The following is a 71567-nucleotide window of genomic DNA, read 5'->3' on the forward strand; positions in this document are numbered from 1 at the left end:
TAAATAGGTAAATGTTTCTTTAGTGCTTTTCACTCGCTTTTATTAAATCTCAAATCTTTCACCAAACTGTCTTTCTTGCACGTCTCCAGGGATCTTCACCGCACCAGTGAAAGGAGTTTACTATTTCAGATTCTACGCTCACTGTCACGGCGGCATCAAAATGGCCGTCAGTCTGTTTAAAAATGGAGAACGTCAGTGCTCGGTGTTTTCCTGGAGGCCCATCACTAACGGCAACGCCAGCAACGGGGTCATTCTCACTCTAGAAAAAGGAGACCAGATGTTCACCAAGCTGTGGGAAAACACCTGGGTTTATGATGATCCAGCGAGCTATACCAGCTTCGGAGGGTTTTTACTTTTCCCCCTGTGAAACGGTGCCTTTAACAGAGTTATTGGGATGCCTCATGCAGGAATTTCATTAGTTACGTAAAACTAATTTGAGCTTGATTTTCTACAAATTTAAGACCCAATTACACTCAAGCTAATCAGACATGATAGTGAATGAAGTGACAGACAAAGATTTAAATTCACTGCCATTTATTTGATTAGAAAAAGACTTTAATGAGTCAGTGTGGATTTAAACATGTTTGTATTTGCATGCTATACTGTATGTGTGTAATAAAATGCAAATCCTATGACAACCTGGAAGCATGATTTCAAAAGCAGACGTTATAAATGTTGTATAAAATAAAGGAATCAATTTGCAATACATGTGTGCATGTGGCTCATGGATTTATTATTATTATTATTATTATTATTATTATTATTTGTTTTTACTCTTTTTTGACTTCATAGAAAATAATTTACAAACAAATACCCAAATCCCTGTTCAGTTGAGTTGATGTTAAATAAGAAAAGGGGTAAAAATATCATTAAACATTCGTCTGTGTTTTTCTTTTCTTCCTCCATTCCATCATGATGAACACCTCTCATAGTAATGCTAGAAGCTATATTAAACACTATTGTTGATACATTTAGCTAGCTAACAAGTAACCTTTACCATGCTCTAAAAACAACACTGCAGTAATCATAGCTAGCTAATTTATCATTAAGCAAAAGTACAAAAAAAACAACAACAACAATCAAGCTGCCGTAACTACTGTATTATATGTGCAGAGAGCTTTGTCCAGGCGCGGTGAAATAAGGCGTACGGATCAGAAAGGTTTTGGTCGCGCTGTTCTACTGAGAATGAGCGAGAGCTCCAGCTCCTTGGCCATATCCGAACCCTTTCGGCCCGAAGCTTTTAGCATAGCAAGCTGTGTGTGGCACACAAAATGTCTTTAGTGCCATATTTTTGCAATGATAAGATAAATGAAATACGTCTGGGGCTAGATACATTGGGTACGGAAAGTATTCAGACCTCCTTAAATTTTTCACTCTGTGCTATATTGCTCCTATATATTTTTCCTATTAATGTACACACAGCACCCCCATATTGACAGAAAAACACAGAATTGTTGATTCTACATACAACATAAATTAACATCAATTTACAAAATTAACTAGCTAACTAAGAAACTCAATTAGCTGACTAGCTCAGACAAGACAGATTTGCATTAACAGAAAACTATCCAAGTCCTATACAGAAGAAACAACATAAAGTGCACGTGTGTGTAAACTAGATATCCTTATTGCTTTGATATCTGTGTTGATCATAATGCCGGCTAGACTGAGGCAAAAATAGCTTTCATTTCACACTCACCGCTCCTGCCCCGATGGTCTTCTCGGTTGCGTAGACGGCTTTGCAGCGCATCAGAACCCCCGAACATCTGGGCAAACTTGGATGTGTTCTGGTTGTTAGTGGGCTGGTGTGGCCGATCACTGTTAAGATCAAAGACAAATTCAAACATAGTCAAGCAATGGTAATGAGTTTAAACTTATGTATTTTGTTTGATCTTTAAATGCACAGCTTACATTTCATGCTTGATTCCCAGAGACTTTCCTTTGTCCATGCTCAGTGTCCTGGCACCTGCACCATATTTCTTGTCATGGCAGGACTTACAGTAGTCTTCGTTTTCATGGGTGGCCACAGTAGTGCTATCTAAGGTTTTTCCAGCACACCACTACCACCAAGAAAGGAAAATTTAGTGATGTAAAAGTCAAAAAATAAAAAGCACAAAACATTATTCTGGTTTAAATTATACTGGAATAGTCTTCAGGTCCCCACAATCCTGAGTACAGAATAAAGCGGAATACAAGATGAATGAGTGAGTGAGTAAGTGAAGTGTAGAATGGATGCAGAATTGCTAAAATGTGGCAAAAGTGTTCTAAATAGTATTGTAAAAAAAAATATATATATATATTTTATATTTACCACAAGGGTCAATTCATTAGAATAGAAATGTTTGTTCCATGCAATGTTTAATTTTTGTGTATCTGCTGTAAACTTAGGAGACGTTCTGTCTAAAAACAGATGCAAGACAAAACCAAACTTAAAACATGGCAACTTATAGCCAAACTGATTGGTCACCTCATTTCAGTGGAGTGCCCCCATCACCTGACCAAAGTGCATTCTGGGATCCAAAAGTCTTTGGTCACAGGGCATCCTCTAGGGGTCATTCCTGAGAATCTATAAACAGTAATTTCCAAACTCTCATTTCATCTTTTATTTCACTTATTTCATAAGACAGTGACAAAGCACTGACACTGGAGTCTCCTTCTGTAAAAAAAAAATAATAATAAATAAATGTGGTATAAAAGATTATGTGAAGAGTAGATTGTCGAGGTGTTTGAGAATTTGCACATCAGCTTCCGCTACAAACTCGAAAAAAGCCATAGCCAACTACAGGAGACATGGGGATTAACTCTGAAATCACTTTAATTCTTGTGTATGACGCATTCAGGTTACACAATAATCGCTCAAAGGGGATTTTATTAAGTGAGAGAGAGGTCGATAACTTTAAATGAAAACCAGAAAAAGGGTACATCAATATTCCTGATAAATAACAGTTAAATGACTACTTCTAAAAAACAACAGTTGAATTAAATTTAAACAAATACAACTGTCAGGATGAACTAACCTGGGCGACCAGATGACTTAGCTTTAGCGATTAGCCCAATGTAGCGTGGATGGTGAACCCAAACGCGGATGAAAGCGAAAAAGGCAGGATAACCACGCGATTTAGTTTAAGGACTCTCACAAAAGGGGAGCAAGGGAAAAACACAAATTTAACCCGCGTCCTATAAACACACACTCAAAATCAGAAAGTGAAACCCAATAAAGTGAGTACTCACGAATCAATGGATAGAAAGCCAGAACCGACATGGGCTGAACTCAATGACTGAGCGCTGAGCCGTGGTTTGTTTACTCCTCATATACTTCCTGGTTTACGACCGCCTTACTTCCGGGTCCTAGTGCCGGTCGTGTATTGAGTGTGCATGACAGTACCCCCCCGTCCAGGACCGGCTCCTGACGGTCCTGGGGTGGAGGATACCCTGCGACGGTAGTCTTGGATTAGTTCGGGGTCGAGAATGAACCTGGCCGGAATCCAAGACCGTTCCTTGGGGCCGTAGCCCTCCCAATCGACCAGGTACTGGGTGCCTCTGCCCCGAGGTCGGGAGTCAAGGATCCGACGCACCGTGTAGGCGGGACCACCGTCGATGATGTGGGGAGGAGTACGACCGCCTTACTTCCGGGTCCTAGTGCCGGTCGTGTATTGAGTGTGCATGACAACAACAGAATTATTTAACTAAGCTTCTAACACAACTAACTAACACATACTATTCTATTAACCCTTGAAAAGACATGTAATACACAACATCATACTACATTTTTTGTAAATACATGAAATCACTTAAACAATAATCACAGCATAACATAAGTTACTCTATCTCTTGTAATGAGCACTATAGTAAATAAATTAAACATTAAGTAACTCAATCAAGATTCAAGTGATCAGTCCTATTATCATACCTGTCACGAGGGGCGAACGAGCAGGCGGAGAGATGGATCCAGGTGCAGAGAGGCAGGTGGTTGGGCGAGCTGTGCAGTGAGAAGAGATGAGGGGCAGTGTCGCAGTATAAGGGCGAATCTGGGTCGTAGTCGAGGGACGATAGCGGAAGTCCAAAGGCATGTAATCCGTCAGTGTGGGCAACGAGCCAAAGCAAACACTAAGCAGAGCCGTAGTCAAAAAAAATGAAAGAGGACAGTTTCGTAGCCGGGACACGTGGAAGGTGGGATAAATGCGTCGCATGGATAAAAGGAAGTAAAAGTCGGACGGCGCATGGATTGATTAGCTTGGTTATTGTAAATGGGCCAATGAAACGTGGAGAGAGCTTGCGTGAAAGTGTCCTTAAGGGGATGTCCCTGTTGGCGAGCATGACTCTGTCTCCCACATGATACCTGGGAGTCTTGGAGCGGTGGCGGTCAGCCTGTCTCTTGTACGATCTGGACGCTTGCAGTAGGGATCGTCTGGCTCGTAACCACGTCCGTTTGCAGCGGCGTACAAAATGTTGGGACCTTAACCTCCTCCTCCTGAGAGGGAAACAGCGGTGGTTGGTAGCCTAAACAGCACTGGAGGCGGCAGACGGCAGAGAGTTGTGAGCGTACTCAATCCATGGGAGGAACTTGCTCCAGGCAGTAGCATCCTGGGTGGTCATACACCGGAGGGCGATCTCCATAGCTTGGTTCTTGTGTTCTGTCTGGCCATTGGACTGGGGATGAAAGCCGGAAGACAGGCTAGGGGTGGCCCCGATGAGTTTACAAAAAGCTCTCCAAAAGCGTGAGGTGAACTGAGGGCCACGATCTGATACTATGTCAGTGGGGAGACCGTGGTAACGGAAAACATGGAGGATTAGCTGCTCAGCAGTTTCCTTGGCGGAGGGAAGCTTGGGGAGTGGAACCAGGTGGACGGATTTGGAGAAACGGTCAACGATGGTCATGATACAGGTGTTTCCATCTGATGAGGGTAGACCCGTTACAAAATTCAGCGAGACCTGCGACCACGGCCGGTGAGGTATGGGTAAGGGTCTGAGGAGGTCGGCCGGTGGGCGGTTGTTGGGTTTGCAGCGGGTGCAGATGTCGCAGGCTGCCACAAAGCTGGAAACATCCCTCCCCATCGTGGGCCACCAAAAGTACTGTTGAAGGATAAAGAGTGTCCGAGCGGAGCCTGGGTGACAGGACAGCTTGGAGCCATGGCCCCATTCCAGGACCTGTGAGCGTGGCAGAGGGGAACGAAGAGACGATCTGGAGGGACATTGCTTGGGCCAGGCTCCTGAGTCAATGCCTGCTTAACCTTAGCCTCTATGTCCAGTTCTACGGCTGCTATCAGACAACGTGAGGGTAGGATAGTGTCAGGCGGCGTAGAGTCATGGGGAAATGAGAACTGGCGTGATAGAGCATCAGGCTTGGTGTTCTTGGAGCCTGGTCGGTAGGACAGGACAAAGTTAAACCAGGAGAAGAAAAGGGACCAGCGAGCCTGTCGGGCATTAAGCCTTTTGGGCTTATGTAGGTATTCGAGGTTCCTGTGATCAGTCCATACTAGAAATGGGAACTCGGTTCCCTCCAGCCAGTGCCTCCACTCCTCTACCGCTAGCTTGATTGCTAGTAGCTCTCGATCGCCCACGTCGTAGTTCCTCTCAGCTGGGGATAAACGATGGGGAAAAAAGGAACAGGGGTGCAGCTTGTTATCCTGTGGCGACCTTTGGGACAGGACCCCTCCGGCACCGGTGTTTGATGCATCCACCTCCACTACGAATTGGCGCGAAGGGTCGAGAATGATTAGTACGGGAGCCGAGGTGAACCTTCTCTTGAGCTTGGCGAAGGCTCTCTTTGCTCCTCATTCCAACAAAAGGGCGTCTTGGAGAAAGTAAAAGAGGTTAATGGGGCGGCGACAGAGCTGTATCCTTGAATGAACCAGCGGTAGAAATTGGCAAAACCCAGTTGGAGACTGCCTGAACCTTGGCCGGTTCCATTTCCAGCTACAAGGGGGAGATGACAAACCCTAGAAAGGTGGTAGTCGTCGTGTGGAACTCACACTTCTCCGCCTTGACGTATAGGTTGTTTTCAAGAAGTCTCTGTAATACTTGGCGAACGTGGCGCCGGTGCTCCTCCAGGTCGTGAGAAAAGATTAGGATGTCATCTAAATAGACAAATACATGGAGGTTCAAAAAGTTTTGGAGTACGTCATTAATTAGGCTCTGGAAGACGGCGGGGGCAATGGTGAATCCAAAAGGCACTACCAAGTATTCATAATGCCCGGTCAGTGTATTGAAGACGGTCTTCCACTCGTCACCCTCCCTAATACAGACAAGATGATATTCATTGCGCAGGTCTAATTTAGTGAAGATTGTGAGTCCCTGGAGAAGCTTGAAGGCTGTGGACATGAGTGGTAAGGGGTAACGTTTCCTGACAGTTATTTCATTGAGCCCTCTGTAATCTATGCATGGACGAAAGGACCCATCTTTCTTTTTGACGAAGAAGAACCCTGCACCTGCAGGTGAGGAGAACGGGCAGATGATGCCAGTGGCGAGGGCCCCCGTGATGTACTCGTTTATGGCTCCACCAGAATCCTGTGAGCTTTGCCGCCGACGATTAGCGTAGCGGGGAGTAGGGGACGAGGTTCTGGGAGTCTATTTCATGTCTAGTCCTCATGTTTGTGTTTCCTTCTGGCTCTCCCTTTTTAGTTATGCTGTCATAGTTAGTCCTGCCGGAGTCTCTGCTTGCACTCTGCACTAAATATACATTCACTTTTTACATTGTTTGACTGTGACCATACCTAACTGTTATTTCTCCATCTCTTTGCTCTCTTATTTTCTGCTCTCTCCTCTCTCTCTCTCTCTCCTTTTTCCTCTACCTATCTCTCTGTCAAGCTATACATGTCGCTCCTGAGCTGCCAGTGATCCAGACCCCCTCTGCCCACTGGACCTCTCTAACTCATCCTGGAGTCCTGCTTTTGGTTGGAGATCTCATCACATGGATGCCCCCGTGTGGTCTGCCTGGAATGCGTGTGGTGACTGGGGTTGGTTCCACTTTTCCATGAAGGTGGTCCTGTCCTCGACTGATGCAGACAGCTGTTCTCTGAGGACCTGTGACTTCAGTCGCTTAATAGTTCAGGACTGGAGTTTTTCACAGTCTACCTGAGCCTCCAGGAACAAACTGGACTTTAATCTTACACATCTCCTCTTATACTGAACTTCCAGTCTCGCATATTATTATGCACATCAATCCCTGCTATCTGTTTTCACCCAGATGAGGATGGGTTCCCTGTTGAGTCTGGTTCCTCTCAAGGTTTCTTCCTATTACCATCTCAGGGAGGTTTTCCTTGCCACTGTCGCCGTCGTCCTAGGCTTGCTCATCAGGGACAATCATATAATTTTGATTCATACACATTCACATTTCATACAAACTTAATTCTTTTGATTGTGTAAAGCTGCTTTGTGATGATGTAAATCGTTAAAAGCGCTATACAAATAAAATTGAATTGAATTGAAAAATTGAATATCTGGAGGAGCGCCCCCTAGTGCTCCCAGTCTGACTAGAGGACGTCTCTTCTTTAATGGGCAGGTTTTGAGTGGATGTCCTGAGCACCCGCAATAGAAGCAGGCTCCCTCCTGGCGGCGGCGTCTCTCCTCCTCGGAGATTCGGTATCTAGCCGCATAGGCACTTCCTGATTGGGCCCTCTCGGAGAAGGAGGTTCTTGAGATGTTCTGGAAAAGAAGGGTCTCCGAGCAGAGAGTAGTCCTCTGGAGACCTGCTTTGAACGGAGACGCGCATCGACCCGGCCGACGAGGTCCATAAGTCCATTGAGGTCGGCGGGGAGCTCCTGAAATACCAGCTGGTCCTTGACTGCCTCCGACAAGCCTTCAAGGAAGGTGTCAGATAGAGCCCTGTTGTTCCACCCACTGGTGACGGCGAGGGTCCGAAATTCAACGGCGTAATTATAAGTGGAGCGGGCTCCCTGGCGGAGCCTAAACAGCCTGCTCCCAGCATCCCTGCCAACATGAGAATGGTCAAAAACCCTCTTCATCTCCTTGGAGAAGGCACCAAAGTCATAGCAACATGGATCGCGAACCTCCCAGAGGGCCGTGGCTCACTCCCAGGCTCTGCCTGTAAGGAGGGTGATGACGTACGCCACCCGCGACCGTTCTGAGGAGAAGGTGGAGGCTTGTAGCTCGAAAATCAGTGAGCACTGGGAGAAAAAAGATCTGCATGTACCTGGCTCCCCTCCATAGGTGGGTGGGGCTGGCAAGAGTGGTTCGCTCTGGGCTTCAGTGCTTGTGGACAGTGCTGAGTCTAATCGGAGTTGTTGGCGAGAGTCTGCCTGGTGGTGAGGAGCTCTTGCTGCTGTTTCCCGAGAAGAGTGCCCTGGTTCTCCAGAGCCACTCTCATCCTGTCGTACTCTGCTGGATCCATAACTTGGCTGAATTATTCTGTCACGAGGGGCGAACGAACAGGCGGAAAAATAGATCCAGGTGCAGGTGGTTCTGTGAGGCGTTGGGCGAGCTGTGCAGTGAGAAGAGATGAGGGGCAGTGTCGCAGTAGAAGGGCGAATCTGGGTCGTAGTCGAGGGACGAGAGCGGAATTCCAAAGCCGTGTAATCTGTCAGCATGGGCAACGAGCCAAAGCAAACACTAAGCAGAGCCGTAGTTGAAAAACGAAAGCGAAAGTTCAAAGCCGTTTAATCCGAGTGTGGTGATAAATCCAAAGCGTGAGGCAAAAGGCAAAAACGGGGACAAAGCGTGGTCGGTAATGTAAAAAAAGAATCATGAACTTGAACGCGAGAAAACTGCGGCAAAAACACACAATAATCCCAATAATCCTTATAAGCTGGAAGAAATCAGCGCCAGATGAGAAACCGGTGTGCCGGTGGGGCGGTCCGGGGGCGTGTGTGGAGAGATGACAGCGTGGAAAAACAAACCAGGATGGTGGAGAGCATGACAGCAGACGAAAGCGGTCTTTGATCAGCGCGGCGCGCTGAGAGCGTGACAATACCATCAGTGTCCCTGAGATGAGTGTCATACTCTGACCATATCACAGTTGTTTCTTTTCGAGTGCCTTTAACTCCACCATTTTACTTATTTAACTTTACACCTCCCACTTGAACTACTGGTTCTTGAACCCAATTAGTTCACACTTATTTTTCTTTTGCCTGTTCTTCGGCCAGGACCAAGACAACTAGCCGTCTAACATCTCTATGAAGGATGGTCACAGAAATCTTGTTTCTTCAATTTCTTGTTGACTTTCTCTGTCTTGTCTGTGGCGCTCGCTGTACAATGCGAACAGTACTCTCTGTTGCCCCATTCCTGTGACGAGAGCTTGCAGGATTGATTTTCCAGGGCCATTTCCTGGGATCCACCACCAGTCACTCGCTGGCTCAGCCTTTTGGATTTTTCCAACCCTGTTTGCAAAGAAAGTCTGGAACCCATCGCTATCACATTGAATGGCCTCCAGCACAACCTGACTGTCTACCAGGTGAAGCCAATGTTCAACTTTCATACGCCAATTCTTCTCTAAGAGTTTTATGGCCTCATTTCTGAGATGTTCCAAAAGTGGCTTATCCCATGTTAGTCGAGCTAAGCTCTGATTTCCTGTCTCTTGGAATGCCTTCCTGACAAGAACTGCACCTTTTTGCTTGGCAGGCATAACAAAACCAATTGGGTCATAGAAATCAGCAACCTGGCTTAGTAGCTGTCTCCTGGTCAACTGGTTAGGTGTTTCCAGCTTCACTTCGCCCTTACGAAGGTTCTGGCCTGTTCTCATTTTCTTTTTTCATTTTGAGAAGTTAACGGAAGTCATAATGTAGAGTTTGTCATCTTCTACCAAGTACCCTGTTCCCAAAGCTTTATTTTCTACCTCCTTCATCTGGTTCAGGAGTATGATTGCTTGACTTTGTGTTTGTGCACCAGTCACTTGCCTTCCACTTTGCCCTGACCTAACCCATGGCTTGAGTGCAAATTCGCCGGCTGTCAGAATCTCTTCAAGTCCATTTATTATCATGGTCAGTTTCTCCTGGTCATTGTGGGATGTGAGGATGTCATCCACATAGCTATCCTCATCAAGTACTTGCACTCCTCTTTCAAATGAACAAACTTTGCCAATCGTGCTGTTTTCACGCATAGCTAATTGCGCAATGCATCCAGCAGGGCGATCTCCGATGTTGTTATGGCATACTCACCTATTTCTTCTTCCTCAGTATCTCTTCAAAGGAACCTGTAAAGATGCACTTCACGCTCTTCAAGCCAGACAGAGTTGTACATCTTTTTAATGTCTCCAAGGGCAGCAAATACTCCCTTTAGAAATCGAAGCAAGACAGCTCTGATCGGGTTGAGTACATCTGGTCCTTTTAGTAGGAGATCATTCATGCTCGGTCCATTGAATTTTTGGCTACCATTTTTTTGACCAGTCGTACCGGAGTGGTTGTTGAGTGGGGGTTTGGTGCCACTAAGTGGCTGACATACCAAACTGGTCCATTCCACCTCTCAATAACTTCCTTGGTGAGTTTAATCGCTGCTCTTCTTTCGACCATATCATGGATCTGTGCTGTGTAAATATTCTGATTCCGCCATTCTGGTACTCTCTTGAGTTGTTTTTCTGTTCTTAGGTAGGCACTTTCCACCCCACTTCTGTTGTATGGAAGGGTGGATGGGTCCTGAATCCATGTATACTTTGAATCCCAGTGTGGAGACTTGCTTTGGAAATCTTTTTCAACATAGGTGAGACCCTCTCTTATGATCTCAAGTTCTTTCTCTTCTGCAAGGGTCATTTCTTTTCCTCCAGGCTGACAGTTACCACAACGGCACCCCCAACACTTTGGTTTACAGGCCGCTCCGATACTGTCCCACTTCCACCACTCAAAAAAATCCTGGTTACTTGCCACTGAGCTTTTTGTTTCAGCTACATGACTTTTCTCTCTTTGGATTATCTTGGGAATATTTGGAGCTTCAGCATTTTTAAAGATTTCCTCATACTTAACTGCAGCCGCCCTCATAGACAGAGCAAAATGCGTCTCAGACTCATGTGCTGTCATATCCACTGTTACATTCCTATCCCAGTCTAGGGGTTGGGGAGGAAGCAACAATATTATTTGGCTAATGAAAATAAAGATAAAATAAAAATACAAAATTAATATGGCCTGTGAGCACAAACGGGCGAAATTAAACGCGGAGAAATCACCTTTCTCTTATCCCAAAACAACTTCACCACTATTTAGATTAACACCACTTAATACACGATTTAAATTCAAGCATGAAGTGTTTTTATTTTATTTGTCGGCTTATTCAGGCCGGCTAAATATTATATACAATGATCGATAAACAAAACAAAACAATAAACCAATTCGTCAGGAGAGGGAAAATGCCAAAATAATAAACAAAACTAAATCTTCCTAAAGGGTTTAAAACAATATAATTTACCTACCCAAAAGAAAGCAAATAAAAGACAATTCTCTTACCTCTCTCCCTGACTAACGAAAAAACAGGAGAAAACTGAAAGGGGGTAAAAACCCAAACTAAGTAGGCTCCTGTCTCCTTACACGGGTTTACGTTTAAACTTTCAGCCAGCTTAGTTTATCACTTCGTATTTACACCACTGCTTCACAATCTACACATTGTTGTCACTGCAACACGCTGGTTTGGATAAGTGAAGGGGATCTCACACTGGTCTTTGCTTTGCTGTCGTCTTATACACTGCCCGTTCCACGCTTCTAATTAGACTCAGCTGCTGATGATTGTGAGCGCTGCGTGGCAATAGAGAGAGAAAGAGTGAGAGAGACAAGCAACAAAATGATCTTCACCCAATCACCATCCTCTTACATCACGGGATGTAACACCCCCACCGTTAAAGTAATAAACAATAAAAATTGATTATACTAAATACATTCACTTTCACAACAAGGAAAAATAGAAATAACTCTTTTCATACCCGTTTTTTTTTCTCACCACTATTTAAAATAGCTCATGCTCTGGATAGCGCATCAGCTACTATATTGTCAGTGCCTCTCTTGTATCGGATATCCAGGTTAAATTCTTGGATAGGCAGAGACCATCGCAGGAGCCGTTGACTGGAGCTTGACATGAGCTTGTCAAGAAAAGTTAACGGATTGTGGTCCGTATACACAACTATAGGGGTCACACTACCACCTATATATACTTCAAAGTGTTGTAGTGCCATTAATAAGGCCAACGCTTCCTTTTTAATGACACTATAGTTCTGTTGACACTTGGAGAATTTCTTAGAGAAGAACGACACAGGATGCTCCACACCGCACTGATCATCCTGCAGTATTACTGCACCAGCTCCTGTAGCCGAAGCATCAACCTGTAACTGGGGCTCCAAATTGAGGAGCTTTGAGAACAGGGGCACTACAGAGTAAGTCCTTTGCTGCATTAAAAGCATTTTCACAAGTAGTTGTCCAGGTAAAACTTTTTGAAGTGCTCAGCATATCAGTTAGTGGGGAGACAACTGAGGAAAAGGTTTGGCGGAATGCACGATAGTATCCACACATTCCAAGGAATCTGCGCAGTTCACATTTATTAGTGGAAACAGGATACTTAAGGATAGCTGTGATTTTGGCTGTAACTGGTTTTACCATCTCTTGGCCAACCTGTTTACCCAGATAGGTGATACCCTAGATAATGTAGCTCCAGTCAAAAGAAAAATTATTAGAGATAAAAAACTTGCTCCCTGGTATAACGATCACACGCGCACTTTAAAACAGACCGCTCGGAAATTAGAACGTAAATGGCGTCAAACTAAATTACTAGTATTTCAAATAGCATGGAAGGAGAGCATCCTGAACTATAGAAAAGCTCTTAGTGTAGCTAGATCAACATATCTCTCCACTCTTATAGAAGAAAATAAAAATAATCCTAGATTCTTATTTAATGCTGTAGCCAAATTAACCAGAAATAAGACCACTGCAGAAATCTCCACAACAACATCATGCAATAGTGAGGACTTCATGAACTTTTTTAATAATAAAATTGTAAATATTAGGCATAAAATTGAGGTTTTGAAACCGAACAATGTAATTGATGCAGATGTTAATCTAGCCATGTCAGACCAGAACCTAGAATACTTTACTCCCCTTGAAGAGAATGAACTAATTTCACTCATCTCTTCTTCAAACTCATCAACCTGTATATTAGATCCTGTACCGACACATTTTCTTAAACAGATAGTACCAGCAATAATAGAACCCCTGTTGAGAATAATTAATTCTTCACTCAGCATTGGATATGTTCCAAAATCTTTTAAATTAGCAGTTATCAAACCAATAATTAAGAAACCTGACCTCGACCCCTGTCAGCTGTCCAGTTACAGACCAATATCAAACCTCCCCTTTATCTCTAAGATCCTGGAAAAGATAGTAGCGGAGCAGCTATGCTCATATATACATAGGAATGGCATACATGAACTGTATCAGTCAGGATTTAGGCCTCATCACAGTACAGAGACGGCGCTCGTTAAAGTAGTAAACGACATTCTATTGGCCTCTGATCAGGGTTGTGTAACTATGCTTGTATTACTTGACCTCAGTGCAGCTTTTGACACTGTTGATCACGCTATTCTTCTTCACAGATTAGAAAATGTAGTGGGAATTAAGGGTACAGCCCTCTCCTGGCTCAGATCCTATCTGACCCATCGTTATCAGTATGTAGACTTAAATGGTGATTATTCTGCATGTTCTCTAGTGGAGTTTGGCGTTCCGCAGGGTTCAGTTTTAGGTCCACTGCTTTTTTCCCTTTACATGCTTCCTCTGGGCAACATAATCCGTAAGCATGGTATTAGTTTTCATTGTTATGCTGATGATACACAGTTATATGTCTCAGCAAAACCTGATGAGAAAAAACAGCTTACTAAAATTGAGCAATGTGTGCAGGACATAAGAAATTGGATGCTAACTAACTTCCTTCTGCTAAATCCGGATAAGACAGAAGTTCTAGTCATAGGACCGCATACAGCTAGGAGTAAAATTTTAGATCATACCGTAACTTTAGATGGCCTTTCTGTTCCATCAAATGCAACAGTGAAAGACCTTGGTGTGATTATTGATTCCAGCCTTTCATTTGAAGCACATGTAGATAATATTACCAGGATAGCATTCTTTCACCTCAGAAATATTGCCAGAATAAGAAATTTATTGTCGCTAAACGACGCAGAAAAACTAGTTCATGCTTTTATCACCTCTAGGTTGGACTATTGTAATGCCTTACTGTCTGGTTGTTCAGCTAGATGCATAAATAAGCTTCAGCTAGTCCAGAATGCAGCAGCGAGAGTCCTCACCAGAACCAGAAGATATGAGCACATCACCCCTATCTTATCTTCACTCCATTGGCTCCCTGTGAAATTTCGCATTGATTTTAAAATACTACTTTTGACATATAAAGCATTAAATGGTCTCGCGCCGCAGTACCTGAGCGAACTGCTAGTGTCTTACGATCCGCCACGCCTACTTCGATCAAAGGATGCAGGCTGCTTGTCAGTACCGCGTATTATGAAAAATACAGCTGGGGGCAGAGCTTTTTCTTACAAAGCCCCAAAGTTATGGAATAGTCTTCCAAATAGTGTTCGGGACTCAGACACAGTCTCAGTGTTTAAGTCCAGGCTAAAAACCTATTTATTTAGCCGAGCATTTTTATAAATAGATTTGCCATAGGTAAAGGAGCAGATCTGGGGGACTCATAGACGTAGAGTATTATGGTGAACTGGTATGTTTGGATGCTGTCTTCCTCACTCTAATTGATCACTCAGGTTTGCTGACGGTGAGGTGATTGTTTGCTTTACATGTCAGGAAGCCCTCATGTTTGTGTTTCCTTCTGGCTCTCCCTTTTAGTTATGCTGTCATAGTTAGTCCTGCCGGAGTCTCTGCTTGCACGCTACAGTTAATATACATTCACATTATACATTGTGTGACTGTGACCATACCTAACTGCCATCTCTCCTCTTCTTCTCTTTCCCCCCCTCTTTCTTTTTCCTCTCTCCTCCTGTCCCCCCCTTTCACTCTTTCTCTCTCTCTCTGTCGAGCTACACATGTCGTTCCTGAGCTGCCAGTGATCCAGACTCCCTCTGCCCTCCGGACCTGTCTGACCCATCCTGGTGCCCCGCTTCTGGCTGAAGATCTCGTCACATGGATGCCCCGTGTGTCTCTCTGGGATGCGTCTGGTGTCTGGGAATGATTCTCTCTACCTAGAAAATGGTTCTGGCCTTGACTGGTGTTGGCAACTGTTTCTCTGGGGACTTGACAGTTCGATAGTTCATGACTGGAACTTCTTACAAGTCTACCTGGGTCTTCAATAACTACCTGGACTCCATATTAACATCAATTAACATCAGCTATTTTAGCTGAACTGCCTCCCACCCTACACACTGTATATATGCAGATCATTTACTGCTTTTTGTTTCACCCAAATGAGGATGGGTTCCCTGTTGAGTCTGGTTCCTCTCAAGGTTTCTTCCTCTTACCATCTCAGGGAGTTTTTCCTTGCCACTGTCGCCCTCGGCTTGCTCACCAGGGACAAACTGACCATTTTGATTCATACAAATTCACATTTCATACAAACCTAAATAATTCTTTTGACTATGTAAAGCTGGTTTGCGGCAATGAAAATTGCTAAAAGCGCTATACAAATAAATTGAATTGAATTGAAAATTGAATAGGTGATCACTCCCTTTGCGAAACTCACACTTGGCCAGATTCAAAGTTAGCGAGGCATCTGTCAAACATTGAAAAACCCTATTAAGGGTTGAGAGATGTTCCATTCACATAGATGAATAGATACCTACATCATCAATATACACTTCACAGTTTTTCACATCTCCCAACACATTATGCATCAATCGCTAATATGTACAGTAGCTGGGGCATTCCGCATCCCAAACGGCAAAACCATGTACTGCAGAAAATTGTCTGGGGTAACAAAAACTGAAATCTCTGAGGCTCGAGGAGTTAAAGGCACCTGCCAGTATCCTTTCAGGAGATCTAACTTCGTCACAAACTTTGCATTCCCTACCCTGTCCACACAGTCTTTTACCCATGGAAGGGGGAAGAAATCAGCTTTTGTAACATTGTTAACTTTGCGAAAGTCTGTGCAGAAGCGATAGGTGGAGTCTGGTTTTGGAACTAGTAGGCAAGGCGAGCTCCGGGGCCTCTGACTTTGAACAGCAAAACCATGCTGCAGCATGTACTCTACTTCAGCCTTCATTATACCAGGTTCCTGGGGGTTGACCCGGATGCTGTTTGATCGGGGGTGCATCTCCAACATCAATGTCATGAGAACACACCGCAGTTTTTCCAGGTACATCTGAAAAGAGTTGAGGGTATTTATTCAGTAAACCAGTCAGTTTATCAGCTTGACTTTCATCAAGATGAGCAAGATAGTTTTTTACATTACTTAGAATGGCAGAATTCTGTAGTCGTGTGGAGGAAACTTGAACTTCTCTGCTATTTAATCCATCTTCTTCCATGGTACAGTTTGAAAGTTGGCATGGACAATTTGAAAGCCACAGTGAAAGTTGGCATGGACAATTTCTCACCCTTTGTTTCATTTGTTTCTTGGTTATACTTTACTTCACTTTTGTGCATATTAGTTACATTTTTTTTCAGCATGTTGATGTGGCATAAACGGCTTTTGTGTCTACAGTCAGGTGTATCAACTACATAATTTGTGTTACTCACTTTCTTCTTGACCACGTAGGGACCAGCAAATCTTGCTTGAAACACAGACCCAGGAGCCAACACAAAATCTCCAGGCTGAAAAGATCGGTCAACAGATTTTTTGTCAAAGCCGGTTTTCATTTTACTTTGTGCTACTACAAGGTGTTGTGTGGCTACTTTACCAGCATGTTCAAGTCTTTGGCGGAGTGACTGCACATAGTCAGGAATAGTTACAAGTGTCGAAGGTTCGGTCAACAGCTGCTCACTTAACAACTTTAGTGTCCCCCGTACCACATGACCGAAGACCAGCTCTAGAGGACTGAATTTCAGAGACTCTTGCACAGTTTCTCTTACCGCAAACAGAAGAAATGGAAGACCTTCATCCCAGTCCTTTTCCGTCTCCATACAGTAGCTACGCAACATTGTTTTAAGTGTCTGATGAAACCTTTCAATCACACCCAGTGATTCTGGGTGGTAGGCGCTAGACAACTGATGATTATGCCAAGCTCCTTCAAAATCTGTTCAAACATCCTTGGTGTAAAGTTGGTGCCCCGATCTGTTTGGATTATTTTTGGAAGTCTAAAAATGGAACAGAACTTGATCAACTCTTTTACAACTGTTTTAGCTTTCAGACTACGTAGTGGTACGGCTTCAGGAAAACGCGTTGCAGCACACATAATAGTTATAATATACTGGTGTCCTGCCTTGGACTTTGGCAATGGGCCAACGCAATCAATGACCAAACGTTCAAACGGTTCATTCATCACAGGAATGGGACTAAGAGGAGCTACCGGAACTTTCTGGTTCAGTTTTCCTGCGAGTTGGCAAACCTTGCAGGCTTTGCAGAAAGCAGACACAGCAGACTTAATACCATGCCAGTAGAAGTATCTAGAAACACAGTAGGTCCTTTTCACTCCCAGATGAACGGACATTAAATGCTCATGAGCCAGCTTTAATACAGGTATACGGTATCCATCTGGCAAAACTATGTGCTGGACCTCCTGACAATTCTCATCATTGATGTCTGGTTTCCATCTGCGCATCAATAATCCGTCACACACATAACACTTGATTTAGGTGCATGCTCAAGATCTGCAGCTTTAAGACATTCCTTTAGCGTTGGGTCTTCTTTTTTTGCCTTTGTCAGATGTTCTCTACTCATTTTTAAGGGGGATTTTGATTCTGAACTGGAATCAGACTCAGGTTTAGACTCTACGGACAGCATGTACTCCATTGGGGCAGTTTCAGGAACTAGAAAAGAGTCAGTTAGATCCACCACTTCCTTGAATTTCTGTGCTTATGCATGCGTCACTGCGCATGCAGGAAAAACTGAGGGATACAAAGTAGCAAAATTAGTAACATCCTTTACAACTGGAGTATGGGTTACAATCGGGGTAGGGAAAACTTCATCACCTGCTAAATCATTCCCTATGATCAAGTCTATACCTTCCACAGGTAACTGTTTACAAACCCCCAGCTTAACCAGTCCACTGACAAGATCAGACTTTAAGTGAACTCTATGCAAAGGTACATTTATACAGTGCATTTCAATGTCCCGCACCAATACATCATGCCCAGTATATGTGTCAGCTGAAAATGGTAAGACTTTCAAGAATAAAGGATTGGGCTGATCCCGTGTCTCTCAGCATAACTACTGGTTTAAACTCAGCATCAGGAAAAGCAGAGATCATACCATTTAAAAAAAAAGGGCTGGTAATTTTCTACATCACTGGTAGTTGATTTCGGTAAGGGCTGAGCAAAAGCAACACTCTTGGTTCTGGAGGTCACATTTTTCTGTTTCCACAACTGACAATCTGCAATCAGATGCTCAGGGCTCAGACAATAGAAACATTTCCTCCTCTCACTATTCGCAGATTTTAATTTACGAGGATTTTTTGCAAAATTCTCCACTCTAACAGGGTGCATAACACGAGGGGCCACACTCTGCGATTCAACTACACATTGCGGGGAGAATCTTGACTGCCGCGCTACAGGAAAAACATTACAATGCGTCAATACAAATTCATCAGCCAAAACAGCTGCATTCGACAAGCAAGCCACTTTCTGTTCATTCAAGTGAACCACCAAATTTTCTGATACACAATTCTTAAAATCTTCTAGAAAATTAACTCCTGCAACTGATTCAAGGACGTTATTTTACTAGCCAAACACCATTTGTCAAAAGGAACCCTTTTCTCACTTGCAAATTCAACATAAGATTGTCTGGCTGTTTTCGCATGCCGTCGGAACTTTTGGCGATATGCCTCGGGAACAAGTTCATACGCGTGTATCACTGCTGCTTTAATTATGTCATAATCCAGAGATGACTTGACTGGCAGTGCAGAACCAACCTCCTGCGCTTTTCCACTGAGGCTGCATTGTAATAAGAGAGCCCACATATCTTTTGGCCAACCTAACTTACCTGCAACCCGCTCAAATGCGACAAAATAAGAATTTACCTCCATTTCTCTGAACGGCGGTACAAGCTTAATATATCGACTTGGATCAAACGGAACATTTACTGATACCTGATCATGCCCTCCAGGCAAGGGGCTAGCTATCGGAGGTACAGGAGAAGCAAGTGAAGAGACTTTGGTGCGCGGTGAAGGAACTGGTCGCGCACATGCGCTCTGATCTTCTAAAGCGAGCCTTCGCAGCCTAACATCCCGATCAACCTCCGCTTCAATAACCCTTATTTTAATAATCTGTGCTTCACACTCTTGTTTTTTATTAACAGGTCCAACACTTTTAACCTCACTGCTTATCTAGGGTCTTGTGTAGAAACAGAATCAGTATCAATTGGATCCATATTCTTATTCTGGGATGTAACACCAGCTTCTCAAACAGATCTGGGTGTGCTCCAGCAATGGTTTTCCCCAATAGACTGTCCCATAGAACGAGACCTCTCACAACTTTCATTCTCTCAGTCTTCCCTCTCCGTGGCTAATAAGGAGTTCAATCTTCTTCTGCCTTTTCAGTTCTTTGAGGTCTGTGTCTGGAAAGAATTTTTTAAGTTGCTCTGGAGTTGCACTTCTGTGGACTTTGGCAACCTCCTCTAACCTATAACAGATCAGCTGATGAGCCTTCACGTTCTCCTCATGAGGTACCTTTTTGTGCTCACTCTAATGGCCATCTTGCCAACCCCATGAACCACCAAAGTAAATTTCTCTCCTCTTAACTTGAGTCTATCAGTAGCTTTGTGCGTAATATAATTTGTGTCTGAGGCCAGATCTATCAGAATGCCAATTTTTTGTCCTGCATTAGCGGTTACTTCCATCAACATCATAATAACAGGAAGTTCATTTAAATCCACTCCTGACTAAAAGTCCCATCTTGTTTCTCTCAGAGCAGTCTACCATCTTGGCTTTGTTGGTCAATGCTCTCTTGAACTTTTCTGCTAGTTCTGGTTAGAGTTCTGCCAAAAGTTCCTCTTGCTCATCTGTAAATCTACTTCATTTCCTGGGGTCTCTGGTGGTTGCTCTTTCCTCACCCATATTCTTGAGTTCCCCTTTTGGACAAAGAAGGTAATGGTGGTCTGACGGGGCTCCCCTTTTACAGTCCTTGTTTCTGCAAAGATAGTTGTCATTGCACCCTTCACCATCCTTGTGACATCCCAAGCACTTTTTACATGCAACCAGTTCCCTTACAGTTGACTTCTTCTCTGCTAGTTTTTGTTCTTTGAACTTTTTGCAGAAAAAGATTTTGTCTCTATGCTCCTTTTCTCCACACACAATGCATTCACTTTCTGTAGAATTTTTTTTGTTGTTCTGGTGAAGGTATACTTCTCAGACTTTTCTGGCCTTTCCGCCTTTTCTGAGATTTTGAGCTGCTCGAGCCTTTCAAGAATTTCTTCTTCTTTCTTTAGGAACTCTAGTAGTGCATCAAAGTGTTTCTCTGGTGTGATGCCATTTACAGGATCCGCCATATAGACTAACCATTTTCTTTTCAGAACATTTAGGTAACTTGCACTTAATGGACTTTATCACAAGTGGGTTCTTGATTGCGCTGATGTTTTCAAGGTTTGTCAGACCTGCCAGCCATTTGGATTAACTCTACTGTATAGCCCTCCTTGGCTGATCATCTCTCACTGCAGGAATCCTTTCTAGCTCCTTGACGGTTTTCATGGCGATTGTTGTACTGTTTCCATAGAGGTTCTCCAACACTTTGAAGATGTCAGGAGCTGTGTTGTAAGAGGTAAGCCTGAGCTCTTTGGCAATCTTGTTGTCGATGCTGTCCACCAGTTGAATCTTTTTAACCTCATCCGACCCTGTGGGTTCTCCTTGCCTCTGAAGGGTTTTTTCAGTTCCTCTTCCAGTGGTAGAAGTCCCTCTTATCACCACTGAACGTAGGTAAGCTTTTAGGTTTTATTTTTACTACTGGCATAATCTGAGCTGCAGACGCTATCACATCCATCTTATTTTTCACATCAGTTTCTGATGCTTGTGCATTCTCTGTAATCTTCTCATGAGTACATGCAAATAAATTTTTTCTTGCTTCACACTCATTACTAAGCTCTTTCAGCTTGCATACGCGACCCCCTAACTCTGCTCTTACAGTTGTTGGTGTCCACCTTTCCCAGTTTACCAGAGCCTTGGTTGCCTCTTTCACCAGTCTCATCAAGAGTTCCAGTTGCATACTATAGCCGACGGTATCGACAGGCATGGTGATAGCGCGTTCAGAAGCTGTTTTTGCCGTGGAGATAGTAGCTAATAGCTTTAATTTTTAAGTCTGACAGCTTTGCTGGTTACACAATAATCGTTCAAAGTGGATTTAACTAAGTGAGAGAGAGATCGATAACCTTAAATGAAAACCAAAAAAAGGGTACTACAATATTCCTGATAAATAACAGTTAAATGACTACTTCTAAAAAACAAAAGTTAAATTATATTTAAACAAATACAACAACAGAATTATTTAACTAAGCTTCTAACACAACTAACTAACACATACTATTCTATTAACCCTTTAAAAGACATGTAATACACAACATCATACTACATTTCTTGTAAATACATGAAAACACTTGAACAACAATCATAGCATAACATATGTTACTCTATCTCTTGTAGTGAGCACTATAGTGAATAAATTAAATATTACGTAACTCAATCAAGATTCAAGTAATCAGTCCTTCGTATAAGTAAAGAGCGGTATTATCATACCATCAGTGTCCCTAAGATAACCAGCAGCCGATGCGCTTCCCTGTCTCACATATTCTTGGACGTGGTGCTTGTATGTTGAGTCTGTACCTTTGCTCCATTAGTGACTGTGAGGTGATGCATACTGTGATGTCATATTCCGATCATGTCACAGTTGTTTCTTGTCGAGTGACTTCAGTTCCACCATTTTACTTATTTAACTTTACATAGAGTAAACTCAACTTTAACTCACTCCTGGCAGGCCTGCCTCTGTCCACGATTCGTCCTCTGCAACTGATCCAGAATGCAGCAGCACGTCTCGTTTTTAACCTTCCCAAGTTCTTTCACACCACCACACACCTCCGCTCCCTGCACTGGCTTCCTGTAGCTGCCCGCATCAAATTCAAAACACTGATGCTTGCAGATTCATCCAGATTTTTTTCTGTTCTGGCACCTAGGTGGTGGAACGAACTTCCTCTAGATGTCCGCACAGCAGAGACTGACTATCTTTAAACGACGGCTCAAGACATGTTTGTTTCTGCAGTACTTTCCAGTTGTGTTTGACTAATGGTACTTAGTTACTAACCTAGTTAACCCAGTGTAAGTATGTATCCAATGATGTAAACTTTAAAGCACTTTTTGTAAGTTGTTCTGGATAAGAGCGTCTGCCAAATGCCTAAATGTAAATGTAAATGTAGAGTGGATGCAGAATTGCTACAATGTGGTAAATGATATCCTGAATAATATTGTAAAAATATATAATTTTATATTTGCCACAATGGGCAATACATTAGAACAGAAATGTTTGTCTCATGCAATGTTTAATTTTTGTGTATTTGCTGTGATCATTGGAGACGTCTGTCTATGCTTCATTACATACGATACGAGGGCTATAGATTATTCTTTGAAAAGAATTGAGTTAAAATTGAGTTTAAGTTTCCATTTATGCAGGGATTTAAGAAAGCTCTTGGATGGAGTTTTCACCAAATATATATTGGATAAAAAAATGAATAAACAAATTGCTAACTCTTTTCTTGGAAATTTGTATTATATTTTTACTATTTCATCAATGGAGACGGAAGTTTAGAAAGTTTACTCAACTAGTGTTAAACCGATTATTCTCAGTGCGTACTGGCTATGATTTTATTGATATTTGCAATATTCATGATTTGCAGGCATAAAATTGTATTTCTAAGGTTTATCTGGTTATGACCAGGCTTAGGATGATCACTAGTAAAAGTTTAAGAAAGGTTTTAATAAAACTACAAAAAAACATGTTTTTTCGAGCTCAAGACGACATGATGCATTAGATATGGATTTTATAAACAGCTTCAACTCATGTTCCACAACTGTTGTTGTTTGTAATCTGAGTCTTTTATAAGTGAAATAAAGCGGCTCACTTTGGTGAACACTTTCACTTTGCACTTTTCATCTCCCCTTTGATGATGCTGCCTGTAAGAGCCGATATAATTACGTGAAAATATAGAATTTTTAAAATGTTCATAATATTGACATTTCTTTTTCAAGCACTTCCTATTCTGTTGGATGCGGACATGCGTCAGCACATCACTCCGCCGAAAGAACACAGCAATTAGTATTTACTTACATCTCAATAGAGTTGTTTACATAAATCTTGCATGTAAATGGAGCGTTAAGTGCGGGGGCGGGTCTCCAAAACGTGGAGACGAGAATCTGACATATGGCTGTTTTTTAACTTTAATTTAATAACAAACATTTAAATGGAAATCAACTTTTTGGAAAAAAAACATCTACTGTTTGTGTACATATTTCTACTGGAGAGGAAAAAAAAGAGAAAAAAGTGATTGACATTGTGAATGATGAGATCGACCCCTGAGGGTTAAACCTTCTTTGGGAGCATTAGATCAGATTTTGATTATTTTATCAAAGGTTAGTTAGTTGGTATAAAGTGGATTATTTGCAGTGAACACGAATGGCAATTTCCTGACATCTGCAGTATTATTTATTTGAATACAGAGCAATGTGGTAAAAGCAGAAATCAAAAGTATCAAACAAACAACAGTCTTAGACTCTTTACTACTAATTGTTGTAATTAAAGTATAATGAAACTAAAAGCAATGTTGTAATGAAAGTGCAGGTGATTGTACCGAATTGTACATGTAGTCATGTGTTGTAGGAAATCGAGTCCCACTTTAGCTCTGAATTTTATATATCTTGCTGGATACATTAGTTGTTTGCCTTTTACAGATACAGGCTGTATGTGGCTAAAAAGGTGAGTCACATAATACCATTTTCTCCAGGATTTCACACTATAGATTTTCATATTTCATAGAGATACAGTCGAATCACTGGGTCTGATAAAAAAATGTCCCTGAACCCTGGAAAAAGTCAAATGCAAATAAAAGAGACTACCTACTCACCCCTGGCTCTAGTTTTTAGAAAGTACAAAAGTTCAAAAGGACGAAAGTTCCTCATAGGAGCAAATGTAAAGCGTCAGCTATTAAAGTAAGCCGTGATCACTCCTGTCCTAACCTCGATCCTACAGCCGATATACAGGAGCTACAGCTGCGTTAAACACTCTTAAATCCAACATGTCAATTAGCTCTCAGATAGTTTTGCTGCTTTGTGTCTGCTGCGTTCAAGCGCAGGATTTCATGGCACCTAGCGTAAACATAATTAGTGAAATTCAAAAAATAAAAGCCCTGGAAGAAAGAATGAAAACGACAGAAGAAGTGATGCAGAGCCAAAACAACTCGGTGACTGAGCTGACCTCAAAACTGGAGGATCTGAAAAGTGAAAATGAAGGTACATACATTATACATATATTAATAATATACTGGTGTAGAGGTTTTCACTGTGTTTCAGGGTCGATTGCCTCCAGGTACTCAGGTTTCTTCACACAGTCCAAAGACATGCAGGGTAGACTAAATGATGTTTCCAGATTGCCTGTAGTTTATGCATGCTTATTTCTTTATTTATTCATGTTTGATGAACCTTTTCATGTAAAACACATATTCCCAGTTTTCTTTCTAATGAATTAGTGTATTTAAAAATTGTACTATGTGTTTATTCTAATAAAAACTGCTATTTATATACATTATATACAAGTGAAGTCCAAACAATGTCCATACTGTAGTCACGGTACAGTATAACTCTACTGTATATCTATGTGTCGATTTAAAACAGCTCTGAAGACGACGGTCCAAACTCTACAGGAGAAAGTCGAAAGTCTACGGAACGAAAACGAAGGTAAATAAAAAGATGTTAAGAGTTTATAAATTTTATTAAAGACTTTATTTAAACACACATTTTTGTGTTGTTACAGTCAGGAAGGTGGCCTTTTCAGCATCACTTTTAGCTTCTGGGGAGGGACACACCGGCCCCTATAATTCTGTTCCGTCTCCATTAATCTACAAAAAAGTCTTCACCAATGCTGGAAACGGCTACGACTCAAACACTGGTAAATATGTGATAACAATTAGAATATCTATTAATGAAATATGTTGGCTATAAGTCATGTATATGTCTTTACCCAATAATTCCTTCTATAAATAGGTAAATGTTTCTTTAGTGCTTTTCACTCGCTTTTATTAAATCTCAAATCTTTCACCAAACTGTCTTTCTTGCACGTTTCCAGGGATCTTCACCGCACCAGTGAAAGGAGTTTACTACTTCAGATTCTACGCTCACTGTCACGGCGGCATCAAAATGGCCGTCAGTCTGTTTAAAAATGGAGAACGTCAGTGCTCGGTGTTTTCCTGGAAGCCCATCACTAACGGCAACGCCAGCAACGGGGTCATTCTCACTCTAGAAAAAGGAGACCAGATGTTTACCAAGCTGTGGGAAAACACCTGGGTTTATGATGATCCAGAGAGCTATACCAGCTTTGGAGGGTTTTTACTTTCCCCCCTGTGAAACGGTGCCTTTAACAGAGTTATTGGGATGCCTCATGCAGGAATTTCATTAGTTAAAACGTAAAACCAATTTGAGCTTGATTTTCTACAAATTTATGACCCAATTACACTCAAGCTAATCAGACATGATAGTGAATGAAGTGACAGACAAAGATTTAAATTCACTGCCGTTCATTTAATTAGAAAAAGACTTTAATGAGTCAGTGTGGATATAAACGTGTTTGTATTTGCATGCTATGCTATATGTGTGTAATAAAATACAAATCCTATGACAACCTGGAAGCATGGTTTCAAAAGCAGACGTTATAAATGTTGTATAAAATAAAGGAATCAATTTGCAATAAATGTGTGCATGCGGCTCATGGATTTATTATTATTATTATTATTATTATTTGTTTTTACTCTTTTTTGACTTTATAGAAAATGATTTACAAACAAATACCCAAAGCCGTGTTCAGTTGAGTTGATGTTAAATATGAAATAGGTTAAGATATCGTTAAACATCTGTATGTGTTTTTCTTTTCTTCCTCCATTCCATCATGATGAACACCTCTCATAGTAATGCTAGTAGCTATATTTTAACACTATTGTTGATACATTTAGCTAGCTAACAAGCAACATACATTCCTTTACCATGCTCTAACAACAACACTGCAGTTATCATTAAGCAAAAGTACAAAAAAAACAACAACAACAACAACAATCAAGCTGCTGTAACTACTGTATTATATGTGCAGAGAGCTTTCTCCAGGTGCAGTGAAATAAGGCGTACGGATCAGAAAGGTTTTGGTCGCGCTGTTCTACTGCGCATGAGCGAGAGCTCCGGCTCCTTGGCCATACCCGAACCCTTTCGGCCCGAAGCTTTTAGCATAGCAAGCTGTGTGTGGGACAAGAAAATGTCTTTAGTATACATGATATACCATATTTTTGCAATGATAAGATAAATGAAATACGTCTGGGGCTAGATACATCAAATGGAAAAAGCAATTTAGCCTAAGAACTGCTACAGTATAAAGATTATTTAATAAAGTATTACTACTACTATTATCCTTATTATTCACTGTAATATACTGTATTAGTTTTGCATTTATTAATGACATGCAGTAAATGTTATAATAAAAGAGACAAAGATAGAATTTAAGGGTTTAATAAACAACGCTGTACCTTTGCAGTAGATCTCTCCGTCTTTGTCTGTCATGGTGGTGGATTCGAGCCCCTTCCCACATTTCGCACAGCGGAAGCAGCTCTTATGCCAAGCCTGGAAAATGTGCAGGATGTAAAGATGCGATTTATGTTCTGCGCAACATGTAAGCAACATTTCTAATCTTGTGTGAGCACACTAACTCATTTTAAATAAATTCATAAAAATCTGTCAATATCACAGTTTTCCACCACTAGATGGCGCAGTGTTTTCATCTTCATTGAGAATGGCAGGCGCACAGGCCGTGTCTACTTCACAGAGACTGATGGGCACAGAGGTCACACCCACTTACTGAAACTGTCTACACCCACTCCAATAGGCTTACCATCCGCTTCTACAACATTTGACAAGCAAACTGGGTCTGAAATATTTGTAATTATTAGCTAGCTTTCTACAGCGTAGTTCCTTAACAAAAACAACCCCAAATATAACTGGCTAGCTGTAATTAATACCCTATTTTATTGCTGTATTTGTATTTATAATTTTATTTTTTTTTTCACCTTTGATCAAGTCAAGTAGTCGAGGAGGCTTTTATTGTCATTTTAACCTCATACAGTTTAGTACAGTGAAATTAAACAACGTTCTTCCAGGACCAAGGTGCTACATACTGTACAACATAAATTAACGACATCAATTTACAAAATTAACTACCTAACTACGAAACCTAATTAGCTGACTAGCTGAGACAAGACAGATTGGCATTTTTTTTAAATAAACAGAAAACCATCCCAGTGCATCCAACCATCAAAAGTGCACGTGCGCAAACTAGATATCCTCATTGCTTTGATATCTGTGTTGATCATAATGCCGGCTAGACTGAGGCAAAAATAGCTTTCATTTTCCACTCACCGCTCCTGCCCCGATGGTCTTCTCGGCTGCGTAGACGGCTTTGCCGCAGCGGGGACACACATCGGAGCCCCCAAACTTCTGGGCAAACTTGGATGTGTTCTGGTTGTTGGTGGGCTGGTGCGGTCGATCACTGTTAAGATCAAAGACAAATTCAAACATAGTCAAGCAATGGTAATAAGTTTGAAGCTTATGTATTTTGTTTGATCTTTAAATCTCACGTTTCACAGCTCACGTTTCATGCTTGATTCCCAGAGACTCTCCTTTGTCCATGCTCAGTGTCCCGGCACCCGCACCGTAGCCGTAGCCTTTCGGCCCATATTTCTTGCCGTAGCAGGACTTGCAGTAGACTTCGTTTTCATGGGTGGCCACAGTAGTGCTATCTAGGTTCTTCCGGCACACCACTGCCACCAAGAAAGGCAAATTTAGTGAAATTATTTAAAGCAAAAAATGTATTCAAAAAAAATTCAGTATTAAAACTGGCGCACGGTGGTGTAGTGATTGACAGTAACGCCTAGCACCTCCAGGGTCTGTATTCGATTCCCAGCCAGGCTCGATTTACGTCTCTGTGTGTATGAAGTTTTCAGGTCCCCCCGTGCTTGGTGGGTTTCCTCCGGGTACTCCCGTTTCTTCCCACAGTCCAAAGACATGCTGGTTAGGCTAATTGGCGTTCCGTAATTGCTCGTAGTGTGTGTATGAGTGAGTGTATGTGTGTGTGCCATGTGATGGATTGTACCCCGCCTCATGCCCTAAGCCTCCTGGGATAGGCTCCAGGCCCCCGCGACCCTGAGTACAGGATAAAGAGATATAGAAGATGTGAGTGAAAGTGAGTTAGTATTAAACTGCTTTTTTTTTTCAATAAATGCTACAACTTTATACAGCAGAGCAATGTAGCTGTGAGCATTTTAACGGAGGAATTGGTATGTGAAACCCAACCCATTTGCTAGTGTTTTATAATTAGCTAGTTACCCTAGCACTTGTGGTATCTACCTACTTGTTACAGTCTACATGCTATGCCAGCTCCTAAAACAGTTACTGTATCAAACCCATTTATTAGTGTTTTTGTAGTAGTGTTTTCTAGCAACTTCATTAACTAGGATGTTCCATGTATTTTTTTAATTCCAGATCACTGCTCTTAGCATATATGCTAGTCACTTGTTAGGGTTTGGCTAAGCATGGCAGGCTAGCATCTCCAGCAGTTAGTTTTGCAAACCAATTTGTTAGTGTCTTTGTTGTATGCCTGCTACTCTGATAATTTTAGCAAATTAGTCAGCATGTGTACAGGAGAACAGATACTTCATCAGTTAGTCCATTTTATTAGTGTCTTGTTAAGCTAGCAGTTACAAAATACAATTAAAAAAATTTTTTTTTTTTTTGGGGGGGGGGGGGGGGGGGATTTTTTACAATTTTCTCCCCCAAGAGTACCTCTCATCCCTCCCCCCTGAGAGAGCTCGGCCAATCAGCTCTCTCTAGACCTCCGGCTGTGAGAGGAAAACAGCATCACCCGGGGTTCGAAACCAGCGATCCCCGGATGATACAAAAAATATTTTTTAACTAATTTTAAGGTATGTTTTTCCCTAATTTAGTAGACAATTCCCATTCGTCATTACTCCCCAATCAAGGCCACTAACTAATCTACAGTACTACTAATTAAGGTATCAGTCAGGTAGGGCCAAAGACTATCACATGTTTTCTCCAAGCTATGTGACGCCAGCAAACCGCATATTTTTGAACTTTTCACACATGTACAGTTGGGAGCAGTGTTACACACTTAGAGGACAGTGCTATCCAGCTCCTTCTACTTGCATGAGCTCACAGATGCCCGTGATTGGCTTAGATTGGCCGTGGTTAATGTGAGAGCGCTGGAGTGCCCTCCATCTCAGCGAGCTTGGCCAGTCAGCTCTATCTAGGCTCCCGGCTGCGAAAGAGTACAGCATCACCCGGAAATCAAACACGCAATCTTGGTACCGCTGCACTACTCTGGGACCAAATTTGTTAGGTGTCTTAATTGTAGATCTGCTAGTCTAGCATTTAGTTAGAATGTTAGCATTACTTAGGGTAGGCAACTTAACCAGATTTATGTGTATTTATTGTTGGCTATTGTAGGCTAGCTACTCCAGCTCTTACACTACTACACAATTAATTGCTCTCTTTTTTTTAAACCTGCTAGCAGTGATGTTAGTTTATCACTACAATAAATAAAGTAATAAACTAGCATAACTCCTAGCAGGCTGTTGGTCTGTGTTTTCGTCAGGGGCTGCCCCACTCCATTAATTGTCACTTAAAATGTGTGTTTGTCTTTGTATTCCAGCAAACAATTTTTAACAGATTCTGGTTGTATTTTTTGTTGCAGGTCCACTTCTTTAGTACTTATGCTAGTTTGTTAGTTGTACTCAAGTTATTTGAGAAGTTACAAAACCTTAGCATGGAAAGGCAATGTGAAATTGCACACTTTGTCAACTCTTAGTATTATAATAGGTTTTTGCCACGTGGTTCACCCTTGTTGTTCACAGTTCTGCTAAATTGCGTCATGATGGCTCAACATCCACTTCCATATAAGGAGGACAGAAGAACTTCCTGCATTCCAAGCACATCCTGAAATCCTCACATTTTATGAGATAAATATACTGTAAGAGCAGGTTTACGAGAAACCATTAAAAGTCCCCGCAACTTTCACACACATTTCTTGTAGCATCATGTCATGATGCTGTCTGGCATAAGCTAATTCCACAAGGCAGTTTGTTGTGGCTTGCTAGAGTTTGATAAGATCAACTCAGCAACTCAGGCCACATTGGTTCATTGAAATTCAACTCCAAACACCCTGTACAAACTTCTTACCATCTAAAATGTTGTCTAAAGATACCCAGTTGTCTAAAATCCCCGGCTGCCATTGGTGCAGCATATGAGAACGTCACAGCAGATGTCTGCAGAGAATGGATAAGAAACTCCAAAACATTCCTTTCGTGCTGCTCGTTATGTGGAGGATCTGTTGCCTGACAGACAGGAACATCAGGAGGTGCAGGAAGATTAGGCTGCACTGCACTGTGTGGACTGAAAAGTGTAAAACAATACTCTCTCATTTGCTCGTTTTCAATACTGTACTGTACAGGGTCACAGGAAGCCCTATCCCAGGGGCACAAGGCGGGGTACACCCGAGCCAATCCACTGCAGGGCACACACATACACACAAACACATTACGGGAAATTTTAAACAGCAATTAGCCTAATTAGCATGTCTTTGGACTGCGGAAGGAAACACCCGGCAAAAAACCACCAAGCACAGGGAAAACATGCAAACTCCACGCACACAGACCTGAAGGAGGACACAACCCTGGAGCTGCAAGGCCACAGTGTTACTGTACACCACTGTATGGAAAATGTATCGAAAAATAATCAGCAACAGGGTGAAGCGATGAGGCAGAGTTACTGTTATCACCCTGAAGCACATCCTAATGTGTTTTATGACTCTTATACCACAACAATTTGCTAACAATATTTTCTTGCTTTATTTTAAAGTAACACATGCCTATGTACAGTATATATACAAGTTACATTTAATGGTGTGGAACAAAAGAAGTAAGTTCCTCTTATCATTTACATCATACAGTAGCAATTGCATAAGAACAGTTCACAACTTCACTTTTTGTCTCACTTGTAAGGTTAATAAGTCAAAACCTTACAATGCCATCACAAGGACTTTACCATAGCAGAAAACCGCTACAAAGCGCTGACACTAGAGACTCCTTCCCTAAATGCTAAATAAACACCATAACAATGATTCCACAAAATTTATTGTTACATTTTTTTTTACCTGGTCATGGTTAGCATTAGACTTTGTTCATGACCTGCCATAGGTCAGAAGGAGCACATTAATATTTTTGGTATTTTGGTCGGTCCATGTGCCACCTGGCATGTCAGGCGACAGATACTCCCCACACTGGAGATATAGCCAATGATTCTGTGGCAGTTACATAAGGGGTCATGGTGTCATTGTCATTCACACACAATGGGCACTGGAAACTGGAGTACCTGGAGGATACCCACCAAACACAGGGAGAACATGCAAACTCAATACACACAGACCTGAGGCATAAATGAAGCTGAGAACCTGGGGGTGCAAGGCCACAGTGCTAACCACCAAGCCATCGTGTCACCGCAAATAAATACAAGCCTGCACTAATGTCAGAGCTGCTGTTATGGGAAATGACGCAACTTCAACACCAGGTAAAAATAAAAGTGAACTCACTACACAGGAAGCATGATTTATGAAAACTCCGTCCATTGCACTGAACTTCTTCCGCGAAGTAGACAGTCTTCTGGCAGCAGCCACATTTGTTTCCACCCCCAAGAGGCATCCTACAACACACACACAAACAAAGATACGTTATCTGGGTTTTAACTGAGACCAAAAACTTCCTCCAAAGGATATTTATATAAACTATGGATTAAACCCCCCTAGCCCGAAGTGCAGCGAGTAGAACTTCCCATTTCTTGAGAAAGCTTCTTCGTTTTTCAGTACAGTTTTTAACTCTCATGACTCAAAAAGGAAAAAATACACACACAATTATTTCCTCTGTCATAATCATGTGACAAACAGATCTGAACTATATTAGTTTATCATTTTAATCTAAATAGTTTTGATTTCCTCTGTCTAAAGCGAGCTAAGCCTTAGGAGCATGCTAGCTAAACAATAAAAGCTAGTTAGCTAGCATATTGAGTGTTAAACTAGACTGTAAAAAACCCAGACAAACCCTCTGTGGAATGCCCTGTAGGTTTTCTGAAGAGTGTGTTTTAAAGCTCGACTGTGGGAGCTCTGGTCGTTGCCATCTTGGCAGCCTAAATCTCCAGTTAGTCCATAAAGTACATGGAGAAATGGGTGAAGAGAACAGAGCCTGGCTGTTGAATGGAAGACGCCTATTTATTTCAGTTAATACAAACTAGCTAGGTTAGCTTTAGCATGGCAAAAAATGCTAATGTGGCTAATGTTTTACTTTGCGTTTGATTGAACTCCTACATTTCTTGTACTACAGAGATTGCAGTTAGCCGGTTAGCTAACAAGTGTTGCTTAGCAGACAGATAGCAGTTTAGCAGCTACTGTATATTACAGATGTCACTCAAATCAGAGACACCCTTAATTATGCAAGTTTACAGTCCAATTTAATTTTGATTGATGAGTTATGTGGAAAAAAAATATACACACTTTCTGTGTACTGGGCTTTCGAGGAAGTCATTTTTCAGGACAAATCTGAAACAACCAAGCCAGCACAATGAAAAGATAACGTAGTTCAGCAAACATTTAGCAAATATCCCACTGTAACATGCCTGAATGTTCTCATATGAGAATGTGACATTTTCACTTCTCTCTCTCTCTCTCTCTATACACACCGTATATATAATGCTAAGCACATCCTTCAGATTAGCTCTGTGAGGTAATCATGGGTCTCGACGGACATTATTTTCCATGCGCTGGTGTGCTAACTAGCACAAGTGTTGATAAGCTCGTAGATTAATATTATTTTATTTTATGGGCTGGCTTGTGTAGAAACAGAGAGTTTGAGTCATTAATACAAATTTGAATATTTGGTTCTGTACAGTACATACAGTATTCATACCATCAACCACTAACCCCAACGTTTTCTTATTGTAAAATAGATTTGCAAAAAGAAAAAAGGTAATTAAGCCACTTTTTTTTGTCATGAAATGAAATGTTGGCCTAGTGGGCAAAAATAAATACACCCCTTTCCTCAAATTGACTTAATCAGCTAAATCCAGAAGTGAGAAAGAACAAAATTGGTCTTTTGTATAATTATTTGTATAATGATTCTGATAGTGATTCTGAACCTAGAGTAGCATTTAGCCTGTAGCTTCGGTATCACTTGAAAACCAGAAAACTGTCCCGTTCTTGGCACAAAGTCTACAAAAATCATAATTTAACTTTGGCTGTCTAAAGATTAACAATTTGTTTTCTTTTTTAACCACAGAATGATTAAATATACAACGCGTAGGTTAGCATCATCCCTGCTAATGGCACAAAAATCTATTTAAAATCTTTCATATCTATTTATTTAACAGGGTTTACATTCAATTGTGGTTCTTCTACCTTGACATGAAGCGAAGATCTTAACACAGCTAATCTCTAAAGATTGTGACAAAAGGTTGTAAACAACAGCGTTTTCATTTTACTAGAACCTCCTGTATAAAACATGTAAACTCCGGTGTCCTGAAGATGTTGAAGAGCTTAAGGTTCACAGTTTTACCTCTTTTTGATACTGGAGACTCCTTAAGATTAAAATCAAAAGTGCTTTGACTTTAACCAGGTTGATTGAAATTGTTCCACTTCCATTACAGCTTCATGGTGTCTGAAGTTGGTGCCAGTACCAATGATGATTTAAAGCTTTTAAACCACTTTTCTTTGTCGTTTTGTTGCTTACACTGCTTTGGTAAGCTATAATGAGCTTTATAAATAGCCTCTCCCTGAGTAAACAGCGATGTGTTTGAGCAGAAAAAGCATATCATAGGTTCAGGCCCAAAGACTCTGCACAAGTGTTAGCCACTGAACTACGCCCCAGTGCACAAGAATTCATGGTTCTGGAAAATTCTTCCTGTGATACCATCACAAGTGTTGCAGGCGAGACAGGACAAGTCACACGTCACAGGCTGTTACACAACACAGAGTCAAAAAAGGGTAAAGGGTCTTGAGTACACACGCAAACTTAACATTTTTAACTAACTTGTAAAGCACTGAACCCATGTGCTCTGGGAACTTTAAAAATAAAAAAGTTCTTAAAAGACAACTCCAAGTTTCATGGGTGTGTTCTGACTGGCTCTGCAGCATCATAGGCAGCACAAAGCAAATTCCTGCCAGGTAATAAGAGAAGACCAGAAATTAAAGCATACCTGTAGTGCTTGAAAAGATCCGGCTGGGAGAGGAAAGCAGGAGTGTGAAACGTGTGGGAGAACAAGCAAGAGCCAGGGGATCGGCTACTCTGAAACTCAGCCTGTTGGAGCTCACTTCCTTCTACTCAGAGTTTTGTGGCAAAAAAAAAAAAAAAACCTCAGAAGTGAAGTCACCAGGTTTTTTTTTTTTTTAGGGTGAGAGACTACAGAAATACTGCCCCCTGATGGAATTCCCAGACTTGGTGATTCATATGAAGGTAAAACTGGTTAATCTGTTCTAGATGTACTATTTATCTGAGGGGCGTTCAAGTCAAATCGGGACATTTGATTGGGCAGGATTTCGAGAGTAAAAAACCCCCTTAATTTCTCTATATAATCCCCGGCTACACTAAAGCGCTTATCCCAGCATTTCACTTGTGCTTGGACACCATGAAGGTCTTGGTACACTCGAGCCAAAATCACACTGCCTGTCTGATTAACGTCTGTAACGCTGGACTCCCAGGAACTCCTCAGGGAAATGGTTTGGAGCGAGGTCAGGACTGTGGCACCAACTCCCAGCTGAATTCCTGTCATGTGCCAGTGAATGATTGCGTGTACAGTTCCTCAGACAGATGCGCATCTTCCACAAGTGTGCGCTGTCAAATCACCACAGCCAGATTCTGTAAATGTCAATCAGTTTTCACCCATTCACCAGAAACGTAATCACAAATCATGGTTTGACTTGAACAACCCATAGAGTTCTAGGCATACATGTTGTAGGTACTATAATCTGGACTCAGATTACTCATTACTTGTTTAGTGAACTTAAAGATCTCACTGAAGAGCATGACCACAACCAGTCTTAATGTGGAATCCACTTCGGCACTCTGATCTGCCTTTTAGCTTGAAAAAAATCTATTCAACAAACTCAACACTGTTACACTTCAAATCACAAAATGTCAGAAATCAACAGCATAAAAGTTTATTCAACCTGAGACAAACACCATATTTTAACCATTTTATTGAAACTCATACAGTGATTTTATCTTGAACAAGACTGATATAAAAGGACAGACAAACAGGAGATGAAAAACAAACAAAATAATGGAGTCGATATTAATCATTTTGTAGGAAGTCTGAAGAAAAATGACACCAGGTGGGGGTCTAATAGGGGATGACAGACTTTAGAAAAATGGCACATTGAGGGGAATAAAGTGTTTAAAACAACATAATTTTAAAAGGGTTACAGCAACAAAGCACTGATTGTTTATTCGGGACAGACCAGACTTTAAAAAATGCTTCACAAGAAAAGCATGTGTACACGCGCGAGTGTGTGTGTGTGGGTGGGTGTGTGGGGGTTGGGGTGGTGTTGTCATCTACATTCTTTGTCTTGACCATTTTTCCTTTTTTTTTTTTTTTTAAATAAGTACAGACTTTGATGTTTCTTCACTCTGCATACTGAAGTGGGTGTGAGAGAGGGGGGTGGGGTGGAACACAAAAGCAAAAAAAATAAACAGGTTTCTATGGGTCGTCGCCGTTTACACTGTCGCCGTCATCCTCGCCTTCCTCGTGTTCTCCCTCTTCCTCTTCTTCTCCATCCTCTTCCTCATTCTCTCCAATACTCTTTGCCTAAAACAGACAAGTGTGCACATTTGCGTTTTTTAAAGACCCATGAGTTACCTCTACACAGTAAACTCCCCAGTGTTGATTAAGTTTATTTGCGCCCAACTGGACTCATACAAGCACTGCTGGGTGTTATTTCAACACCGGGGAATTTTCTCCGTATTCATTATAACAGTGTGTGGGAGAGATTTCTGACCTCGTCCTCCAGGAGATCTCCCTCTTCTTCAGAGTCATTGATCTCCTGCTCCTCTCGTTCGCGCTCCTTCTTACTGCTCGAGTGCTGCTGAGAGACTTCGCCTACCTCCGCCTTCACCACCTTCCCTTCTGCAGCCAGAGACAGAATAAAAGAAAGCAAATAAATGAGCAATCCTATCATGTTACAAGTAGGAACACAAGAGAGAAAACTTTCCTAAAAGCTCTCTCGATGAGGTTTAATAATTCGACTTGACCTCCAAATTCATGAAAATTAACATGTTAGGTGGAATCAGATATACAAGGGAGAGAGGGGGAAAAAATCCACCTTTTGTTTTAAGTAAAACTGCCTGATGAAGAGGTGAAAGGAACCAGTACCTGATTTCTTGCTGTGATCTTTCTCCATGCGCTCTAAACTCTCCAGGAGATAATCCACTTTGTGTTTGATCTGAGCCAGTTCTTTCTTTATGGTCTGAATGTCGTCTGCTTTAACTGTAGTGCGGATGAACAAATTGATTTATACAACGACTAAGGAAGATAAGGGTATAAATGTACAAGTGTTACAAAGATCTGAAACTTTGGAGGAACATGTGAGTACTGTACTGACTGGCTCGCGACGAAGAGCGCTGGCTGCTTTTGGAGGAAGAGGAGAAGCTGGATTTGGTGCGTCGGCTTCCTCCTCCGCTCAAACTGACCCGCGCTCGCTTGGAAGGGATGACGGCTCGAGAGAGGGGCGGGGGAGGAGGGGGCACGCGGGACGGGTACGCATACATCCTGAAAAATAACGATGAAGATATTTATGCAAACATTAAGAAACTGTGCTGCTTGCATAGATCAAGTCAAATGTGAGAGAAAAACTAAAATAATGCAATATGCTTTTATTCTGAGCAACTCCATGCAATTCCTTTATAGAATTTTCTTTAATGTAGAAATGTTTTTAAAGGCATCTTTGCTTATGACCCCCCCCAATGTTCCTAAAATGTTTGTACAGTACAGTAAGCAGAACAGCTGCTATGGTTTACTGAGCTTGCTGGAGAATATGAGTTCTTCTGGTAACTTTCTCACACTTGCTCCTGTCTATTTTTATGCAAAACCCAGCGGTCTACACCTAGGTTTTTTTTGTGCTTCCTTTTAAAAACTGGTCTTTCTTGTAATATGCTGCTTTCTTTACAGGCATGTAAATATTGTCCTGTAATGTTAATCAATTTTAAGTTACATTTGAAAACTGAAATTGAATGGTTTTGTATAATGAATAATAATGATGCAGACACGAACATGTATAATAAAATTTGTACTAAAGATAATATGGTGCATAAGACTTTTGCATGTATATATTACTGTTATAGATTGCAGTCTTTTTTGTTAGATTAAATGATAAAAAAAAACTGTTATACATTCAACCTGAAAAGAAAACAAAATGTAGATGGGTACAAACAGAAGTATTTGTGTATGTGTTACTATTTATATTATATATATATATAAACATGTATACATACACACAAATTTTAATTGGTAAGAACAAGAACTAAACAGCAAGTTTTAAAGCAAATATAAAAAAGTGCATGTTAAACAAAAAAAACCTTAAATTGAAGATGAAAAAGAAGAAACAAAGTTTAATGTATAATGAAAGTTATATGCACTTATGCAAACAAATGTAAAAAACATGGTTAAAAAAAAAAGGTATGCTTATATTCTTAAATTAATTCTAAAAAAAAATAAAATGTAAGTATCAGGCAATCATGAAGCAGGAATTGATTTTACCAGTTATGAGGTCAAAGTGAGAAAGGGGTCAAATGATGCTCTACCTGTCGTAGTAATCTCTTTGGAAATCGTAGTCCAGCTCAAAGGTGGAGCTGCTGTGGCACAGAAAAAGAGACGAGTGAGATACCAACAACAACCACCAGCTTCAAACCAAGAAAGAAGGATGAGCAGAGATACGACACCTGTACATATCTTCTGCTGGACGTTTGGTGGTTTTCGATCGGTGAGGTTTGGGCTCGCCCGCGAGATTGATGTCTTAAAGTGACGAGAAAGCAACAATTAAAGATTAAAACAATAATCAGACTAATGCTTGAGATTATTTGTGCATTTATACATGAGAGGTTGACATGTTCATTTTTTACAAGACACTTGCTTTGTGTATTTCTGAAGGCTTTTTCTGTATTAAACGTATTTGATTAGTTACCAACACAGAAACATTTATGTCATGAGGAATTTTTGAATTTCTTTCAATGATGACCGTTACATTTGTTTTTAAGAAGCTATTTGTTCAACAAGAAGTTACCAGCACAGATACACTTCCTGTACGAAAGTCAATTTTAGAAGAGACAAATTATTGGGCTGCATCAAAGGAAAAAAACAATTAGGGAGATTTAAAATGACTGGAACTGAATTAAGTTCACATTATCAAAACCTGGATGGATAGTGCTGAATCATCAACTTTATGAAAGAAATGTGGTTGGAAAAAAAATATATAAAATCATAAATGGAGATAATTTAAACACTTGAAGTTGCATGGTTAAAAAAAAGGAAAAACCATGGTTAAAGGAAAAAAAACAGAGTGATAATTAATGGTAAAAGTAAAAGCATTATTATGCACAAAATGTGATGAGAACTCAGGATTAGGACTAAACAGCTGTGTGTCCATAAGAAATCCACTCGTTATTGAGACTTATGAAAAAAAAAAAGCCTTCAGCTTGCTAGGGATCATTAAGATTGGACTTTAGAGCAATGAAAATGTCATGTGCTCTAACGAGTCCAGATTGAGCCTATTCCAGAGTGTCAGGGTAAGAAGGGACGCTCATGAAGCGATGCATAGTGTCCACTGTACAAGTCTCTGGAGACAGTGTTATGATCTGGGGTTGCTTCAGTTGCTCACTTCTAGACTCAGCAATGTTATGTGGCAAAAAAATGAAGTCAGTTGACCATCTGAATGTACTGAATGACCAGGTTATCACAGCTATGGCGTTTTTCTTCCAGATTTCCAGTTGAAATCTTTCATTGAATTATCTGTTTCTGGCCAGGCAGTGTAAATTTGTTAAAAAAATTACAGGCATAGACAAGTATTTGTACAAAATTACAAGTGTAGGGAATTTATTGAAGTTAAGGAATTAATTCAGTCACGTCCTTAAATTTAGCTGCCTAATGCGTCAAAATCTGCATAAACAAAAAATAAGCGAATTAAGTGTTTGAAGCGTAATTTCGCGCTCTGATGCAAGCCTACAAATCAAGTAAAGGTTACACTTTCTGCAACACCACCCTATTTTTGTCCATTTACTAAATGTTAGCTTGTACAAAGTAGCCTTTCTGGGGAAGGGGGGAAAAAAAGTTATTTAAAGGAAAAGTACATGATTTTGTCAAACATTTGATGGGATGGTTTGGTTAAGCTTTTAAAGCTTAGGGTTTGAGCGTTTCACATTTCATGGGTCATGACATGTGAAACACGTGCCTGGACTTTAACGCTTACTCTGCGGGAGTAAAATCGTGTTCTGACGCTGCTGATCTTGTCATACGGTACAAAAAATACTTTTCACATTTCATGACTGAACGATCAATCCTCAATGCGAGAGTAAACCAAAAACAGAGAGCATGTTCTCGTTCTCACCCAGGACTTGTCCGACGATCATGCGTCCGTCTTCACCGGACACAGCGGCCCGAGCGTTCCTCTCGTTCGCGAACTGGACGAAAGCAAAACCTTTGTGAACGGAGCAGCCTACGATCATGCCGTACTTGCTGAAGATGGCCTCCACGTCGGCTTTTGTCACCAGCATAGTGTTCAGGTTCCCAATGAAGACGCGCGAGTTCAGCGAACGTGGGTCCGTCTTATTGGTCACGTTGCTGGCCATCGCGCTTGGGGAACGGCTGGGGTAGCACATGACAAAAACCAACCTCTATTATTCATACAGAAAGAAAGTCAACACATATTGGCTAATCACACTCAACATTTTACTGACATAAATCTAATCATTATAATGTGTATCACTGTTCAATTGTGTTGATTCATTTTCTATAACGGAATCAAGGCTGCAAATCTCAGCATATGCCATTTTTAACATTCTACTGTTTCCATAGTAATATTCACATGATCTTGTACATTTTATATGACTGTAAATTATATTGGAAGGAGTCTCCAGTGTCATAGTTATAAGTTTTGCAGTGATCAATAATATCTTATATACATTAAACAGAAAAACATTCAATAAATTTCTTTAACAAATAAAACTCTATGCTTTTTTTTTTTTTTGCTGCTACAAGACCACAAACATATGAATATTTTTATCCAAAAAAAAGTCTGAAACATAAAACATTTTATATATAACAATTCTTTTTTTTTTTGAAGGTTTTCACTCACTCCATGGTGCGTGTGTAGGCCACTCGGTCTGCAGTCGTCCCACAAGATTAACACTGAAGTGAGAAAAGCTAAGCGGTTAATTATCCACACACAGTCAATTAGCTAGCTAATGAATTAACAACAGGTGATCAATCTGTGAGTTAGCAAACAGTCAGTTTGTGCAGTCAGAAAGGTGTTTAAAAGACCTAAAGATACTTAAAAGAAATAAATCAGTTCACTATGAAAGGATGGATGTTGTGTGCCTTTTTATTGTAATTTTATTTCACATAAAAAAAAAATATATATATATATATATATATATATATATGTTTGACTTCATTAAGTGCAGCACATGTAGTCTAACAAAATATAATATTTAGTGACAGAACATAAACAATGTTGTGGGGAGGGGGACATTCATTCAATCAGTCAGTCAGCTAGCTATTTAGCATTAGCTAATCAGGTATCTTTCATGCTAGTTTATTCATTCTTAGACCGTTGACAATTATGACCAACTCTAGTGTTTACATTGTTTACACATTAGTTCAACAATTGACATAAGTGAAACAATCACTGTGTAATTAATTAACACTAATTAATTGTATATTAGCATCATCACCTTAGCTAATAAGCGCTACTCAGTACATTGGGAGAGCTAGCTTGTGAGGGCTATGAAGTAGCTTCAGCTGTGTACTGCACAAAGAAATGCATTATTATTGCTATTATTTTTTTTATTATAGTGCACCATATATGGAAAACAGGGCCATATTATAAATTTGGAAATGTAGTACACTCAAAAAAGTGTGAAGTGCATTATTATAAGCCATTCATAATGCCCTCTGTAAGGACTAAGAGGACATTGGGATAAAGCCATATATTTCACTATGTAAGAGTGAAAGGGCCATTTTGGATACAACAATATCGTGCGACGTAAGGTATATAATTTCAAAGAAAATATAGATTTAGCCAATTAGTGCCCTATATAGTGAGCAAAATGCCATATTGCACTAAAACAAGTGCAGTACATTGAGAACAGGGGGCCACTTTGGAAACTGGTACACAGTAGATTATACGAGGTGTACATTACACACTATACAGGCATTTAGCCGACATCATTATCCACAGCGACTTACAATTTATCTTATTATACATCTAAGCAGTTGAGGGGTAAGGGCCTTGGTGGTGCTGGGGTTTGAACCTGGTACCTTCGGATCACTAGTCCAAGGCCTTAAGACCTGGTCATAGTTTGGGGTTAGTCACGTACTGTCAGGGACTATAAAGCATGCAAAGCCATGTATATCAGACTTTGTTTGGCGTAGGGATGCATTTTATGTTGTGTGAGAAAATAAATAAGGGGACTATATACTGTAGGTTGCACAGACAATATTATGTGCACTACACTGGGAGCAGGGAATTCTGGATTCTCCCGTGTAGTGCACCAGGAAGGATGTTCAAGCCATACTTTGTGTGCTACAGGGGGCTATTATGGGTTTAGCATTGTAGTGTAACTGTAAAGGATTGGTGCACAAGCCATGTAGTATACTTTAAAGTATGTCCAAAGCAAATCTAGTGCCCTATACAGAAAGTAGGAGGCATTTTGGATTCGTCCAGGATTTACTGTGTATGGATTAGGGTGTCAATTTGGCACTTGTGTGTAGTGAACTATACAGGAAGCAGGATGACATTTTGGATTAAGTGCACATTGTACACCTCATACTGTACATAGGGCAATATAAAAAAAGTAAGGTCTAATTGTAGATTCAAACAAACAAACGTGCGTGTACAATATAGTGCATTATATTGGAAGTAGGATGGATACTCATGTCAGGCACTGTATAGGGAATTGTGTGTATATATAAAAGGGGGCCACAAACAAATAATAAAAATTGGTCACATGACTACTGACTTCCTTTCGGCTGCTCCCGACCAGGGGTCGCCACAGCAAACCATCCAATCCGCACACAACATGGCACGAGTTTTATACCAGATGCCATTCCTGACTCAACCCTCCCATTTTCCAACCAGGCTTGAGACTGGCACCGCATGCAGTGGCTGGAGAGTAGGGAGTGGAAACCGGATCCTCAGATCAACAACCTTAGTGCCTAGACTTAGGCTCCTGAGCCACCTGGTGAGACTACTGACATCTTTAGAGGAAACATACACATTGCTGCCATATTTCAATTCAAGTCTGGGAAAACTGTTGAAGTTTGTCTACAGCTTTGGGCCTCTGTGTGTGTACATACATATCACTCATCATCTATACTGCTTATTCCTGTATACACGGGGTGGGGGGCCCTGGAGCCTATCCCAGGAGACTTAGGGCACGAGGTAGGGTACACCCTGGACAAGGTGCCAATCTATCGCAGGGCACTCATGCATACACACTTATTCACTATGAGCATTTTGGGAATGCCAATTGGCCTAAGTTGCATGTCTTTGGACTGTGGGATGAAACCGGAGTACCCAGAGGAAGCCAATCAAGCACGGGGAGAACATGCACACTCCATTCGTACACAGACTCCAAGGTGGGAATCGAACCTGGAGATGCGAGGTGACAGTGCTAACCACTAAGCCACATATATAGATACACACACACACACTATATATATATGCACTATATAAAACTTACAAGTGATATATATATATATATATATATATATATATATATATATATATATATATGAGAATAAGGTGTTATTTTTTATTTAGCCACCTACTACACTAGCAAAGGGGAGCAAAAATGTGTCAAAACATTTTCATGCTTAAAAAAAACAAAATATATAGTCAATGGGAGTAATCTTGGGTCCAGCCAAGTTGTGTAAGATGTATACAGAGTCCTATATAATAGGGGGCATTATTTATGGACAAATCCTCTGGGAATAAAAAGAGGGCATTAAATGTTCCCCTTAACAACGGGGTTTTGAATGTTATCCAGGCTATATTTGCAAAAAAATATTTGGGAGAAAAAAATATTGCTTTTCCTCTGCAGGTCATCAAAAAACACAAATTTGGATTTATGCACATATATATTAAAAAACTAACAAACAAACAAACAAAAATCTAACATGCAGAGCAAAATAAATAGCAATTGCTCGTTAAAATGCCACAGAATCTACAAGAACCAGAAGTCATCATGACTATTACTATTAATAATGATCATGTTAAAAATAATGCACAAACGCTTTAAAAGAGAAACAAAGAGCAGCTGCAGGAGGCCCCAGAGCAAAGACTGGGGGAAAACGCACAGGGGATAAAAAGGGAAAAAAGCGAAAAAAAAGAAGAAAAAAAAATTCGTTGATTAAAAAAACAAACAAAAAAAAAAAAACTACTCACCGAAAGTTCAAAGATAAAACGCGTAAATTAGCAAGGGTGCAGATATTTATGTTCACAGGCGCAATGTGTCGGTGCGAAGCGAGCGAGAGAAAAAAACACTAGGAGTAAACGACGACTGGACTTCAAAATAAAAGTCTCCTCTTAATGTTTAGCGGAATTAGCACGAATTATAGACGCGTTTAAATCCCCGGGCTAAACCCTAATGTAGAACAAAACTACTTAAACAGGTGGTGTTTAAAAATAAATCGAAAAGTTATAATCACAAATAATGTTAGTTTAATATTTTTGTAATATTAATAATAAATAAATAAATATGGTGTTCCAGTTGAAACACAAACAGAACGCTGGTGAAATAAATTTTCCTTAAGAAGTCTGAGTGTATTTTTTAGCTTTAATCTTTTAACTATTTCTACAAACTCTTCACTTCAGGCAGTGTGTGTACTGTACATTCATATACACAACAAAAATATAAACACAACACTTTTATTTTTGCTCCCATTTTTCATGAGCTGAACTCAAAGATCTGTAACATCTTCTACATACACAAAAGAAAAAAAATATATAAGCCTTCTTCATAAAAACTAAATAGTACACTCCTCAAATTTCAGCAACCACTTTATTATATGTTTTTAAGGGACAATACTAGATGTGAACATTGGATATACTTTAGAGTCGTCAATGTCCAGCTTGTATAACAGTACAGATTTACTGTCCTTTAACTATAACTCAACATGCAGACTTTATTGTCTAAATAACCGGCAATGAAAGTGAGTACACCCTAAGTGAACATGTCAAAACTGTGTCCAAAGTGTCAGTATTCTGTAAAGTGCGCATCTTTATTATCTAGCACGGCCTCAATCATTCTGGGCCTGGAATTCACCGGAGCTTGACGACTCCAAAAAGTTTTATTTCTATAGTGTTGTCCTCTGAGAAGATATATTTAAATGTTTGCTAAAACTAGAGGGGTGTACTTACTTTTTTGAGTGAGGGGTGTATAAATGAGTACATATTCCGTAGATGCAGTATGAGTAAAAGACCAAAACTTCCATACAAGTTCCAACAAGTCATCAGTCGATTTTCGAGTGCCCCTCGCTGAAGGTTTACTGCAGTGGGCCCGAGCCACCTCAGGCAGGATCGTCATTCACGGATGCATGTCTTCTCTAAAATGTTTGTACAATTCAAATGTTTTGCTGTGGCAGTCTTATCAACATACTGTCTTAAGTCTTCTGTAACTATCTATTTGCTTTCTAAACTGAAGAACCCCTAGATGTAAACTTGTTAAAAACAGGCATCAAATAATGACTTATTTTATTACACAGTCCTTCTTGCTTTTCCTAGCGTGCAGATTTTACAACTGTAAGTAACCCTAAATGTATTAAGTAAGGAGTATTTTTCCTTACTCACTTGCATCATCACACAGCTGGTGAATACCTTGTTTTTTTGTTAAAAGTCTTCTTTAGGTACTACTTTGGATTTGCCCCTTTAATCTCCCAATCAAAGTGTACTAGATGTACAAAAGGGCCATCCAGCACTGCGTTCCCTATGTATTAACCCTGCATTATAAATGAACTATAACATCCTAAAGTGCTTTATATGGAAATGATGGTTAAAAACTGAATGTTATAATTATTTAAAAATAAATAAATAAATAGACACAACACGTGATCATAAACAGCCTTTTCTATTTTTTCTTGTTTTAACTGCACAAGTTGTACATGTTTTCTCAGCTGCACCAATAACAGTTATTAGACGGCGGTGAGATAACTCAACAATCAAAAATTCAAGAAGCAAAAAAAAGTCAATGAAAATTATATGTCATTTTGCATTAAGCTGTTGGGTGTGGGCAAATACACAAACAAACCAAAAAAAAAAAAAAAAGTTTGTGAGGGTGCGGGGCTTGGGGAGAAAAAAAAAAAAGGGAATAACTTGAATTTCTAGCTGATGCTCATAACGATGTTCTGAAGACAATAAAGAAAACCAAAAAATAAGAGAAAAACTGTTCCTTTTTAAATTTGCTTCTGTATACAATATAAATCTCTGAATCAAATTCGGATAATGGCGGCAGAAGTGACCTTCTTTACAGTTTTTTATATATATATTTATATATAATTATATATTCATATGTACATACAAAATCATTTAACTTATTTTTCCCGTACAAAAAGCAAAAACTTTCAATTTCCCTCATGAAAAGAAGAAAACTGCGAACCGCCCCCTCCTTAAGCGAATCGATGGCCGCATCTGGAATAGCACACTGCTAAATACCGTGTCAAAATAATACACCAAAATAGTCTGCTATTTAGTACACAGCCCTCTACGATGATGAGACAGGCACACACAAGACATGATCTTGTTCTAGGATAGAAATAATAGTTACACCGACTTTCTCGAATGAAGCGCTGGTTAAAGTTGCAAATAACCGAAAAGTATCATCACTCTGTCCACTCCAAACACGTCACCTCTTCTGTTCTTGATTTAACACTTATTGGGGAAAAAAAACAAACAAAAAAACAATCGCGTCATGATGACTGTGCCGACGTCAGTGATAATTACTCTATGTATTATAGTTACCACACAAGACTGGCAATGTTTACAATGTGCTATGACCAAGAAGCAACCGCGGTTTTGGGTGGAGAAAAAAAACCCTAAATAAATAGCGTATACAAGTCTTAAATTCGTAGTCCGAGACGAAATAATTCGAGATTCAAAAAATCGATTCATGCGTATTTTTAAACGATGGAAAACGAAAGCAACTCTAAGCAATAAGTTCTGTCCCAAATACAAAGTTTGCTTTGCTACAATCTTTACTTGCATGCACACTTCAAAGAGGAGGGGGGGTTTAATACCAAGCTATTTTTTCCCCTCTTTCAAAGGACACCACCTTTAAGAGGAGCTCACATCCAGATTCTCCATTCAAGTGCAAATATATCTAGTACCAAATCTTCAAATCCTTAATTCCCAGTTTGGGTGAAGAAAATAGTTTTTTTTTTTTTTTTTACCTGTTACGTATTGCAAGCCGCCTAAGTGCACACTCTAGTCTTTAGAGACTCGAAAATGAACAGATCCCTGATTAAAGTGCACTCATTAAGCATGGGAGAGAGGAACATGGTGTAGGATTGGGACGAGGCCGGGCCGCTTTGTCCTGCTCGAGTGAAAAGCTGAGAAATGGGTTCACTTCCAAATGGCTCCCTAACCCTGTGTAGTGCACTCAACGTCCGATAGTTTTCTGCTCCCTGTTTTTATAATGATGCTACATAAGCGGGAACATATTGACACCGTGTGTACTCACTGTAAGTAGTGCACACTTTGCCTCTGGGAAAATACAGCGTATAGAAAGTGCCCTACATAGGGCAGAAAATAATGCCACTGTGACCTATTTAGCGCACTACAGATCCAGTTAGGATTCAGCTCCATACTGACTTTGTCACAATCACAGTTACATAATCCTTACTTCCTCTTATTAGTGCACGACTTTTGGGGGAATTTAAACCCTAGATACAGAGATGCCCTACGAAGTGCGCTGCATAGGGTAGATGTCATCCCCTATAGGCTACATCAAATAATCCCACATAATCACTGCAGGTCTTGCCTCATGTGTTCAGTAGCTATCCAATTGGAAATCCATATACCTACCTGGACCACAGAGGATATGAAATGAAGTGGCCTACATTATCACCAACTTTAGATCTCTTAACTTTATACACATTTGCACTGTACAGAGTTTAAAACCTGTTACATGTCCAATAACCATCTGCGTTGGATTCAGGAAGTGCACTACTTGGGGTATAAAAATGGCTTCTACACTCCATCGAGTGTCCGAACAGGGAGCCATTTGGGATCGAGCCCGAAGATTCCAGCAAAGCTCAACCAGCAAACATGTTAAACACTTCAGTCTGCTGCTGTCTGTCCTCGAAACAGGAAGAAGAAAAAAAACAAAAGACAGGATGTTGACATGGCTCATCTTTTTTTTTTTCTCCCCGTTGCGTTAAAGATGCTCAGTTTGTGGTGAGGGAGGGAGGAAACTAGAAGGGCCTTGAGAAGCATGCGCTGGGACATCCTCGTGGCTGAATTGTCCTCTTCAGGGGCCACGATGTCCGGGAAAAGACAAACAAGAGAGCGAGAAGCCGTAATCTCGTCCTCTGCTCCAGTGTGTCAAGTGAAAGCTGCTTTCATTGGAACACTGTATGTGTGTGTGTGTGTGTGTGTGTGTGTGTGTGTGTAAGAGAGAGACAGAGAGAGAGAGTAAATGAGCTAAAGCCTACGTTTGTGTGTTGATCAGAGTACAGAAACGTATAAAAATGATCAATTCTTTCATCACATTCTTGCCTGTGTGTGTCTACATTGCAATCATCTCTCCCTCACTCTGTGTAAAGCTGTGTATGTGTGTGTTTTGCTGGCGTTTTACTCGCAGTGTGTATCAGTGCATAACTACTGTGTATGTGCTTAAATAGATGGCCATGGGCAGGTGTGTGTGTGTGTGTGTGTGTGTGTGTGTGTGTGTGTGTGTGTGTGTGTGTGCGGCTCAGGAGGACATGCACTGGACGTGGTCAGGGCCTCCGTCCTCATCATCGGAAGAATCTGCAGAGCTGTAGGACTCTGTGTCTGTGTCTCCGTCTCCACCTTCTCCGTGTCGGCTACGAGTCTAAATGTTAAAGAAATAAAGGTGAAATCATATAAAACACCTGCCTGAGTCCAGAGAGTCCAGAGAGTTTTCTAGTGGACTTGACAGAAGTGTGCAGGTGTTAAGGGAAGATCTAGATCTAGTGCATTGTGAAAGACTCACTCTAAGAGGTCTGCGGTTCCGCATGTGTCTCATCAGGAACCAGAGGAGCTGCGTGTCGTACTGCTCGCCGTGCTGGGCGCTGTCCTCGTCGCGCTCGCGCTTGTTCTTCTTCATCACCTGCGCAGAGAGAACAAAGTTTAAAAAAAAAGGAATAATAATAACTTTTTTTTTTTTTTTTAAAGGTCGTGAGACAAAAACGGTTTGTAGAGAACATGTACCTCTTTGAGGCCTTTCAGGTTGGTGGGGTGCTGCGCAGTCGGAGCCCAGAGTTTAACATCGTGGTCCAAGCCGCTGGTGGCCAGACCGGGCAGGTGAGGGTGGGGCTCCAGACAATTCACCTGGAGTGATGAGGTGAAGGAAACGTGAAAAGCCGCGGAAGATTCTCAAAACACGCAGCACGCGAGTCGTCTCACGCAACCACAACAATGCCAGATTTAAACATGCTTGTTCATTTATTATTATTATTTTTTTTTTTTATCATTTCTCTGGTTCATCAGTGTTGCTTACCACTCCGCCTCGGTCGCCCTCCATGAACTGCACCACACACGCCGAGTGTTTGTCCCACAGGTAAATGTGTCCACAGTCGCTTCCGCTTACTACAAACTCGCTGCACGGTCCATAGAAGTTCACACCTTTCACTAAACACACATACACACACACACTACTTATTTCAGTCTAAAGGCTTTGTAGTTTTTAAATTTGGCTTCTCATGAAACATTGGGCTAATAATTCTCATATAAATGTTGAATAAATAAAAACAGAAGCGTTCCTTTAACATAACACATAAAAAAGTACTAATAAGCAAATTCTTCTTTCTTTTATTTAAAAAAAAAAAAAAAAATCTTTTTTTTTTTTTAAATTAATTTTTACTCCTTTACTCCAGAGTTTTTTCACTCATCATCATTATTATTATTATTATAATAATCAAAACACAGAAATTCATGATATTGCGTTATGTGATAATTCCACCAGTGTGTGTCTGTCATACCCGTAGCATTGTTGCGGTGTCCTTTGTATCTCCGAAGATAATCAGCACCGTCACTATGGCTCGAGTCGAACAGATAAATGTCCTCGTCGTTATAACTCGCGAGCAGTTCTGGGACCGAAAATCGTACATTTAATAAATAAAAAAAATAAAAAAAACTGCACTTTGAATAACTTTTTAACTCCACATGAGTGTGTATGGGGGAGGGGGGGATTAAAAGTGTGTGTATTACCTGAGCCATCATGGCTGTATACTAAGCAGGTAATGTTCTTTTTGGAATCGCTGGACACCAGGTGAGACGGACAGAACTTTTTCAGAACACCGTTGTTTTCGTTTTCATTGATCTTCCTCTGATCGTAGATCCTAAATCAAAAGGTGAGAGGAGAGAAAGCGTTATTTAATATAAATTAATCTTACCATCTTGAAACGGAACACGTAGCCTCACCTTAAATACTGATCTCTTCCTCCGACGGCGAAGTGATGCGTGTTGGCCGGATTCACGTAGATGGTGTACAAACTCACCTTCTTGTCATTTTCCTTTACCACCACGAGTTTGCTAAAATCCAGAAAAAAAGAAATGATTACTCAGGAACACATGCTGTACAGGAACAGTTTATGTCTTTTTTTTACCACTGGAGGATACACGAAGGTCAAGGTCATCAAAAAAAATCTAAGATAATTAAGATTAAATACAGGAGACACACACTTTTTTCATCAGTCTAAACCTTACATGTGCAATTAACTTAATAGTAATACTCAAATTAATTAAATTATTAATACTGAAGGGAATTTGATTCACCGCGATATTCCACCCATCCTGCATCTGATTCAAAATGATGAGTCGTTTTGTTTGATTCGCTTAAACAACTGGAATTTGATTCCCGATAATGAATCAAATGATCAGCATTTGATTCAATATACCCAAGCACATCAGTCAACTTTTACAGGCAGTCCAGAGTTCTGTTCCAGGAGCATGTTCGTAAGTCCGATTTGTTCTTAAGTCTGACAAGGTAAGTCCTATACGCCTTTGACACAAATATACAATGTAAATCATACCAATCCACATGACTAAATCTCTGTCCCCTTTCCCCACACTGTCATCATGTGGCCAAAAAAACATAAACGGACCCAAGTTAATGAATCTCACAGTGAAATGTAACAGTGTTGTCTCTGTGCTTTTAAATCGCGAGGGGAATCCTGGATGCCATTTTGTCTCAGAGCTGTGTTCCACCGTATTGGACTGTGAACTCTGTTTTGTTGGAGATTTTCCAAAATTAGGATTATTCACCATCAGAACAGACGTTTTCTATCATCGTGCTCCAGGACTGATTCTCAGAAATCGGTGAAGCCGACTTATTTCTCTCGCACCAACACACACATACAATACTGTATACCAGATTTTATTTAAATTTTTAATTTGTAACTTAGATGTTTGTAAGTCGGGGACTATCTGTGTTTCTTTTCTAATTCGTCAACATGACTCGTCCACTGACTTGTTAATTTAACATTAGGCTTTTAAAATTTGGCACACTCAAAATCAACTCGGCGTAATTTGATATATTGGAACAAATCAGCCAACTGTTATTTGATTTATCATAACGAATCAATTGATGAACAGATTATTTAATGAAATCAACCAGCTGACTGGCATTCTATTCACTGCAATGAATCGAATTATCTGGCGTCCATTTGATTCACCATAACATATCACAACTAACTACAATTAATACTTTACGTGAACAAAATCAGCTAACCGACAATTATATCACCATAACGATCACAATCACCTGTCAGCCCTTCGATTTAATTCTCAAACTGGCATTCAATTCATCAGAACAAACAGGACGTCTTCCATATAACATATTCATATAATAAATTTGTTGCAAGTTTACAAAATAAAGTCATCTGGAAGTTGACCGCCGCATTTCAGAATGTGACATTTTTACAGTGTTTAGTTAGACGCACTTGGCGGGTCGATCGTTTCTCAGGTCGATGCCGTAAACAACGGCATCTTCTCCAGTGGAGAGGAAACAGCAGGGCGAATCCGGCTCCAGGGCCAGCTAAACCAAAAACACACATACGCACACACAGACAAGTACAAAGACAAGCAAAGACAAAATTTTTTTAAATACATTTGCAACCACAAACGCTTTTATATGCGGTGAGAAATAAAACCTGTAGTGTAAGAGATGACATTTTGGGCCACACGGGATTCATTCGCGCTACAAGATGTGTTGTACCTTGTGTGCAGCGCCTTTGTGCTGAGCCACTCGTTTTGTGTTTTTGCAGCGTTGCGTGGCGGACAGCTCGGCTATCCGGACCTGCCCGTCCCGAGCACACATGGCCAGTGTGGAGTCGCCACTGTGAGGGAGAAACTTTGCCTGCAGAAACAGAAGAATAGTTACATCTTTATTATAATCAAGCAGAAACAAACTAACTAACAGAATACAGTTTAATTCAACATGACGAGTAAACACACTGGGATGTCCGGGCTGACCTCAAAGCCAATTAAACAAATCGTCATCTGGTACGTGGAATCAAAATTTAGGTGAGTCAATTTAAGGAATTAAATTAAACATGATTCAGCAAAACAATTTAACTAGCTATTAGCCAGGAAAAACTAAATCCTTTGTTAAAGGTTTGCCTGAACCTCTTACCTGAAACACGTTGCTCTTGTGCCCACTCTCGAACTCGAGCTCAGCATGGCGTCTTGCCCAGTCCCAGATGACCACGCGCAGGTCATCGCTGCCCGAGGCGAGGCGTGTCCCGGAAGGGTTAAAGTGGAGCGTGTTGACGCAGCCGCTGTGCCGCTCAAGCCGAGCCTGAAGCTCCAAGCGCTGCACGAGTCCCCGAGAACCGCACACGCTCCGCACGAAGCAGGACGAGTTCTTCCCGATCTCCCGCTCCCGCAGGGACGGCACTGCGCGCCACTTGGGCCCAGCCATCTCCTTGACGTCTGCCCCAATCCATGCCTCCATGTCTTCGTCTTCTTCCTTTTCGTTCTCTTCTTCATCTTCATCAACATTGTCCTCCTCTTCATCATCGTTGTCATCGCCATCGTCATCGTCAGAGCTGGAAGAGCGGCGTGACATGGGCCGGTTTCGCTTCCGGCCGGCTCTCCTGTTCTCATCCTTTTTTGCTCGCTCTTTCCGACCACCGTCCTCGCTGTCTTGCTCCCTTCCCTCCTCCACAAAAGAGTACATGAGGCTGCTGTCCATGCTGTCCGTGTCCTCTTCTTCCTCCTCTTCTTCCTCTTCTTCTTCAACTGGCTGATCCTGATCTGGGCTCAGTTCTATCAGAAAGAATACACCTTCCATCGATTTTTCGCAATTTCGAGGTGTTTAAAAAGAATAAAATTTGATTCTTTTAAACGAATCATGCTGGTTTTTGATTCACTTTCACGAATCATACATAAATCAGATTCATGCAAGTGGATCAGTGGTGTTTAATTCAGAAGAACAGATCATAATAACTGCTGTCTGATTCATCTGAACACATCGCTCAGGTATCTAAACCTGAGAATAAACCATCGTACTGTTCTCAGAATATAAACTCATTCACTGGTATTAGGGTATGGTGATCTAAACTAGAGGCTGAATTACTCTAATGTATCTGAACCAAATTCTTCTCATCTAATCACTATTTTATGTGATTCACCAGAACGAATCATTATACAGGAATCTGATTCATCTTAACGGATCAGTCTGTAATACAGTGCTTTGGTATGAATTATTATACCTGCATCTGATTCATCCGAGTGAACCACTCTATTGTCTTAATCCCCAGAATGGATCATTATACTGGTATCAGAATCATCTGCACAAATCTCTTTCTTAATGCGACGCAAGAAAATTAATCATTTCGAACAATGAAAAAAATTATGTTCAATGTACTACAATCGATCGTTATACTCATATCTGATTCATCTGAACAAACCAGTCGACCTGCCGTTACCTGAATCGGGTTGTATCTGATCCTCTGTATTTGAAGTCGAGTCTCCTTCATTGGCCCTCCCCTTCTCTGGTTCTGGATCATCAGCGCCACCTAGAGGATTAGCCACACAGACGCACACCTGATTAGATGACAACACGCTGTAAGTTGTAATGCGCAAAGTAAAACACAAATGAGGGAAAAACATAAATAAAATAAAAAACTCTGAAGAGAGATGACACTTATGCCACTGACCGTTTGGAACGCTGGATTGCCCTTGAGTGTCCGCCATGCTGCCTCCGAGTCCTTCCTCCTAACGAAGGGAGCCTTGAGGTCGGGGGAGTAAATAAATCAGCGTTATATCATAACAGCTCCTCCATGTTTTAAATACAGACTGATTGGACAGCGGGTGAAATAAATGAGCCCACTTTAAGACGTAAAACAGAAGAAAATAATAAACAGAAGAATACAAGTCAGGAAAATTATGCAAATTAGACATGCATGCAATAAATAAGGACACTTTTACGCACAGTGTTTAGACCGAACCTTATTTAGGCTGGTGAGAACTCAGTTCCTCAAGATTCGCAAGAAAGCGAATCAAATCTAAATCGACTCACTGCACAAAGCGAAAGAAAAACATGATGTCCTGTCTGTTTTAGTTTACAGCATTTTTATTTTCCTGTAAACATAAACATAAGTCACAAGGCATGAGACAGGTGTGTCTGAGAAAGCTGTCTTTTTTTAACAAGCAGAGTCTAATGAAAAGCGATTCAACTGCACAAAGTGAATCGAAAACACGAAGTGTGATTTGGTTCGCAGCTGACTTTTTGGAGATTAACCAAGCCTTAAGGACAGAGATGTGAAAAAAAAAAGAAGTCCCTTACAGTTTTTAGGCAAATTAGACAAAAAAAAAGTTTTGATTTGTTTGTATGGCAATTCATATCACACCTTAATTATTTAAATTAATTAATTTATATTATTTATATTATATTAATAATTATTTATATTACTTTTTACTTAATATCTGCTTTCATTTGTTGTGATAAAATGTTGCAGTTCCTCTATAATCCTACAGGTGGTGTGTTTTAAACAACTCACACACTATGATAAAAAAAAAGTGCCATGAAACAGTATTACAGCATAAAAGTATTGTTTTTCTTGCGTCTCTGTCAATCTTTAAATGTTTGAATCATCGAACTAATTTTGATATTACACAAGGATAACCCAAGTAAATACAAAATACAGTTTTTATATGATTTTTTTTTTTTTTTTAAAGGAAAGAACCTGTCCAAACCCACATGGCCCTATATGCAAAAGTAATTGCCTCCTAAGCATAATAACTGTTTGTTCTACCCTTGGTTTTGTAATAACGGGTAACGAGTCTTTTTTACATCAATGTGAAGGAATTTTGACCCAAGCCTGTTTAAGCTTGAGGTCACAACCTGTTGGCCAGATATTTCTTCTTCAGGATTTTCTGGTAGAGCGCAGAATTCATGTTTGCATCAATTATGACAGTTCATGATACAGGATTGATGGCAGCATTCACATTCATACATTTCAATAACAGCAAAGAAGCCAGGAAAAAAAACAGGAACAGACTGATATTCTGTAAAGAGTACAGGGATCGGACTGCGGTAAAGTCATTTTCCCAGATGAATTCACTGTCTAGTTGTTGTTGCATCTGGGGGGGAGGTCTACCTCAGGTAAGTGTGAACATCAGTCCTGTGTCATGCCAACAGGAAAGCATCCTCAGACCATTCATGTGCGGCGTCACTTCTAGCCAAAGGATATGTATGGGGTCACTCACAAGTTTGCCTAAGAACACATCCATGAATAAAGAATGGTACAAAAACATCCTCAGAGAGCAACTTTTCCATCCAAGAACAGTTTGGTGATGAAAAATGGCTTTTCCAGCATAATGGAGCTCCTCGCCATAAGGTGATAGTGATAACGACAACTGAGTGACTCTGGAAACAAAACAGAAATTTTGGGTCTATGGCCAGGAAACTCCCGGAGAGGGTGGACCAATTTTTTTTTTTTTTTTAATTCTGACAAACTCCGAGCATTGATTATGCAAAAACAAGCTGCCATCAGTTAGGATGTGGCACAAAAGTTGATCGACAGCATGCCAGAGCGAATTGTACAAACCTTAATAAAGATTAAATGTACTCAATGGAGTTTTCACTTTTTTTTACACTTATGAAATGCTTGTAATTATGTAACATCTGACAAAAGGATCTATAATTACAAAAATCAAACAGCAGACACTTTGTGAAAATTAATATTTGTGTCATTCTCAAAACTTTTGGCCCCCGGCTATAGAGAAGATCAAGTTGAGCATAAAGTCGTTACAGCAGAGACACAAACCAAAAGCTGGTGTGTTAGCCACATTAGACACTTACTGATTTCTGATTTACAATGGTCACTTACATTTTTTATTTTTGCATTATATAAACAGATTGTATTCTGTTTTGCTTTATTTGTGTTATTTTTTCAATCCAGTTGCTGGAGGAAGCGTTGTGTAAACAAAAACACACACCGAGTTAGCAAAGCGTGATTAGCTGCGCTCGCGGATTAGCATCACATAATGACATTTCTCCTGAAACATTTATTTTTTCGTTTTACAAACCAAACAATTGCGAGTTATTTCAGTTTAGTATTATAACCCGAGTAGCATTACTCCATGTTAATGTTCGTTTTGTTTACTGCTATTATTATTTTATTATTAAATCAAACACGTTTTATTTCCACAGATTAAAGCTGAAGTCTGCACTGCTCTGAGAGATGTTCTGGAGTCCTGATGATTGTTGTTGTTTTTGTTGTTGTTGATGCTGTTCTCGTGTTTAGGTCAGCTCCCGTCACGGGCTAATTTGTAAACACAGCTAGCTAGCTAGCATGCTCGCCAGGCGTCAGTGTTAGCGCGAGCACTAACATTAGCATTAGCATTAGCAGTAGTGTTTAATACCTGTACCTCTTAAGCAGGCCCGAAATACAAAATTCCTCCGCACTCCTACAAACTCGTCCTGAGCAGACTGGTGCACTTCAGACTCAACACCAACAAACAAATCTATGAGACATCTGCAAAATAGAAAATAAACTCCGAGCAGGAGCGCGGCTTTAAATCTCCTGCTGCATCTGTTTGTTTTGGTTTTTTTCTCTTTTTTTATGTTGACCGAGGTGCTTCGTAACTACTTTTATTATTTCTTTCATACGTACTTCCGGTAAGATTTTTTTTTATACCGGAAGTAGATTCAGTCTCGTACAGCGCCAAGTTTAATCTCCAACACAACATAAACAGGAGTGTAACAGGACAGTAAAATGTATAATGTTTCTTTTAAAGAAGTCCAATACAAAATAAAATAAAACAAAACATAAACAATAAATTATTAATAAAAAACAAATGGGAGTAAAAACACTACAAGGAAAAACTAAAGGTTTATACCATATGAATCACATAAATATAAAATTCTTGGAGCCTTGGAGTTTAAATAAATACGATATAGATAACCATACAGATAGAAAAATAGATAGATAGATAGATAGATAGATAGATAACATACAGATGGATAAATGGATGGATAGATAGATAGATAGATAGATAGATAGATAGATAGATAGATAGATAGATAGATAGATAACCATACAAATAGATAGATAGATAGATAGATAGATAGATAGATAGATAGATAGATAGATAGATAGATAGATAGATAGAAGACAGATTAGATAGATAAGTGGATGGATGAACAGATAGAGGTGGAGGTGTTTTATAGTAAGGCATGAGTAGAGTAATGCAAAGCTGAACTTTACAAAGGCACTTTCCACATCTAATAGAAGTAAAGAAAATGTCTTTGTTCAGATCACATAATTTAATATTTGCATTTTTTTTATATTTATATTTAGGTTTATCCTTGACTCCTTTATTCATGGACACTGGTGGCTCAGTGGTAGGTGTTTCGCCTGCTATGCAGAAGACCCGGGTTCGACAAACGACCCAGGCACTGGATGCATTACCTGTCCCAAGCCCGGATAAAATGGGAGGGTTGCGCCAGGAAGGGCATCCGGCGTCGAACCTGTGCCAAGTTGTTGTGTGAACTGGATCTTCCGCTGTGGCGACCACTTGCCCCGAAAGACCAACAACAACTTTACTCTTTTATTAACTTTTTGTGCATCATAAGGAGTGACACTTAATTTTATTGTATCTGCAGTTACAAAAAATAATCTATCTATCTATCTATCTATCTATCTATCTATCTATCTATCTATCAGAAGAGATAGTGCAGTCTGTCTCTCTCCCTCTCTCTCTGTGTGAAACTCAGGTAACATTTTATTTAATGTAAGAAGACAAAAGGTGAGCAATGCACAAAGAAAAAGTTTATTATTGATTAGTTTAATATAAAGTTATATATAACCTCTCAGACCTATTGATGCTTTGAAATGTATTTGTAACCCTTTTTCTACAAAAAAGACGGGTATAGTGTCTTTCTATTAATAATGACTTACATAGCAAGGCATTAATGCTTGGTCACTATTGTGGCCCTAAATGTATGGTCCTAGAATTGCCCCTGTATAGTGGTCTCCAACGCAGAGCTTCAATTTATTTTAATTTTTTTTATATGTAAAGTGGTTTAGCTCTCACAGGAAGCCCGAACCAAAAAAATTATAAACAACTACAGGTCATGTAAAAATGTCTTAAAAATTAACAATAAAAGCAAAGTTCACATTTCTGCTTTCCTCCAAAAGCTCACACACGCGCGCGTTATTAAAATAAACACAAATATAAGCAGCGGAAATATTGAAACATTTAAACACTTTACACATTTATCTGGGGTCTTACCTTTAGTTCCAGAAGAAACTGTCGAGTTTGACTGTAACTTTACCCACTTCGGAATTGTCTTAAATCCTTCAGTGTAACTGTTGAGGGGAAAAAAACAAACAAACAAACAAAAAAACATCACGCTGGCGGGTCAGCGAGTGCGTCTAGTAACCAATGGCAACCATGGACGCAGGTTGATGACGTTGTTGGTTCCGTCTGCTTGAGCTGCGTTCCATTCCGAAGTGTACTGTACAGAGTGTTCCCTACTCCCTGTTCCGTTTGCAGTGATGTAATGACGGTGAAGATAAAAAAAAATATTTATTTATTTATTTATTTATTAAATCACCAAAAAAAGTACAGTATAAAAGAGATGAAAGTACAAGATTCAGGTATAGAATAGTAAATTATACAAATAATTATACACAGTTTAATAGAAGTTATACAATATAAGCAAACTTGTACAAAAATATATAAATATGTAATAACAGTATACAGAGAAACCCTCGAAAACTCCACCACGGAACACCCTGCGAAGTCACCAGTGCTGACGTCACTTCCCTTCGTGCGTTACCATGGTAACATAAGCACCTCGGATACCTGTCGCTGCTGGTGTGGAAATTTCACACTATGGACATTAAATGTTGAATATTTATTGAAACAAAAACTGATACCATTATAAAACATATACTATTAAACATGTATAACTTGTAAATAATAATAATAATAATAATAATAATAATAATTGTCTGCATTCTATAACCTATACGATGCATCTTGGTGTTGTTGACATCTTAGTCAAACTTGAAGTCACTTCAGAATATTTGCATTTGCTTTCAAAACAAGACACATAATTTTATATGGAGGCAGATCAGTCTCATAAATAATTCACACAAAAGACACGATGTAGAAAGATGGTGTGTGTGTGTGTGTGTGTGTAAAACATATTTTATTTTGTGTCTGTATCCGTGTGTGTACAGCGCGTGTGTAAAGCAAAAGCATTAGAGAGGTTAACAGTAGAAGCGCCACGCCAGTGTCACCTACTTTTAACGCGATTAAATTATGTTTATTATGCTTGACGCTCTGCGATTTATGCAAAGTTTGCATAATTGTAGCCTGTGCATATGCTTCATTCACCAAATACTGATTTCTTAATGTTATTTACTTGCACATACTGTAAATTTTAAAGCTGAAGTTTTCTATATTTGCATATTATTTTTCTTATTTTGTATTTTATTTCTTTTTTTGCATTCTCTATTTATTTTTATTTTTTTTACGTCATGGGCGATTATTTAGGCATTTCACCGCATATCAGATCAGGTCATGTATGTGACGAATATAATTTAAATTTTAATTTTATTGTGGCCCAGTTAATGCAGTCACACACTAAGGAGACAGGACACATCAAACAGGACACATTCTTTTGTCCCCACCCCTTCAACCTTCAAAGTAAGTGTGAATGCATATTAGGTTCCGAATTTAGGGATGATATTCGATAGCAACCTGCAACAAGTTTGCCAAATAAATTCAGTTGTTAAAGCGAGTTTCTTCGAACTCTGCCTGCTAGCAACAGTGAAGTCATTTGGTTGTAGGAGAGACATGGAAAAAGCTATTCCAACATTTACTAGTTTCAGACTGGACTACTGTAATGTTTATTTTGGCATTAACCAGTCCTTTCTCTATTGCCTGCAGCTGGTTCAGCATGTCTTTTAACATGTACTACTAAGCATTCGCAAATCACTCCAGTTATTTTCTTTCTTCACTGGCTACCGGTACATCAGAGAATAGAGTATAAAATTTTGCTTTTTGTTTTTAAAGATCTTTCTGGTATGGCACCAACCTATGTTTCTGATCTTATTCAACTGCACACCCCTGGCTGTACTTTGAGGTGCTTTAACACCTCTACCAACACTCTGTTACTGAAAGTACCTAGAATGAGATATAAATCATATGGTGGTCCTACTTTTTCAGTGGCAGCTTCTAAACTGTGAAATTTCCACCCTCCGAATCTTACCCCTGAAAACGAATTCTCCACATTTAAAGTCAATGTAAGGACACATTTATTCAGAAAAACCTATATTATGTAGTAGAGGGTGTGCTTAGTCTTACTAACTTGGCTTATAATTTATCTTCTGTTACATATATTTAAATGTTGATAATTTAGTTCACATTCGTGCACTTTGTTCATCTAGAAACACCTTTTTAGTAGATTTTTGCTATATAAATAAAGATTGATTAATTGATTGAAATTAATTTCAGTGTTTCCTCTCTTAATGAACAAAATTGCATCATCCCTTTTGAGATTTCTCTAAAGTCACATCTTCGTGTTGTATTGAGAACCACAACCAACCCATTATTATCCGGAAAGATAGTGATACTCTGGTATTAGATTTCATTAATTTCAAATCCAGGTGCAGATTTGTTGTTATGCTGTATTACAATAAACCTTGATTTTCAATAAATCTCAATTTTCAATGTAGAAATCCATCTTGTAGAAATGCATCTGTCCAGAAAGAGAAACCAGAGACATCAAACTTAGAGATTTGGTTCTAATAGAGGACTGAGAGATCTAGAAGCAACCATAATGTACACATACATATTTACATACAAAGTACAAAGTCCTGATTTGTTTTACTGGATGTCTATTATTTACCATCAGTGCACAGAGTACATTATTATAAAACAGACATCCTGATGTAGGTTTAGATCTCATTAGCTCTTGATTACTTTGCAGTTGCTAATGTCATGGACACGCAAGCTCTCTGGAAAGGAGGAGAACGGCTGGTGTTTTATCCTCTTTTAGACATGACTTTTTAGGCAACTTTTACTTTAAAATTATTTTGTTAGTACAGTGTCTTGTTGGGTTGTCCTTTAAGATCAGTTTGTTCAATCAGTTTGGCTTTAATTTATTTCTTTACAGTTAGAGCTACTATAGGAAGGATGTTGGCTGACACTATTCATGAAATGTTATAATTTGTACACGTCCGAATGATGTTTTGCATGTGTTATAAATTATGTTGTGCCCTTTCTAAAATTTGCTCGTTAGCTAATGACTAAGGGGCTTTCAAGTTCTGACCTGCAAGTGTGTAAAGTGTGTCTTCAGTGTCTCCTGTCAGTGGAAATCACACCCATTGTCATGACCCAAATATGCAAAGAAGAGGTCAGTGTCTCCATCTAGCAACCAAACTTTAGGCAGCTGATTGAATGCAGACTCTCAATGTCATCACTGCATATTTTGACTGACTTTTACATGTTGCATGTTTCGTGAGCTCAGTTGTGTTATCTTAAATGGAGACACACGACACGAGTGATCAACACCATTGTGACACTCCACGAGGGTCAATGATAAACCATCAGTTTATTCAAGCATCAAAACAAGCACATTTTACTTATTTTCACTTGAAAATCACTCAAAATTTTTCTTTTGAAGTCAAAATGTCTTGAAAAACACCTGTATACTTTGTCATTGTAAAAGGTTCGAGCTGTTTAGGTTCACAAGCAGTGCAATTGGTTTTGCAGTAATTTTGACCTCTAATTTTGAATCTCTTACATTTGGATATAAGTGGCTTTAAGGTTCTAGCAACTGACTACAGTAAAACAGCTGCATTTTTTTTTAACTCTGCTTGAATCTATTTTGTCTCAGCCTGCATGAAATGTGTCTTTAAGATCAAAGAAAATATGGAAACACAAGAGTATTAAGGGAGAGTATTAATTACATGTGCTGGGGGTAATCTGTTCCATGTCTTTAGTGAAAACATTGCAGCCTTCTTTTTGAGAATTCATTAATGTAATCTTTGCATTGTACTAAACACCACAAGCAAATATCATTTTAGAGAATAGCAATAATAATAATAATCGAGTGTGTTCTCATTAAACCTGTGTCCATGACCATGTTTGTTGTTGTGCTTTGTTAAAATGCAATGGCTTTCGGAAAAAAAACAAAAAAAAAAACACTCACAACATTAATTACAGGAAAGAAAATGTATTGCATTCTACCTGGCTGAAAATAAAGGAATTCAAATACACACAAACAATGTTTTTACATACAACTATGTATGTCTATGTTTTGTCTAGTATAATTATATTTTAATGTAGTGTCAGTGACGTACATACAATAAATCTCTACATGGTTAAAATACTACAGGACCTCAATCATGTATTGTTCTTGAAGTAGAACTGGTAGAAATCCATCTGTCCAGAAACAGAAAAAAAAAAAGTCAGTTTTTCATGCATCAAATTTAAATATTTGTTTTAAATACAGGACTGAGAGATCTAAAAGCAAACCTAATAACTCATAAATATAAAAAATAAAAATAAAAAACCCTGAATAATAATTGTACTGCATGTTAGTTACTCACCATCCGTAGCAGAGGAAATTGAGTTTCTCATTGCAGTCTCTGTTCTCCCAAAGGTGTGTGTTATTGTTGTAAGCTCCACAGCGGTAGGGTAGAGCCGGGCATGAGGGCAGTGAGATCAGGCTCCGCAGTGGCACCATGTTTACAGAGACCCACTGACCATTTATAAAACGCAGTTCTTCCACACATGGACTGTTTGGGTTTGCATTGTTGCATTTTCTGCCAAGATAGATTGTCCAAATGGGCCAGCCAAGCCAGTGTAGTAAGTTCTGCAGTAGTCAAGAGCTTCATCCCATGTCTTACTCGCATTCACCAAAACAACTCTCCAGGAACAATAGAAAGGCTGAGCGAAATTACAGGAAAGATCATGCCAGCCAACTGACGACACAATGCCACAGCTCTCGACTTTTCCAGCATTATCAGGTTGGCCAGATGCCCACTTAAAGAAATTAGGTGATGTTCCATCAGACCATTGCCAGGTGTTTGAACCAAATGTGGTTCTGTTCAGCCCGATCCAGCCATTTACACTGGAGAACGCACCTGCAGACATCAACAATATCTGGTTCTCCCTGTCAGTAGTGATGGTTGCCAGATCCGCATAGTTTTTCCTGCAGTACTTCTGAGCAGAAAACCAGTCCATGTATTTAGGAATGTAGATATATTCTTTCACCTGACAAACAGCCATGCTAAAAATCAGGAGAAAAACCACAACGGATGACTTCATGTTTGTCTGAGCTCTGTGCTTCAGGTGTGTCTGAGCTCTGTGAATGTTTAATAGTGTCACTGCCAGGTCCGATTAGAGGTTAAGTGAGAACTCATTTACAACACAGGCAAAACAGGATATGCTCCAAAGGGACTAATTTTCACATTTTATGAATAGTGTCACACAACATCCTTCTTATTGTGTTGCTATAGCTTTATGGGAAATAAAGAATTAAATCACACCATACATAATTAAGCAGTTTTACAGAAATACTGATGTAAATTTAGATCGCAAATGAGCAAGTCAGCAGATAAAACTTATAAAAAATTATAAAGAAATATTCAAAGGGATTATAAAATATTATCAAATTTAACTGGCTAATAAGCAGCTTAGCAACTCTTTGGCATAATGCTTTTTTTCCCCAATCTTTTGTTTTTTTTTATTGCTGTTGGTGAAAATAACTGGTTGCCAAATGCTAAAAAATAAAGGAAGTTAAATGGCGAAGATACTATTGGGATTAGTGTTACACATTCGTTGTTATACATGCACGGAGAGAATTACCGAGTTTTACTTAGTTTTACTTATTACTTTGGAAATGAACAAACAGCCATTATTGCCGTCAGCAGCCGTGTCCACTTGTAATGCAAAACATGTATCGTTGAGCTTCTCAATGATTTGATCTTCAATGTCACATATATGTCTTGCGACTGTATCGTTTGATAGGGGGAAAGCTTGTTTCATCTAGCATGATGGACTCCATGTCTACAGCAGCAGTGCGAATGAGCTACTCAGCCAATGTGTGTATTTTTGCACTTGAAGTTCTGTATGCATCTGTGAATGAAGCTTTTTGTGCATGGCTCTTCACTGATGCAGATTTTACCATGCGATTTTCCTGCTGTCTGTCAAAGAAGTCGCACATCTTATTAATGTGACTGGGGTGTGTTGTCTCTAAGTGTCTTCCCAATTTGTTGGGTCTCATGCTGTCTGTTGCTGATGAATTAAGACACAAAACACACACGGGTCCAAGCACAAGATACGCTAAATAAAATTTTTCTTTTCGGCTGGTTGATTAAGCTTACTACCTGTAAATTTTTCGGTCTGCTTGCACTAAATTGCCTATTTTTTATTTATTTATTTATTTTTTGCATTTTTTTTGGTCCATGTAACAAATTTATCCATGTGTGTTATTATGCCCACTACGTGCACTATTGGCCCTCTGTGTGAAAGTTTTCTTATATTGTCCACTGCAATAAGCATGTCGACGTTAAACCATTATTGTTGCACTATGGTTCCACTTGGGCCCCAAACTGATGTTATTTTATATTACTTGTATTAATGACCCATTTCTTTGTGTGTGTGGTTATTTTGTTTTGAGAGTATGATCTTTGTCAATAAGGGAAAGCATGAATTAAGATAGTCAGAAAAAGACGAATTTCCTCCAGTTCCTTGTACCCCACCGGTCATGTCTTTAAGGTGCGAACCACATTTTGAGAACAATGGCTTTAATGGCCCAGAACTCACCTTCAGTGAACTCTGAGCTTATTTTTTTGGCATAAAACACTGTACATAAAATAATATACATTGTTATGTACGCTAGCAACACAGGAAATATAAGTGTTATACTCTATTTTACCATTTATATAAAATAATAAAATATAACAGCTATATATTTTTATATTCTACCCATTTCTCTTTTTTTCATGGAGAGAATTGTCAGTCCCCAGCCTCGCTCACAAACTAATTAACCGACATGGGGGCATAAATAAATGCGACATGCAAATTAGCAATAGGAAAACTATTCTGCAAATGTTATCATCATTTTAAACTTTTCCTTTATTTTCTTTTCACAGAAATGCTGAGGGAGAGGAGGGTTTCCTTCGATCCACTAACTATTTGCTTTTACACGTCACCATATCTTTGTAGTCTGACCTGTAATACTTCCCTCATAGATTTCACTTTAATGCTCAAAAATACCTAAAGATCAAAAATACCTAAAGATCATCCCTTATCAGTCCAATATGGAACAGGTCTTTTAGTTTCCATCTATGATGGAAAAATATGATTGTATATTTTACAGGATGGATAACAACCTGAGCATCAGGACGTGTTTCGTGGAGCCTTCCACCTGCTCCTTTTAGTTAAAAAGTGGCCCTCTATCACTTATAGACTGTCCTTTGAAGTTTTTTTTAAACTTAAGGCACGGGTTTCTAGTTCTAGTTCTAGATATCTCTAGGGCAGATGTGAAAACTCTATCAAGCCAGACGATTGAAATTTAAACACTGTTACGTAGCTGAATAATGATTTCTCAGGATTGCAGTAAGGAAGCATTGCGAGGACATTGTGAGGACACAGTGAGGACATTGATAATCGCAGTCTACTTTTTGAGAATGTACTGTATTGATGTGATCTGTACATTGGATTAAAAACCACTAATATAATTACTAAGTAATATCAGTAATAATCAGGAACAGATTTGTTATTCTGTGTTAAAATAAATAATCGTAACTTGGTATAAGCAATATACAGTATACATAATGGATGCAACTGGATGTAACTTACGTTTTAATCAACCGTAAAGTTATGTTTCAGCGTATTTGCAACGGCTTTCAAAACAGACATTAACACCATCAATTAGAGGAAAAAGAAAGCATTTATTTGCTGGCTGGAAATTCAAATTAGGAATTCAAATTACACACCAAAACAAGGTTTTACAAACAACTAATTAATATATGAAAAAAAAAAAACACTTTATTTCACTTTAGTGTCAATGACTTGCATACAATCTCTACATTTGTTAAATACTACAGGACCTCAATCATGTATTGTTCTTGAAGTAGAACTTGTAGAAATCCATCTGTCCAGAAACAGAAAAAAATTTCAGTTTTTCATGCATTAAATTTGAATATTTGTTTTAAATACAGGACTGAGAGATCTAAAAGCAAACATAATAACTCATAAATATTTAAAAAATACACCCTGATTTATAATCGTACTGCATGTTAGTTACTCACCTTCCGTAGCAGAGGAAATTAAGCTTCTCATTGCAGTCTCTGTTCTCCCAAAGGTGTGTGTTATTGTTGTAAGCTCCACAGCGGTAGGGTAGAGCCGGGCATGAGGGCAGTGAGATCAGGCTCCGCAGCCGCACCATGTTCACAGAGACCCACTGACCATTTATAAAACGCAGACCGGTCCACACACGGACTGTTTGGGTTTGCATTGTTGCATTTTCTGCCAAGATCGATTGTCCAAACGGGCTGGCCAAGCCAGTGTAGTAAGTTCTGCAGTAGTCAAGAGCTTCATCCCATGTCTTACTCGCATTCACCAAAACAACTCTCCAGGAACAATAGAAAGGCTGAGCAAAATTACAGGAAAAATCATACCAGTCACCTGACAACACAATGCCACAGCTCTCGACTTTCCCGGTATTATCAGGTTGGCCAGGTGCCCACTTAAAGAAATTAGGTGATGTTCCATCAGACCATTGCCAGGTGTTTGAACCAGATGTGGTTCTGTTCAGCCCGATCCAGCCATTTGCACTGGAGAACGCACCTGCAGACATCAACAACATCTGGTTCTCCCTGTCAGTAGTGATGGTTGCCAGATCCGCATAGTTTTTCCTGCAGTACTTCTGAGCAGAAAACCAGTCCATGTATTTAGGAATGTAGATATATTCTTTCACCTGACAAACAGCCATGCTAAAAATCAGGAGAAAAACCACAACGGATGACTTCATGTCTGCTGTGGTGTGTCTGAGCTCTGTGAATGTTTAATCGTGTCACTGCCTGGTCCGATTAGAGGTTAAGTGAGAACTCATTTACAACACAGGCAAAACAGGATATGCTCCAAAGGGACTAATTTTCACATTTCATGAATAGTGTCACACAACATCCTTCTTATTGTGTTGTTATAGCTTTATGGGAAATAAAGAATTCAATCACACCATACATAATAAAGCAGATTTACAGGAATCCTGAGGTAGATTTAGATCGCTAATGATTTTGATCGCTAAGCCAGAAGTGACAGCAGATAAAATTCCTAAGACAAAATGATGAAGAAATATTCAAAGGGTCCAGGGGGAATAAAAATATTATTTAAAAAATAATATTTAACTGGCTAATAGGTAGTTTAGCAACGGTTTAGCATAATGGTTTTGTCCATTATTGTATGCATATAAATGTGTATGCATCTACCTTTGAGCAAATGAAATATTCTTCTATAACTTTTGTGGAAACGTGAATTCACTAGAACGTTCACCACAAGTTGTCATGTATATTATTTTCTCATTCCAGAGTGTATATGAGCTGTTTGTGGGATGTTTGTTAATAGCATGTATGTTTTATTAATACATTAATTAACATTATTTGTAACATTACGTTTTCTGGTAAAAATAATTGGTCTGATTCCACAGTTTGTTCTGGGTTCGAATTTTGCTGTAAATTTTTCCCTCGGGCAGTGGCTCTTATACTGAGCACCTTAAGGGACATGGGTGGGAAAAAAAGGCCTTTTGTTTGTGAGATCTCGCCATCATTTCACTATATCTCGCAAACCATGACCCGTCAGCATTACTGATTTATTTCAGCAGATGGCAGTAATGCACTTGATCGAACAGGCGAGCGTTACCAATCCAGTCTAGCGAGTTACAGTAATGCATCTAATAGCTGGCTGCCACCCGCTAAAAAAAAAAAATTAGGAAGAAGCAAACGGCCAAGATACTACCGGGATTAGTGTTACACAGGCATGGAGAGAATTAAATCAAATCAAATTCAAATTTTATTTGTCACATACACAGTCATACACAGTACGAAATGTAGTGAAATGCTTACACGACCGCCAGTGACCTTAAAAAGGGAATTAAAGCTTATAATAAGTAATAAATATCAATAGAAGAAATATGATAGAAAATTTAAATAAAAATAAAATAAAATAAAATTTACCTAGAAAAAATAGAACTAAAAATAGAAACTGAAAAAAGAAATATACTGTACAAATAGAACTATAATGGTGTGCAAATATGCATAGAAAAAATGACTTTGTGCAATGGTTATTAAAGTGTCTTTGTGCGATGGTCCAGAATGTAAACGTAAACATGTAGTGTAAATGTGATGTGTGTGGAGTTGTCCATAGTGTCCATGGATGTATAAAGATTGATTGATTGATCGTGAAAATTGTGAAAATATTGTGTTAGTTTTGCATAGTGGTGTGGTTAAGAGACCTTATCGCCTGCGGGAAGAAGCTCCTCCTCAGTCTCTCTGTGTTGGCCCTCAGGGAGCGGAATCGCTTCCCAGACCGCAACAGAGTGAACAGTCCATTGTTGGGGTGGCTGAGGTCCTTCACGACCTTCCTGGCCTTGGTCCAGCACCTCTTGGTGTAGATTGAGTGCAGGTCAGGGAGCTCAGTGCTCAGCTGATCGCACCACCCTCTGTAGAGCTCGTCTGTCCTGCATGGTGCTGTTCCCGAACCAGGTCGTTATGTTTCCCGTCAGGATGCTCTCTATGGTGCAGGAGTAGAAATTCCTGAGCACCTTGAAGGGCAGTCTAAAGTCTCTCAAGCGTCTGAGGTGGTACAGACGCTGCCGGGCCTTTTTTACCATGGTGTTGATGTGACAGGACCATGCTAGGTCCTGCGTGATATGAACACCGAGGTATCTGAAGCTGTCCACTCTCTCCACTGGGCTCCTGTTGATGATGGGGGTCTGGTAGTTCCTCACCTGCTTTGTACTAAAGTCCACTATCAGCTCCTTTGTCTTGCTGACATTCAGGAGGAGATTGTTTCTCTGGCACCAGTTCTCCAGATTTCCAACCTCCTCCAGGTAGGCCGTCTCATCGTTGTTGGTGATCAGGCCCGCCACCATGACAGTGTCGTCAGCAAACTTGATGACGGTGGTGGAGTTGGTAGTGGCCACGCAGTCAGAGGTGTACAGAGAGTACAGCAGGGGGCTCAGAACACAACCCTGGGGGGCTCCAGTACTGAGAGTGATGGAGGCTGAGACATGTCCGCCCATTCTTACTGCCTGTGGTCTGCCAGTCAGAAAATTGATCCACTGACACATGGATGAGCTAAGTCCCAGGTGCTCGAGCTTGGTGGTAAGTGTGGAGGGAATTATGGTATTAAATGCAGAGCTGTAGTCGATGAAGAGCATTTTCACATAATTCCCCCTCCGAGTGTCCAGGTGAGTGAGAGATGTATGGAGGAGATGTGAGATTGCATCGTCCGTGGAACGGTTTGGACGGTATGCAAACTGTAGTGGGTCCAGTGTGTCTGGTAGTGAAGAAATGATGAAGTCCCTGACCAGGCGTTCAAAGCACTTCATCACTACTGAAGTGAGGGCTACAGGGCGATAGAAGCATGTGGGGATCACCGACTGAGATAAAGAGATGTTGAATATCTCAGTAATCACAGGTGCTAGCTGGTCTGCGCAGGCTCTGAGAATACAACCTGAGATGCCGTCTGGTCCTGCTGCTTTCCTGGTGTTCACTCTCTTGAAGGCTCTCCTCATGTCATGCTCGGTGATGATGAATGCGTTTCCGGTGCTGGCAGTGACTTCCTGTCTGCAGCCGTTAGCGCCGCTAGCATTAGCATCGCTAGCGTCTTTAGCTGCAGTCTCGAAGCAAGCATAGAAAGTGTTCAGCTCGTCTGCCAGAGTCACGTCCGCGTTCGTCATACCGGTTGTTGGTGTTTTATAAACCGTTATTGTCCTTAATCCCTGCCACAGGCTCCTAGAGTCACTCTGTTGGAGTTGTGACTCTAGTTTTCTCCCGTAGCGCTGCTTCGACTCTTTTACCGCCTTCCGGACGCTGTATGACGCAGCCTTGTACGGTTCCATGTCCCCCGACGCGAGTCCCGTGTTGTAGGCAGCGGTGCGAGATCTCAGAGCGTCGCGGATGGTTTTATCCACCCACGGCTTCTGGTTGGGAACGTTATGATAGTCTTTTTTTCCACGGTATCATCCGCTAGTTTCCCGATGAATCCTACAACCGCTTCCGTAAACACACTGACGTCATCGGAGCTGTTTCTGAACATGTCCCAGTCTGCGTCATCGAGTGCGTCCTGTAACGCGGCCACCGATTGGTCCGTCCAGCGCGCGACCTCCCTCTGAACCGGAACTTCCTGTTTCAGCCTTTGTTTGTATTTTGGCATGAGGAAGATGGCGGCGTGGTCGGATTTGCCAAACGGTGGACGAGATTGTGCCTTGTAGCCGTCCTTGACCGTTGTATAGCAGTGGTCCAGTGTCCTTTCGCCCCTGGTGGGGCAAGTGATATGCTGATAAAAGTTCGGCGCAGCGTCCCGGTGTTGTGTTTGGTGCTGTGTGAGTGCCTCATGCAGCTCGCATAAGGCAGTGTCCATGGCCGCTTGTGGTGAAATATAAACTGCGCTGATTATGACCGATGTAAACTCCCGAGGTAGAGAAAAAGGAAGACACATGATGGACAGTAGTTCCAGGTTGGGTGTGCAGGAGCGTGTGAGAGGAACAACGCTCGCGCTGTTGCACCAGCTGCTGTTCACCATTAAACACACGCCGCCTCCTCTTGACTTCCCCGAGTCCCGTGTCCTGTCCATGCGGTGAACCGAGAAGAACTCGGCCGGCTGGATGGCGTGGTCCGGCACCGCTGGGTTCAGCCATGTCTTGGTGAAGCAGAGGAGATTGCAGTCCCGAATGTCTCTCTGGAACTTTATCCTGGCCCTGAGGTCATCGAGCTTGTTTTCCAGTGACTGAACGTTGGCGAGCAGGATGCTAGGCAGAGGTGTGCGGTGTGCACGGGCTCTCAGCCTGTTCCTGACGCCGGCTCGTTTCCCTCTGGGCCGCTGCTTCGCGTCGCGTCCTTTGTTCTCCCTCAGGATCTCACTCGGCCAGCTCGGATCCGTAGTTAAAAACGTCGAATTGTGAGTACATTGTATACCAGTAGAAACAAGAGTGTCTCTATCATAACTAATGTACTCCATGGTGGTAATTTGACTGGTTTTAAAACGCTAAAA

The 71567-nt window shown here is 40.3% G+C and overlaps 5 protein-coding genes across 5 annotated transcripts in view; 2 read left to right on the forward strand and 3 right to left on the reverse strand.

The window, feature by feature from the left end:
- Window positions 1-706, forward strand: part of LOC128530793 (cerebellin-1-like) — a 1495-nt gene extending 789 nt beyond the window's left edge. The window contains exon 4 of the mRNA XM_053504960.1: window positions 90-706. Within this exon, the coding sequence (XP_053360935.1) occupies window positions 90-367 (278 nt within the window). The 3' untranslated portion in view covers window positions 368-706. The remainder of the gene's footprint in view (window positions 1-89) is intronic.
- A 23515-nt stretch (window positions 707-24221) lies between these two features.
- On the forward strand, window positions 24222-25895 carry LOC128531820 (complement C1q-like protein 4). The gene is made up of 4 exons (XM_053505969.1): window positions 24222-24514; window positions 24896-24958; window positions 25035-25169; window positions 25347-25895. The coding sequence occupies exons 1-4, from the start codon at window positions 24301-24303 to the stop codon at window positions 25622-25624; spliced, it is 690 nt and encodes a 229-aa protein (XP_053361944.1). The 5' UTR covers window positions 24222-24300; the 3' UTR covers window positions 25625-25895.
- Window positions 25896-26326: 431 nt separating this feature from the next.
- LOC128531828 (cysteine and glycine-rich protein 1-like) lies at window positions 26327-34709 on the reverse strand. Its single transcript, XM_053505983.1, has 6 exons — window positions 34568-34709; window positions 31917-32026; window positions 27906-28074; window positions 27674-27803; window positions 26788-26881; window positions 26327-26500 (listed from the first exon to the last, which is right to left on the reverse strand). The coding sequence occupies exons 2-6, from the start codon at window positions 32023-32025 to the stop codon at window positions 26424-26426; spliced, it is 579 nt and encodes a 192-aa protein (XP_053361958.1). The 5' UTR covers window position 32026; window positions 34568-34709; the 3' UTR covers window positions 26327-26423.
- Window positions 34710-35550: 841 nt separating this feature from the next.
- On the reverse strand, window positions 35551-43162 carry LOC128529732 (heterogeneous nuclear ribonucleoprotein C). The gene is made up of 9 exons (XM_053503220.1): window positions 42598-43162; window positions 40713-40765; window positions 39966-40222; window positions 38305-38377; window positions 38167-38217; window positions 36969-37135; window positions 36740-36853; window positions 36366-36493; window positions 35551-36175 (listed from the first exon to the last, which is right to left on the reverse strand). Exons 2-9 carry the CDS (start codon window positions 40715-40717, stop codon window positions 36068-36070), a joined length of 903 nt encoding a protein of 300 aa, XP_053359195.1. The 5' UTR covers window positions 40718-40765; window positions 42598-43162; the 3' UTR covers window positions 35551-36067.
- Window positions 43163-45689: 2527 nt separating this feature from the next.
- On the reverse strand, window positions 45690-56913 carry dcaf8 (DDB1 and CUL4 associated factor 8). The gene is made up of 13 exons (XM_053495619.1): window positions 56694-56913; window positions 53978-54049; window positions 53747-53836; window positions 52450-53084; window positions 52033-52173; window positions 51758-51852; window positions 50238-50348; window positions 50025-50155; window positions 49796-49903; window positions 49315-49445; window positions 49026-49145; window positions 48808-48924; window positions 45690-48666 (listed from the first exon to the last, which is right to left on the reverse strand). The coding sequence occupies exons 2-13, from the start codon at window positions 54012-54014 to the stop codon at window positions 48547-48549; spliced, it is 1836 nt and encodes a 611-aa protein (XP_053351594.1). The 5' UTR covers window positions 54015-54049; window positions 56694-56913; the 3' UTR covers window positions 45690-48546.
- Window positions 56914-71567: the final 14654 nt, after the last annotated feature.

This window comes from Clarias gariepinus, chromosome 1 (genome assembly GCF_024256425.1).
Source record: "Clarias gariepinus isolate MV-2021 ecotype Netherlands chromosome 1, CGAR_prim_01v2, whole genome shotgun sequence".
Taxonomy (NCBI): Eukaryota; Metazoa; Chordata; class Actinopteri; order Siluriformes; family Clariidae; genus Clarias; species Clarias gariepinus.

Coding starts and splice junctions, on each gene's coding strand:
- LOC128531828 (XM_053505983.1), bottom strand. CDS start 32,025: ATGCCTCTTGGGGGTGGAAACAAATGTGGCTGCTGCCAGAAGACTGTC. Junction 28,075..31,916: donor TAAATCATGCTTCCTGTGTA/GTGAGTTCACTT, acceptor TCTTGGTGGCAG/TGGTGTGCCGGAAGAACCTA. Junction 26,882..27,673: donor AGACCATCGGGGCAGGAGCG/GTGAGTGGAAAA, acceptor CACATTTTCCAG/GCTTGGCATAAGAGCTGCTT.
- LOC128529732 (XM_053503220.1), bottom strand. Junction 38,378..39,965: donor GATCGTCGGACAAGTCCTGG/GTGAGAACGAGA, acceptor CGTCACTTTAAG/ACATCAATCTCGCGGGCGAG. Junction 38,218..38,304: donor CCAGCAGAAGATATGTACAG/GTGTCGTATCTC, acceptor TCTGTGCCACAG/CAGCTCCACCTTTGAGCTGG.
- dcaf8 (XM_053495619.1), bottom strand. CDS start 54,014: ATGGCGGACACTCAAGGGCAATCCAGCGTTCCAAACG. Junction 53,837..53,977: donor GCAATCCAGCGTTCCAAACG/GTCAGTGGCATA, acceptor CTAATCCTCTAG/GTGGCGCTGATGATCCAGAA. Junction 48,667..48,807: donor GGAACCGCAGACCTCTTAGA/GTGAGTCTTTCA, acceptor TTTAACATTTAG/ACTCGTAGCCGACACGGAGA.
- LOC128531820 (XM_053505969.1), top strand. CDS start 24,301: ATGTCAATTAGCTCTCAGATAGTTTTGCTGCTTTGTGTCTGCTGCGTT. Junction 24,959..25,034: donor TCTACGGAACGAAAACGAAG/GTAAATAAAAAG, acceptor GTGTTGTTACAG/TCAGGAAGGTGGCCTTTTCA. Junction 25,170..25,346: donor CGGCTACGACTCAAACACTG/GTAAATATGTGA, acceptor GCACGTTTCCAG/GGATCTTCACCGCACCAGTG.